This window comes from Lactuca serriola, chromosome 4 (assembly GCF_051521515.1).
Source record: "Lactuca serriola cultivar US96UC23 chromosome 4, Lser_US96UC23_V15, whole genome shotgun sequence".
Lineage (NCBI taxonomy): Eukaryota > Viridiplantae > Streptophyta > Magnoliopsida > Asterales > Asteraceae > Lactuca > Lactuca serriola.
In genome coordinates, this window is record NC_136411.1 from 237868387 (window position 1) to 237940475 (window position 72089).

The 72089-nt window shown below is 36.5% G+C and overlaps 3 protein-coding genes and 1 long non-coding RNA gene across 4 annotated transcripts; 2 read left to right on the plus strand and 2 right to left on the minus strand.

Moving 5' to 3' along the window:
* Positions 1-4893: 4893 nt before the first annotated feature.
* Positions 4894-7216, plus strand: LOC145096856 (uncharacterized). Its single transcript, XR_013704132.1, has 2 exons — positions 4894-5620; positions 5715-7216. It is a non-coding gene; the product is annotated as an uncharacterized LOC145096856 (long non-coding RNA).
* Positions 7217-15070: 7854 nt separating this feature from the next.
* On the minus strand, positions 15071-17690 carry LOC145099248 (zinc finger BED domain-containing protein RICESLEEPER 2-like). Its single transcript, XM_079036837.1, has 6 exons — positions 16912-17690; positions 16353-16823; positions 16186-16279; positions 15341-16111; positions 15222-15257; positions 15071-15124 (listed from the first exon to the last, which is right to left on the minus strand). Exons 1-6 carry the CDS (start codon positions 17688-17690, stop codon positions 15071-15073), a joined length of 2205 nt encoding a protein of 734 aa, XP_078892963.1.
* A 20303-nt stretch (positions 17691-37993) lies between these two features.
* Positions 37994-39701, plus strand: LOC145096857 (signal peptidase I). The gene is made up of 3 exons (XM_079034217.1): positions 37994-38273; positions 38476-38790; positions 38894-39701. Exons 1-3 carry the CDS (start codon positions 38121-38123, stop codon positions 39617-39619), a joined length of 1194 nt encoding a protein of 397 aa, XP_078890343.1. The 5' UTR covers positions 37994-38120; the 3' UTR covers positions 39620-39701.
* Positions 39702-40828: 1127 nt separating this feature from the next.
* Positions 40829-44214, minus strand: LOC145096858 (protein NRT1/ PTR FAMILY 4.5-like). The gene is made up of 6 exons (XM_079034218.1): positions 44117-44214; positions 43964-44042; positions 43103-43320; positions 42591-43031; positions 41955-42067; positions 40829-41871 (listed from the first exon to the last, which is right to left on the minus strand). Exons 1-6 carry the CDS (start codon positions 44117-44119, stop codon positions 40977-40979), a joined length of 1749 nt encoding a protein of 582 aa, XP_078890344.1. The 5' UTR covers positions 44120-44214; the 3' UTR covers positions 40829-40976.
* Positions 44215-72089: the final 27875 nt, after the last annotated feature.

The following is a 72089-nucleotide window of genomic DNA, read 5'->3' on the forward strand; positions in this document are numbered from 1 at the left end:
TTACTTTTTACGATTCCCGATGTCGTCTCGGTTTTGGCGTAAGACTTCGACGGGTCATAACTTCTTTGTTATAACTCGGATTTCAGCGTTCTTATGTGTACGGAACCCTTGTGACATATACTATAACTTGGTTAAAATTATTTTTTCTAAATAATCTTCTATTAAAACGTAATTTTTGATGTTTATTATCTTTAAATTGACTGGCCCAAATCTGCAGGCTTTACAGGTAATTAGTATGAAAGGGTAATTAAGAAAATCTTTTATGTGTAGGGGATTGAGTTAGGTTGATATTCGGAGCCAGGGACTGTTCAGCTACTTCCAGTTTTCGAGATGAGTTACCTTCATGGTATAAGTGGGTCGAAGGCACCAATGTCAACTCACTAGTAGTTGTTTACAGTATAGATGATTGTCTTTGTGATAATTGTCTGGTATACCACTATCTGTTGAGATTTATGGGCAATAAGGGTAAATTTTGGACAAAATTTGTTATAAAATTTAAAATCTGAACTAAAAGTATAAATTTTGGACCAAATTTATAATAAATTTTAAAACCTGGGCCAAAAATGTTGTTTTTGAAACTTGAATGACCTGTTGATCAGGTAAAATGGTAAATTGAATATGATTACCGATTTTTGGGACATAATTGAATAAAAAAATATATAATGACTAAATCAATTACGAGGTCAATATATAAGGACTTTGGTGCAATTTTCCTTTTATATATATATACTATCTTATAAAAGAAATATCATTATTTCCATAAATAGATTCAATATAATAATAATATTTTTTAAGACGTTCAACTCTCTAAGCTTAAAATACAAGTTGTCAACAATAAAATAATATTACTCTATGAATATTGTTACTTCAATTTTAGATTGATTGGCGTATAAAACACAATTTACAACCACCTAATGCTCAGTTAATTGAAGCTATTTTATACGGTTTTATCTTCTCCCCATATATAGCCAACTAAACATATTTTTACCCACTTCTATACTTCTATGTTGATCGAGTTTTATTGATGCTGAGATATCGGCAAATATCTGTGGTCGCCTTCGCTCGTATTACTGCCCCCACCCCCTTATATGACTAATTGACTCCACAAATTACAGTCAATCATGGAACCACATCCATTTGCTTCCATTTAAACCCTAGCTATCGTCACCAAACCACCCCTCTCCATATTCTATCTTCCCATAGGCGGTCATCACCATTGCTTGAGACAGTTTATGCTTATATGAATAAACTTGAGGGGGGTTTGTTGCTAATCGATTCCCCAAAATTCATCACTGCTTCATCTCTATCGCTCTAAATGCTAAATCACATACCCTCTGTCTCTCTCTCTCTCTCTCTCCCTCTCTCGATAACGTGCTAATCGACTTTCCCACTAAGTAAACACCACCATTAAACCACAACTGATGCTTCTATCTAGGTTTGGGGTTTTTTTGAAAGTTAGATTTAATTTTGGTTTCGTCTTTTAAATCAGGGTTTATAAGGTAAACCATTCATCCTTCTTATTTGAGGTAAACTACTCCTGTCTAATTTGTTTCTTTTTGTTGTGTTTTAGATGATTATGGTTGGGATTCATCCTATAACTCACAAGTATGTTTTTGGCCATAAGTCTATAACTTTATTTTAGAAACGAAAGAACAGGGGAAGTATGGTGTTGAAAAATGTATATTTTAATGCTATTGTATAGACCCCAACACCACTTTCAATCACCACCACATAATATTAAAACTATTATTGACCATTTACAAACATTTTTTGGTAATTAGATTGTTTTTGCCTTGATGGTTTTGGTGTGCTTAATGTCTATTGGATTTATTTGCTTAGTGGTGGGGAAGAAATAGCAGCATACTTGTATTTTAGTGTACCTTACAATACTATGGTGATATTAAAATCATCAAACATGCCATGAGTGCCACCACTTATATCAATTTTGTCCCCTTTTATACACAAGTTAGCAAAGAATAAAAGTATTTGGGTTGATCACTTACATATTGGTGATTTCTATTATGGATTTGGTAGGTGTTTTCTTTTAGCTCTTACGCTTTGCTTTAAAATGACATCATTCATGCTTATGTTTTTACAGGACCATTGTATTTGGTGCTTTTACTTTGGAGTTAAGAAATCATGAAAACTTTTCCTACTATATAGAGAGGTATAAGTATGTTGATGAGGTATATCTGTCTCTTATCTCTCAAACTTATGCTCAAGGAAAATAATATGCAGGTGAACTCCACTGGTAAAGGAATTTTATATGGGAATATTAGACATAATCAAATTGGGGTTCAGATCGATGTTTTTTGTTTAAGTTCAGTTGATGTTAATAGATGCCAACTATCATTTTTTGTTTCTTCTTAAAATATATATTTTAACTGAAAATGTTATTATGTATGTAACAGGGTGATGAGACTATTGAAATTGGACAAATAATACACATTTCAAAGCTAACTCCAGCCTTAAAGGGCTAATTGTTAACCAGTGAGATGGACCTTTGGTTACAAAGTCACCCTTTTTTCTTTGTAGCTTTATTACAAGAAAGTTTCGAACATTCACATCATATAGCTGATTAAAACTACTTGGAGGATACAAGCTAAAGAGATCATATTTTTATTTAGATACCTCATCATTTCTGATGGTTTAAAGAACTTTTGAACTACATGAAATTTTATGGTATCTTTTGTCAAAATGTAAGCTCTTATTTTCATTTTTATAGACATGACGTGCATGTTTGTATTTCCACTTTTGGGATCTTCAAGTATGAATCTTCATGTTATTGATCTTTGTGAATTACCATATATATGCTTGGATTAATGATCTTATTGTTGTGTATGCTCTTGATTGTTCACGGGTAATTCCCGAATAATCTGAAATGGTTGATGTTTGACGACAAAACTTTTTGAGTATTCCTTTGTCCAGCTGATCCTAACTGATGATTCTGTTTCGATCCAAAGAAATGCAATTTCATCTCTCAACCACATGTTTTGAGTCTTGAATATCAAGTATGTACTACTGATGAAATATTTATAACTTTATAGTTTAAAACTTCTACCTAATTATAATAATTTCATTTGAAAATAAAGTTTTACTATTATAAATGGGTAATTTGTCGGTTATAGTTTAGTTGGGTTGTTTAAGAAAAAGATATGAAATTAATTGAAAGAAAAATGATATGATTAAAAAAAATACAAGAATTAGCATCTTACTTTCTTTGGTTTTTGCATTATTACATCCATTTTTCTATTGCAACCCTTTATATTGTGTCATTATTATCAAGCATCCAAATTTATTAGGTTTCTATCTTTATCCAATTTACAAACTTGGCTTTAAGCATCTACTTTAGAGGGTATCATCAATATATGACTATGGATTGGTACCTATGCTTTACCTAAATTTATAACTTTGGTTAAAATTTTGAAATCACCCAAATTTCGTCCCTAAGAATTTTTTTTTTCAATAGTGGTATATTAGAGAAACAAATGAAAGTACATTATAACATCATAATTTGATAGTTGGTTTTTATTTTAAAGTATGATGTCCTAATTGTAAATGAGTGGAGAAATGGCATTATACTTTTAAAGTTAAATGGTTAAATAAGAAATTAAGAAATAGAAGTGAAAATACAATGATATATTAGAGAAACAAAAGAAAGTACATTGCTATTTATAGCATTGCACATGCTTTTACTCTGTTTCTTTGACTGCACATGCTTTTATTTAGTTAGTAACTGTGATGTTTCATTTTGTTATTTCATAGTTTCATTTTTTGAATGTGTGTTTTTTGTTTCGTACGTTGACAGTGTATTCAATGTTTTTTTTTCTCATTGCAGTGTGGTGACAGTGTATTCAAGCTTATTTGGGTCTTTGACTAGGATCATTTGTGCAGTTTATTAATTAGATATCAAAGGTTCATAGGCCTTACAAACTATTTTAATCTACTCTCAGTTGCAAGTTAAGGGATGTTTGATGAGGAGTATTGAAAAATAATAACGTAATGGTCATTCAATTTAATTGTTGATTGACTTGATTCTCAATTTCATTGCTGATTGACTTGAGTCCAATTAGTTTTGTATACGCGGACGTTACCAATAATAATAAAATATTTATTTTTGTTGATAATTAAAAATATTTATATTGAACAAACAAAAATTAACTTAGCAACCTCAACTTGTTGAAGCTACAATATTTAATTTAAATAAAAATTTACGTAGTTGTTAAAATGACATTTAATATTTTTATTGTGCATAGCAATTTCCTAAATATAAAGGAAGTAAGCTATAGTTAATTCATATTAATTTTTTTTAAATTGCCATTAATTAGTATTACATTCATGGTTTTTTTTAAATAATAAGTATAACAAATTAAAATAAAAAGGAATCGTTTGAAAACTTCTAGACGCCTATATCCGTGAGAAGAAACTATTAATAGAAAAGAAATTAATTTCCGTCGTCTACGTTGCATAGGGTGCCCCAAAGCCAAAAAATATATATTAACGATGAATGATATATCCCGATACATTGCATGTTTTTTTTTTAATACGATGTGTTTCTGAAATCAAACTAATCCCCAAGCAAACTATTCATCAAATATGACTAATCGCCGCAAGGAAACCGACGTCGACGAAATAAATTAATCATCACCCGGCCCCAGAACTATTTGTTGCCGCCGCTATGCGCGGGTGCACCGCTAGTGTGTGTGTATATATATATATATATATATATATATATATATATATATATATATATATATACACACAACGTAATATACATATTTAGTCAAATACTAAAAATGAAGAGGTACAAGCCATTAATGCATCATGTATAATGATTTTATGCTGTGAAATCAAAGCCAGTCAACATTTGAAAAAGTCAAGATAAGATAAGAATTAGGAATCAGACTGAAAATAGCTTGTGATGACCGATTCATACAAATTTTTAGGATTTATTGTTACATTCAATGTTTGAATCCTCATTTTCTCTTGATCTCTGTGGATATCTCTCGAATCTTGCATGCCTTCCATATAGATCTTGCTTCTGAACTTTACATCCTTCAGTTTACGATGATGTGCTCCTCCAATTCCACAAAATATTTTTGCCGATATTCTCTTTATGAAAGGCCTTACTCGATTTTCGTTTCTTGGTAAATGATTGTAACAACAATTAATTCAACGCCCCTCTCTCTATTCACGAACACAAAGGTCTTTCTCTACCTCCACGACCATAAAGGTCTTCATCTCTCTCTATCTCTCTATATGACTTTATGTGTATCAGATATGTTTCAGAAGTCATAAACTGGAGGTGCTTGAAAAAGTTGATCGTGTTGTTAATTTCACCATATCTGCGATCACAGACACATACACATTTGTTTATTTTGGATTTGGTCTTGATTTGCAGGGTTTTTTCTTTCCAAAGTTGAGCCATGTTTCTGATTGTTTCTCAACTTTAACATTTTTGATGTTTCTAATTGGGTTTTAATTCAGGAGGTTTTTTTAGTTGTTTTTATGCAGGTATTCTATGTTTCCATTGGTTTTTCAACTTTTGTTTCACTATCTATCATGATCATGCTTTGATTATAAACATTAGCATAACTGAAGCTCGTATCAATTGCAATTGGTATATTTTTTAAGTTTCGTTTCGACTTTGGGTTCTTGCACTTTTTGATTTTCTGTATTGGTTTTGGATTTCATTTGGTTTTTTGTCATTTTAGGCTCTTTCTGGTTTGCAAAGAATGAGTGTTTTTGTCAAGAGAGATGATGAGCTCGATCAAAAATCAAGTTTATGATTTTTCCATGATAAAATATTAATTGAAAAGTGCTTCTGTGTCTACAGAATGTGTTGGTAACCCATAACTCAAACCTTCATGTTTTCTTATATTTTACTGTAATCCCTTTTAAATCTTCATCTTTTCAAATTTTGGTTGGGATGAATGAACAAAAATTATATGGATTTTACAGGAGTACAATAAGTTTTAAATAGGTTGTTTTTGTTTTTCATAAGCGATTTTTGCATTTTAGTATAATCTAAGTTCCATATATGGTGGTTTGGTATTATAGTTGCTTATATATGCATGTGATGTTTGGATTGTATTCAAAAGGAAGCTGCAAAAGGTGTTAAAGTTAAGGTTGAAAGCAGAAGTGGAAGGTAAAAATTAAGAATAAAATGTAATCTTCATGTTTAATCCTACTTTATTTTTTTAGTAGTTTCTATTAATTTATATGCTTCAATTAAACTACATGAATCACTTAAGGAGATCAATTTGCAAGTTGTTGAAAAGAAGTTGGTCTTCATTGGTTTATAGAGGTATTCTTTTATATATATAAAATGGTGAAATTATGTTTTGTTTTCTGTATTTTTTTCCTTGGTATGACAAAATCATTTTGTTAATATGTTCTTGAATGCGCATTTTAGTTTTAAATCTTCCTTGTGTTGTTGGATCATGTTATCTCCTCCACCATGAGAATGAGTATACAGGTGTACTTTCATTCCAACATCAATTTGCGTATCTAATTGGGCTAATACATGAACTGACAATTTACTTCTATTTATATGCTTTAACCTTATCTGTAACTTCTGGAAAACTGGATTTCATTATAAAAAAAAATTACCTGATCAGCCTTGACTGTCTGTGAGAATGATGAAATTATGAAAACTGACTAATATTTTGGCTTTGAAAATTTTGTCTGGAACAAGAGTTCTCAAGTTCTCACAAATATTGTATCATAAAAGAGTTTTCATGTTAGAAATGCTTTATTCTCTATGATTACACTAAGGTAATGTCAATGTAGAACTCAACATGCACATGCTATAAAAGGACATGACTATAAATCGTTTACCTCTGATTATAAGTATTTTTTTTTACTTTACACAGAGCAATTTTCAAAGATCATACTTCCCAAGTAAAGTTATAACTTTTCATTTAATTAACACTTTACTATAGTTTTTTTAAATACATCTTTAAAGTATTTTCATAGGTTATTTGCTCGATTTCTCCCATGTTCTTTTGTAACTGCTCAACCTTGTATGTTTCTCTCAAATGTAAATATGTTGTTGAAAATGTAAATATTTTGTTGTCAAAATGTTGTAGAAAAGAGTAATATGATGCTATGAAAATGCATTTTTTTCCATTTGGAAGGTGTTGTTTATAGGTTGTTTTATGCATAAAGGTAAAACATAAAGTAAGTTAAATAATATATCAAAGTTTCCGATTAACAGTCCGGCCCTTCGAGTCATCCATTCGAGACTATAATTTTGATGTTTCTTCTAATTTGTCTATTGCTAAACTACTAAACCTCAAACTTATTTTAAATTAAAATATCTATTAAATTCATTAAAATGTCTTTTACATGTTTGGAAAATGTACATAATTTGTAGGTTAGTTGTGATCATGGAGAGTTAGATGCATATAAGGTTGGGTTACATACAACTTACCAATAAATCATAAATAAATTGGTGACTTATTTTGGATGAACAAGAATGACTTATTTTGGATGAACAAGAAGCAAGATGCAAGAGAAATAAGAGGTTGGAAGAAACAAGTAATTTCTGAATTTAGGGTATGGTCATGTAAAACTTACCCAATAATCATGAATTAATTAATTTGGTTTTATTTACAACAAAAATGCCCAAGAAATCGAAAGAATATGTAAAGGGTCATGGGGTGGAAAACGTTTCAATAAATAAAAACATCCTTTTATTTATCTCAGACTCTCAGTAAGATGTTATGACATGATAAATAATAATTATAGTTACATTGCATATTATTTTAAATAATATGCTTTTATAAAGTTCATATTATTCAAATGGATTGTTTAGATGTAGTTTTGCGCAAAAGAACCAATCGCTTTTAGATACTAATTTCTAAAAAAAATTATTTATACTCGTCGCTTGGCGTGGGTAAATGGCTAATATATATATATATATATATATATATATATATATATATATATATATATAGGGTTAGGTTATTTTGTTTTCACTATCTATTGTGTGCATGTATGACTGATTTTGGACCAATCATTTTAGTTATTTTAAAAAAGTAATTAATGCATATTACATGTTGAAGATATAATAGGTATTAATTACATCTTCAGCATTTAATATGCATTAATTACTTTCTTAAAATAACTAAAATGATTGGTCCAGAATCAATCATACATGCACACAATAGATAGTGAAAACATTTGAAACTAACTCTATCTCTCACACTCTCTCTCTCTCTCTCTCTCTATATATATATATATATATATATATATATATATACTAGTCGTTTACCCGCACAAAGCAGCGGGCGGCGAATAGTTTGGTTCGGCTATTAGTTTTTTTGGGCGGACAATGATTAATTTCAATTCAACGATTAGTTTGTTTTAGAAAACATGTCATATTAAAAATAAAACACTATGTGTTGGCAAATATTACTGAGCATTATTTTAATTCAACGATTTGTTTTCTTTCTAGTGGACAATGTATTATTTAATGTATTCGTCGTTTCTGTGTATGTTGGATAGGTGTGTTCATATGTTGGAACAATTGTATCGATGAATCCCTTTTGTGTACGAAAAACAGTTCGCTTTTCGGAAATAGTTTGCTTTGATGATTAGTTTTCTATTGTATACTGTATAATTTCATAGAACATGCAATACAGCGAGTGGCAAGCAACGAATATGTATTCTTTTGGTGATTAGGTTTCTTCCGTTAGGGACGAATTGTTATATATATATATATATATATATATATATATATATATATATATATATATACACTAGTCGTTTACCCGCACAAAGCGGTGGGCGGCGAATAGTTTGGTTCGGCTATTAGTTTTTTTGGGCGGACAATGGTTAATTTCAATTCAACGATTAGTTTGTTTTAGAAAACATGTCATATTAAAAATAAGACACTATGTGTTGGCAAATATTACTGAGCATTATTTTAATTCAACGATTTGTTTTTAATTCAACGATTTGTTTTCTTTCTAGGGGACAATGTATTATTTAATGTATTCGTCGTTTTTGTGTATGTTGGATAGGTGTGTTCATATGTTGGAACAATTGTATCGATGAATCTCTTTTGCTTACGAAAAACAGTTTGCTTTTCGGAAATAGTTTGCTTCGATGATTAGTTTTCTATTGTATACTGTATAATTTCATAGAACATGCAATACAGCGAGTGGCAAGCAACGAATATGTATTCTTTTGGTGATTAGGTTTCTTCCGTTAGGGACGAATTGTTAGTTTTCGGTGATTAATTTTTCTAAAACCTTTTTATTAAAATAGAATTTACATGCAATGGGTTGCAGTCGGTGTTTACTACTGCACTTACCGAAGTTTTTAAATTGTTCAATCAATTATGTTTAATTTAACTTAATTAATTGTGAATTAATTCTAACTACAACCGGTAACATAGGTAAGGATAACATGTCATTGACAATAAAATTTACAATATCCACTCATGAATGACTTGAATTTAGAAATTAAAATTCCACAAATTTAATATACATAGTTTTCTTATTCTAATAGTTTAGTCAAGATTATCAAAATCACAATTTTGATCATGGGATAATATGATCCTTTGATCCCACATATGCATATTGGTACATATCTTAGATAACTCGTTTTTAGGTAGGATCGTAAAAATCAGAGACAGACGTAGGAATACATAGTAAGTGTTGCCCAGATAAAATAAATATTGTCGATAAATGAAAAATAGTTCAAAAAAAATCAAAAAATCAAAAAATCAAAAATTTGATCCAAAACAGACAGAAAAAATAGGTATTATTGATGCCACATTGGAACTCTGACTAAACATAAATGGAGATAAACCATAAAATCAAAAGCAATTTGATCCCACCTAAAAGAACAATAAAAGTGAGACGGACGTTTGTTGTCGACAATGGCGTGGCATATCTATGTTTGTTGTATGCGACATCATGTCAGTATGTGGTTTGACAAATGCGAGTTTAGAAAGAGATGAGTATGAGGCATCTAATTGTTAAAAACATAGATAAATAGAAGAGTCCGGTAGGTTAAGTGGTGTTTGGGCTCTCTAAGAATGATTTGGGTCTTTTTGTTTTAAGTTTAAGCTGAAAATTTTTGTACAGACATGAGATATAAAAATACATTATTAATATTAAAATTGAAAATAGTTATAAAATATTTTTAAAATAATTCTTTAGGTTCATATACTATATTTAAAATACTATAATTTCTTTCAAAAAATAAGAGTGACAAAAAAAATTATTTTTGTAACTATTTACAAATAAAACTAAATCATTAAGTTTAATTTTATTTAAATGTAAAAAGTATATTAAATATCCACAAACATTTTTTCACATGGTAGTATCATATCTTTAAACAAAAAACTTCGTTTGGCAGTACGAACGTTTAGCTTTTAGTTTTAACAAAACGCTCCGATTTTAAAAACTACTTCATGTAGCTTTTAACAAAACGCTCCGGAGCTTTTGAAATCAATTTTCATAATTACCCTAAAAAATATATTTATATATTTTTTTATTTTTAATCAATTGTCCTTTTATGTAATTTTATATCTTTCAAAAGCTTCCAGCTACTTTTGTCAAACATTCATATAACAAATAAAAACTACAGTTTTCCGCTACCAGTTACCAGTTACACGCTACCAGCTACCCGCTACCAGCTAACCGCTACCCCTTCCAGCTAACAGCTACTTTTGCCAAATACGCCCTGAGTTAATACATAAGTTAATTTTTTAAAGGTACAATAATTTTATAAAATAATTAAATTTTGAACTTTAAAAAATAAATTATATTTAAAAGGTTATGTGAATATTTGGAATCCAACTACCATATATACCTAAGATACTTTTAAGTGGAAATTTTTATAAATTTTCAGAAACAACAATAAAAATTTTAATACTTGATGAAATTCTAGTACAAATTTATATACGTTGAATATGTGATACTGTTACCTGATGAAATTACAAAACTACAACAGGTTTGCTGCCAAAAACTTTTATAGTATCAAACATATATTTCAAAAGATGACACACATCAAAACCACTTAAAACAAAGATTTAAGGGATCACAGCCGGTTATTACTTTAAATATAAGAGATGCCGAGATGGTTTAAGCCATATACACAGAGGTCGATGGTTCTTGCAACAACACTTGGTCATGTGGTGGAATGAAAGTTGTTTGGTCTCTAGACAGCACAAAACAACCAAAAGGATCAGCCTTCTATCCACCATAATAAAGTTGCTTGCTCTAGATTTTGAGGCACAACTCGTGAGTTTTGGAATGGAAATGGTATATTGGCAGCTCCACAGAACCTTAGACGCGGACACTTGGCATTATGAACATAATAAAAGCAGGTATAATATTATGATCATAAAATAGAACCCTAAATTACTGCTGAGAGATAAAGTTTAGTATAATTACACATGGAAGATATATTTTAAAGACAGATAATGCTAAATGTGTCAAATGATCAGCTATCACTTGTGTGTCAAAAGACGATCCCAAGATCCTCAACTTTTGGAAATTTAAATTGTAATCAATTTATTTAAGTGAAGTTCAAGAATTTTCTATAAGAATTTACAGAAATAATTAACTAAACCCATATGATATATGCATTCACAGTAAAAATTAGCTCAAAGACTTAAAATGTCAAATGAAATATAGAGATTTAACTTGTTGAACAGAAACCATTGTGTCAAAAGGGCTGATGGATGTTCTTCTCCATTCTTTGGGTACCCTTTATTCTATCCTAGACATAATCATCCTCTTTGCTTTCCCTAATCATCCATCCATCGTCAAACATGATGCCAATATAACATTAAGAAGATATCAATAGCTTCCAATCATTATGACATATAGTAAGAAACATCTTGCTATAAATATTTTACATATATTAAGCAAGAAGTAAATAGGAAAATAAGCAAACATACCTCTAAAGGGGATCAGATAGCCGAGCTTAGTACTTACATATAGACAAATCAAAGAGCTTAGTACTACCTGTTGATGTACCTATGTGCTTTTATATTTTGCATCACATATGTGATGTATCTATATGGTGAAACATATAGACAACCACTACACATCATGACAACCCCAAAACATCAACTTCAATCAGTCTCCCAGTTACTAATACCCAAAAATATGAAGAACCTAAATTATGGAAAAAACAATAATCCATAAATGAATAATTTGAAATATTAATCAACATACTACCTCAAAAATCTTAAAACCACCAGTTTTCTAAAAAGAGCCAATTTCTCATTATCGAAACATCACCGATTCTTCATATAGAATTTGAGTCTTTTTAACATTATCTAATCTGATTAAAAACACCAATATACATAAAATAAAAACGATTTGAATATATGTGAGTAGCAAATAACCTGAGAGATGAAGATAGAGGGAATATGAAAAGACAAACCTTAAATTGATTGAATAGTCAAAACAATCTCATAAACCCTTAGTGGTGAATGTGGCTTTTTGGATGGCGGTGAAGCTTATGTGATGGCATTGTTTCCTGTTGGTGGGTTGTGATGTTTGAGATTAGGATTTCTAAAAGAGAGAAATGAAAGGCGAAGGCGTTTAGGCCGACTGATATTACAGAGAGAGACAGAGGGTAGGTTTCAAGTGGGTCAAGCGATGGTGGGATTGTCTTGACTCTTGAGTGGTTCAAGGAGTGTTGTCACGAGTCGGTGTTCTAGAATCTTCCAAACCGATCAAGAAGATGATAGAACAAGTAATAATCTACCATAAGTCCCTAGAACGATCTAGAATTCTCTAGGATACAAAAGTATAGAATAGAATTGTGTAGAACTTTGTATATAGATAAAGATCTTGTAAGAACAATCTAGAATACTCGAGAATATACGAAATCTAGAAACTTCCCTTTGAGGAGGTGTAGGATGCCTATAAATAGGAGGAGGACTCATTTGTCCAAGGCATCCAAGAAGTTCTCTTGTAAGAAGTAAAGTTGTATAAAGAAGCTCTTTTCTTAGAAGTGTTTCTTGTCGTTTCTCTTGCTTCCTTTAATCGTTAATACATCTAAGCCATCGAAGTTAGCCTGACTTAGTCGAAGAAAATACTAAGTGGCGCACAGTGATTAAAGCATCCCGTGACACGTGGTATCAGAGCCGGAGTTCGTACAAGCAAGAGATCATGACTACGGAAGCAGGAAGTAGTGAAGTCGCAAATGTGCCCCCTGTCGTCGAAGAGAAAGGAAGAAAGTCTAGGAAGAGGGACCAATCGATAGATTCCTTGGCAAGCTTAGAGAACAAGCTTACAAGGACAGAGATTAACGTCGGTGAGATCCTTGAATGGAAGGATATCGTCAATCAGTTCGTTGCCGAGATAAGTGACACGAGCGATGGATTGAAGGAGACCATCGGTGTCATCAAGGAAGAAGTCCTTGGATGTATTAACACCGTGCGGAATGAGTTCCGTGAGAAGGTAGCTACTCTAGAAGCCGAAGTAAATTTGTGCAAAGCCGAAATTGCTGGAGGAGCAAGTACAAAGATGACATCACATGCCGATGCACCTAAACCCCTGAAGTACGGAGGTAAGCGTGACCCTAAACTTCTTGAAGAAATTTTCTGGTCCGTAGAATGTTATTTCAATGCAATCGGGGTAAAGGACAATAAGCCCAAAATAGACACGGCTGTCCTATACCTATGTGAGAACGCCGCCCTATGGTGGAGGCGGAAGCATAACGATATAGAAAAAGGGTTGTACACCATAGAGACCTGGGATGAGTTCAAAAGGCAACTCAAGAAGCAGTTTTGTCCCCATAACGCCGAAGATATAGCAATGAAGAAACGTCGAGGGCTGAAACACGTTGGGTCAATTAAAGATTATGTGGCAGAATTTACTGCGTTAATGCTGGAGTTGCCTGAATTACAAGAAAAAGACAAGTTATTTTATTTCCAAGATGGACTACAATCTTGGGCCTATAACGAACTCAAGCGAAGGAATGTCCAAGATGTTGATGAAGCTATTGTTGTAGCGGAAGACCTTATGGACTTCCGAAGAGATGCATTGATTAGAAGGACTAGTGGAGGAGATAAAGCTGCACCAAGGCCGTCACCAAGGGACGATAGACCTGCTGTCAAACCCTCAACTTTCAAAGGAAAGGCGATCGAAGGAGGGAATCGTAAGGAGGTGAAGTGTTATTTATGTGATGGTCCCCATCTAATAAGAGATTGTCCCAAGAAGAAAAGTTTCAACGCCATGGTCTTTGAAGATGAAAATGAAGAAAGGGACAAACAACAATTAAGCTCGATGCGTCTACTCAACTCGGTGGCTAAGGAAGAGACAAAACCAAAGAAGGGAGGAGGTCTCATGTTCGTGAAGACTAAAATAAATGGAGAGACAACTAAATCCCTAGTCGATACAGGTGCGTCTTATAACTTTCTTGCCGAAAATGAAGCCAAGAAAAGGAATATTCAATACACCAAGGAGATAGGTTGGCTGAAAGAAGTAAATTCCCCATCCAAACCCATCCTTGGTGTCGCCCACAATGTGCCCATCGAGATTGGAGGATGGACAGGAACCATAGACTTAACAGTAGTCCCTATGGATGATTACTGCATGGTGCTTGGGATGGAATTCCTAGACGAAGCCTGGCCTTTTTCATTTGAAGATCAAACCATGCGCCTCACCAAGGGTCATAGGGGTGTAAATGAGCCGAGCCGAGCCCGAACATTCCTAAGCTCGGCTCGAACTCGTATAAATGTATGTTGGCTCGAGCTCGAGCTTGGCTCGTTTCGAGCCCAATTTCAAAGCTCGTGCTCGGCTCGTAGGAAAAAGAAGAAGCTCGAGCTCGGCTCAGGCTCGGCTCGTTTTGTTTGACACGCGAGCCTAAATGAGCTTAGGCTCGACTCAAGCTCGTTTATGGTTTTTGGGATCGTTTAATTTTTTTATCATATATTCAAGGGAATAATCCAAATTCTAACTTCAAAACATACATTCATAGATTCTCCATTTGCATTGATTTAATGTCTAAAATATAACCATTTATAAAAACATAAAGAGTAAAAACTCAAATTACAAAAATAGTAGTTAAACTCCTAATTACTGAATGACTAGAAATAGACAAATCTTCCTTTATGCAGCTTCACTCCTCCGATACACAAAACCTGCAAAATGTACAAAGGAATCATTTTTTGAAATATTATTCAGATTAGCAATTTGTTGTTTAACACATCTAATTACCTTCAATTACTTTGTGTTCACCTCAGGCAGTAAAACCTCAATAGGAAACTCCTCTTTCTACAAAATAAAAAGGTTGAAAATCAATAATTTAAACTATTAAAATAACAATTATAATGTGGTTTTGATTATTTCAGATATACCTTTAATTTTTTCTTAACTCCATGAACTTGCCTAATCCAATCTCCTCCGCAAATCAACATTTGTACAGTGTCGGACCCCAATGAAGCTCGATATGGATCAATAACTCTACCCCCGGCACTAAAAGTTGCTTCAGATGCAACAGTAGAAATCGGGATTGCAAGTACATCTCTAGCCATCAATGACAAAACACGATACTTTAACTTGTGCACATTCCACCACTCTAAAGCATTAAATGATTCCATTCCTGTTTGTCCTTTCTCCCTATAAACACCCTCTTCTAAATACATATCAAGCTCTGACTTTTCTGGTCTCTCCAAATCTACAGTCTTTATGAACTCTCCAAATGCCTCCCATCCAGATCCAAGTGATGTACCTTCATTCAACCCTAAAACATTTCTTTCATGTTCGCTTCCATGTGCTGCAGATTCCCTAACTAATGTATCATGCATCTCTAAATACTCTGAATACATTTCATAAAGTGCATTCTTCACTTCTTTAATGTTCTCGTCTGAATTTTGATAAAGTGTTGGAAAACAAAATTCAACCAACTTCATCTTGAACCGTGGATCTAACACAGAAGCTATTGCCATTACAAGGTGGCACTCACCCCAATACTTGTCAAACTTTTCCTTCATTTTCTTCACCATATCACGAATAAACTCATTTGCAGATAATGAACCTTTATCAAGAGTTTGCTTCACTCTAAACACTTCAATTAGATATAAATTAGCAGTAGGATAATCACTGCCTGAGATGATATTCGTGCACACCTAAACATAATCGTTGGATTTAGTCAACAAAAAAATCATTTATTTATAAAATATTATGCATATTAAACACAAACCTTAAAAACCTTCAAAATTTCACATACACTTTGAACATTTTCCCAATCTTCGTCAGTTGGCAAGTGATGAAAATGTGGTTCATACTCTGCATACCTGAGAAAACCACAATTAAGGTGTTAGTGAATATGAACATGTGTTAAAAACTTTAAGGTATATTTTATTATACCTTGGGAAAGCATCTTTGAACTTTAGAGCCATGCACAACATATCATAGGTTGAGTTCCATCGTGTTGGAACATCAAGCATTAACTTCCGATCACGTATTTGCATTTGATGTGCAGCCTTTGAAAAATTTAGACGTCTACCCTCCGAATTGTTAATATACTTTAAACCCTCACGAACATCACCGATGATATGATCAATTATTGCAAGACCATCTTTCACTAGAAGATTCAATATATGTGCACAACACCGTATATGAAATAATCTACCACCACATGAAAGTTTTCTTACACGCGAAAAAGTTTCTTTCAATCTTCTTAAAGCTTTGTCATTATAAGCTGCATTGTCAACTGAGATGGTGAAAATCTTATCTTTAATTTCCCACTCTTGCAAACACTTGTAAATACCATCAGCAATATCAACCGCAGTACGAGGAGGAGGAACATGTACAAAACTTAATACACGTTTCTGTAATCTATAGAAAAACGTTGAGATATAAATTAAAATATGATAGAAAGAAAAAGATAAATAATTAAATATTAAAATTGAGCAACTTGTTAAACCTCCAATTATGATCTACAAAGTGTGCAGTAATAACCATATACTCAATTTTCTGATGCGAAGACTTCCAACAATCTGTTGTTAAACTGATTTTAGAGGCAGCTTTTGTAAGGGCTTTCAACCTTTTCTTCTCATGCTCGTATACCTTAAAACAGTCTGATGTAATTGTAACTCTGCTTACTTTCTCAAACAATGGAGTAGCTGTCCTCATCATTTTCACAAACATGACATCTTCCACAGTAGCAAACGGTTGCTCAGTACTTAGTATCCAATTAGCTATGGCCTCCCTCATCTTGTTTTCATCATATTTTGTATCCGGTCCGATCAATGGTGGCACAGAATCCACATCACACCCACTAGGCTGAAAATTTAGTTTTTGTTGGTTTTTTTGCCATTGTTTATGGGGGATACAGCTGTTTAGGTGTCTTCTATATGATGATGTAGGACCTGAACCAGTAACAGCCAACCTCGACTTACAGTGAGTGCACTCGGCTTTTTTCGTACCATCTCGGAGTGTAACTACAACAAAGTCATCCCATACTTTTGATGTTTTTTTTCGTTTTCTCGTTAATTGTACTTCATCTTCACCAGCTTCGTTATTTTTTTCTGTCACACTTTCATTTTCATTAGGAATTTGACTTGTCGTATCTTCATTTGGAGTAGTTGTGTGATCCATACCATGTACTAATTGTGATGACGGATTATCAATCCCAACACCTGTTTCGACCCCCATATCATTTATTGGACTTAACAGGTTTGTTGTAGACCCTCCATCATCCATTGAATCTTCATAAGAAAACAATACAAATTTTAGATACATCAATTTGAAATAATATTTATGCAAAACTAAACAACTCACTATAACACCATGAACACCAACAAATACACATAATATTTATGCAAAAGTAAATTGAAAACAACAAACAGGTGATGAGGTTGCAATTTGTAAAAAAGGTGAATTAATATGTAAGAAAAGAAAAGAAAAGCAAACAGGTTATCACATTGCTATATTCTTAAGTTTCATTCCTTTAATTTGGTAGATTTTTAAAACTACAACACTAATACAAAACAACGAAAGTATATATGATACTATAATAAACACATCATCCATGGAATGCACCACTTGCTGTTCTTCAAGCTTCAGGAGTCGAATTAGGATTAAACTATCCAGAACCCATAATAGACATTGAAGTTGCATGCGATAATTTAACAACTATATAACTTATGAACGAAAAAGAATCCGCTGTTATCACTATATCAATAAATTCATTCTATCACAGGATCGCAAATAGCAATTAATAATAATCATACCTGTTGTCTGTTGAGAACGAGATGGATTCGGGACGGCAACGTCGACTGGATTCGGAAATAAAACTTACGTCGATCGTCAATTGGAATTTGGAAATAAAGGATTAATTATCGTTGCGACTCGCGACGTCGTCCTATATGGTAAACAAGTAATGGTATGTCGACCGCCGTATTCTCGTAGGGTATATGCCGTATGTGTGTACGAAATAAGGGGAAGGTCGGCAAAGGCAGGAAGGCAGGCACGTTGTTTGATTTCAATTCATAGAAATTAAGGAAACAAATTATTAAATTAAAGAAATTAAGGAAACAAATTATTAAATTAATAATATTAATAATATAAATATATAATATAAGGAGTGAAAAAAAATATTTATATTATAATGTATATAAGCTCGTTTAAGCTCGCGAGCCCTAGTCGAGCTCGGTTTAAAAGCTCGGGCTCGAGCTCGTTTAATAAATGAGCCCCGAGTAAAGCTCAGGCTCGACTCGGGCTCGTTTAAATCGAGTTCGAGTCGAGTTTTTAACGAGTCGATTCCGAATAGCTCACGAGTAGCTCGGCTCACTTACACCCCTACCAAGGGATCCTCAATTCACATCGTTCCCTTAGAAAGAAGCAAGGAGAATTCCCATATCATTTCAGCCATGCAACTTAGCAAAGGCCTTCGAAGGGGCGAGGTGACATTCCTAGCCATATTAAAAGAAGAAGTCGATTTTCCGGAATGGAGGTACCGAACAAAATCAAGAAGGTACTTGAGGAATTTAAAGAGGTAATGCCACCGAAATTACCCAAGAAACTACCACCACGAAGAGAGGTAGATCATGAGATAGAATTAGAACCAGGAGCAAGGCCACCAGCATTGAGACCGGACCGAATGGCACCACCAGAATTAGAAGAGCTAAGAAAACAGTTGAAGGAGTTACTAGACGCTGGCTTCATCAGACCTTCCAAAGCTCCGTTTGGCGCCCCAGTATTGTTCCAAAGGAAACAGGATGGTAGTCTAAGAATGTGTATTGACTATCGAGCCTTGAATAAGGTAACCGTGAAGAACAAGTACCCAATCCCCTTAGTCTCCGATCTCTTCGATCGACTCACAAATGCTCGATGGTTCACAAAGTTAGATCTACGATCGGGGTATTGGCAAGTTCGCATAGCAGTGGGAGACGAGCCAAAGACAACATGTGTGACCAGGTATGGAACGTTTGAGTTCTTGGTCATGCCCTTTGGACTCACAAACGCACCGGCCACATTTTGCACCCTCACGAACAAAATCTTCCATCCGTTCTTGGATAAGTTTGTAGTAGTATATCTAGACGACATCGTAGTCTACTCAGAAACGTTGGAGGAACACGTGGAACATCTAAGATTGGTTTTTCAGTCATTAAAGGAAAACCAGTTGTATGTGAAGATGGAGAAATGAACTTTTTCCCAGCCCGACGTAACATTCCTTGGGCATAAGATTAAGGACGGTAGGATCTACATGGATGAAAGAAAAATAAAAGCAATTTCAGAATGGGAACCACCTAAGAACGTGTCCGAACTACGATCGTTCCTAGGTCTGGTTAATTATTATTGAAGAATCATATCAGAATACTCAGCAAGGTCAACTCCACTAACGGATCTACTTAAAAAGAAGGCCGTGTGTGAGTGGACGGATAAGTGTCAAGAAACGTTTGAGGAGCTAAAGAAGGCCGTCACGAAAGAACCAATTCTAGTGTTACCAAATTACTCGAAGCCGTTCCAGGTACAAACTGATGCCTCAGACTTTGCTATAGGCGGTGTTTTGTTACAAGAAGGTCATCCGGTCGCGTATGAAAGTCGGAAACTTAATGAGACCGAGCGAAGGTATCCGATACATGATAAGGAGATGATGGCGATTATACATTGCCTTCGAGTATGGAGACATTATTTACTCGGGAATCGGCTTGTAATTCAAACTGAAAATGTCACTACAAGCTACTTTCAAAATCAGAAAAAGCTAAGTCCCAAGCAAGCCCGTTGGCAAGATTTCTTGGCTGAGTACGATTATGTCATGGAGTATAAGCCAGGAAAGGCAAATGTCATCGCCGATGCTCTAAGTCGGAAAGCGGAATTGGCAACCATCTCTCGGGTAACCTGCTCATTTACTGATCGCATCAAAAAAGGAATAAGCCATGACCCGTTAACAAAAAGCTTAATGGAGATGGCTAAAGAAGGGAAGACTCAAAAATTTTGGGTCGAAGATGGACTATTACTCACTATCGGCAATCGAATGTATGTTCCGAAATGGGACAACTTAAGGAGAGAAGTCCTAAAAGAATGCCACGATTCAAAATGGGCAGGGCATCCTGGAACACACCGAACCATGGCAATTGTAGAAAAGACTTACTACTGGCCAAGGATGAGGGACGATGTAGACGCCTATGTTCGGACATGTCTCGTATGCCAACAAGACAAGGTGGAGCAGTCCAAGACAGCAGGGTTGTTAGAACCGTTGCCGATTGCGGAGCACCCTTGGGAAAGTATAACTTTGGATTTCATCTCGGCCTTACCTACATCTGAAGGTTGTGGTTCCATCATGGTGGTCGTAGACCGTTTCTCCAAATACGGGACGTTCATTCCCGTGCCCAGAGATTGCACAGCTGAGGAAGTTGGTCGGTTATTCTTCAAACATGTGGCAAAGTATTGGGGACTCCCTCGGAGCATCATAAGTGATAGAGACCCTCGCTTTACTGGAAAATTTTGGAGAGAATTATTTAAGCTTATGGGTTCCGAGCTCCACTTTTCGACCAGTTTCCACCCGCAAACTGATGGAAAAACCGAGAGGGTGAATCATTTGCTGGAGATTTATCTAAGGCACTTTGTTAGTGCTAATCAACGGGATTGGGCTAAGTTAATTGATGTAGCCCAATTTTCTTATAATCTATAATGGAGCGAGGCTACCGGAAGAATCCCTTTTGAAATCCTCATGGGTCAACAACCTTTGACACCACAAGAACTAACTAGGGGTATAAAGGCGCTAGTCCACCCGCATACAAGTTTGCTGATGAGTTATAAAAACTCTTTTGATCGATTAGATCTTTGTAACAGGTAAATAAAGAACATAAAAAAAACAGTGAAATATAACACAAGTATGGATCACAATGAGTTGAATGATTCAATTACTCAATCCTCAGTAGAGCTCGACTAAGAACTTCCGTTGTAGAGGATTCTAGGGTTACAAAATAAGAACGATGAATATGATTGAAAATACTTATCTAATCGTTTCTAATCCCTGCGTTCTAGGACGCATGCAAGCATCTATTTATAATAAACCCTACAAAACTCACGGATGGACAGGCCCATACCGGAGATAAACATTGGACTAGCTAATGAGCCCAATGGATGCAACACAATACTGGGCCTAACAATCTCCCCCTTTGCGTCAATTTGGAGCGAGACTATCATTTCTTCTTTCTTGGACCAGCAGCAGGAACTTTCTTGGTTGTATTAAACAGACGCGAGATAAGCGCAAGGATAGTCTGTCTGAAGCGAATGTACCATTGAATCATGTCGTCAAAGTACTTTTTATCATCCACTGTGTTCTGCTTGCACCGATGGATAATCCCTAAGACATGTTCCAGACATGCAGTGGTATAGAGATGTTTGTTTGCCAAAGCGAAAAGATATTGCTGGCCTTCATCTCTGGTAAACATAACAGAGTTTCTCTTCGGGTCTATCTTTCCCATCTGCATCATGTTTAGGTCACTTGCTGAGCCAACAGCAGATATGGTAGGCTTTTTCTTGAATATGCTCGCTACCTCCTGATCCATCTTTGCGACTTCCATTATATAGCAGACAAGCATCCTCTTGAAGTGGTCGATGATCGGACCACATTCAGCTTCGTTTGTAAGAAGGATGTTGTGCAAGATGATCCAGTCGTATGGATTCAAGTTGGGAAGATCAGCAAGCGAGAGGGCATGTTCGGTCTTAGCAGATCCCCTTAGCACCTTAAACTGAACGTTGGTGAAGTTTCCTTCCCTATACGGCTTCAGAACCCAAACATTGATAATCTTCTGAGCGCTCCATGTTTGGTACTGTGGTTGAGCGCCCCTCAGATAGAAATCGACTAAGTCCCGATCAACCTTTGGATGGGGATGAGGGAACTCAACGGTGTTGTCAAAGGCATGGAATACAAACGCCTTTCGGGTTAGTGGCATGTCGAATTGAGAATCGACAGTGTTAGAACGATCTAAAGAGATCACCGGTTCTAGCCACAAGATGTTGGGTGTCTCGATGGCTTCTTTTAGTAGCTTCTCAAGAGTCCAAGGAGGAAAAAGAGTTTTCCTGCTCTCGAGAAGGTCGTGAGGTTCTTTTTGTCTTCTTTCGGCTTCTTCAGCCTCTCTAGCTACACGGGCACTGATGTCTGCATCTTTATCTTGACCCTGTCTCTTTAAAAGATCGGCAATTGTCTCCTTATCATCATCATCGCTCTCCTCAGCAATTTTCTTGCCCTTGTCTTTCACACCGGAACCTGAGGCTTGGCCTATTGGAGGAGGTTCGGTTGTGTGAATTGCTGTTGAAGTAGGAGGCGGTTGAGACACATTCTCTTTTTCTCCCCCTTGTTTCGGAATGGACACGAAATCAAGGAGCCCTTCAATCTTGCTCAGGAGAGAGAGGGCAGGAGCAAGTTTTTTCGCAAGTTCACGCCTCACAGAGTAGTTGAGAATCGGGTCATGTGCTTCCAAGATGTTGGAAATGGATGCGTGGACATCCGAAACACACGAAGAAATTATCTCTCTTTCAGATCGAAAAGACTCAATCTCCTGTTGAAAGTTGGAGAGTTGAATACTCTTGACCTTAAGAGCGGTAGTCTTCCTTGCAAGAGCATCCATGAGGGAGTTCTCAGCAGCTAAGTCTTCTTGAAGCTTGGAGAGGCGCTCCTCAATAGTTGTTTTGAAGGCTGAGTTGTCGTCAGAAAGAGTTTGACGAAGAGAAGCGAACGATTTTAGCTCTGATGCAACTGATGTAGCCAGCTGGTTGACAATTGGTTCCAGCGTTGTTTTGGTGGCTGCAGCAGTTTCCTGTAATGATTGCAATAAAGAAGAAGCATCAGTAAATAGTTTATCGACTTTTTCGGTCGCTGCCTCATAGGCTTTGGTTGAGGCATCAATGGCTGCAGTGGCGGAATCAAGAGAAACTTGATGAGCTTTGGAAAAAGCATCAACAATTTTCTGTATGACAACTTCAGAGATGGAGGACTGGGATGTAGAAGATGAGGCGATGAGCGAATCGATTTTATTGTGAAGCTCTTTGAGATGCTTCTTTGTGATAGGAGCATCGTCATCACCGTCACTCTGAACTTGAAACGGACTATAGTAGACCGAATCAAAGGCCATGTCCTCTCCGCCGAGGAATGGTTCTTCACTCTCAGTTGCATGAGCAGGAGATGATGGTGGTGTTGAAGCTGGAGGCTCGGTAGTAAAGGTAGGTTAAGGTTGGGTGGTATGTTCGGTTGTTGGTGTGGGTTCGGGTGCTGAGGTGGATTTGGGTGCGTCAGTATGAACCCCCGTATCAGATTCGTTGGTTCTTACTTCTGCAGTTGTTGTTGTTGCTTCTGTAAAGATGGGTGGGGGTACTGGGATGGAGGTGGATGGTATTTGAGTGGTGGAGGTTATGGGGGAATAGAAATAGGAATAGTAACTGGTGGAGAAGAAATTGGAGAAGTGGAAATGTGAATCTCTGGTATAGGCGAGCGTGGTGGAGTGTTGCCACAAGGAGATCCGTCAGAATCAGAACCCTCTTCCTCAGATTCGCTTGAGGATGAAGCGATGATCAGTTTTCGCTTAGGTTGGGTTTTTCGCTTCTTCATCGGAGGGGATTGGACAACCTTGGTGGTTTTTCTCATCTTGGGAGATGGGCCTTTCGCTCCCTTTGCAAACTGCTTGCCCTTATCAGTCTTCTTTCCTCTTGGGGCAGGCTTGTTAGCATCGTGAATTGACTTGAGCATCTCAGGAGTAAGCTCTCTCGGACCAGAGCGTCGGAACTCCTTGTATGTTTTTATAATCCAGCTGTCAGCAGAAACAACGCCGTACATCGATTCAGGGATTGAACCGTTGAAGGGAAATTTTGAGGCGTCGGAGACAATGATCTTTGTGGTATGGAAAGTACCAATCGAAGACACTGGAGAACCAGCAACAATGGGGATGTTGTGCTTGTCCATCACCCACTTAGTAACAAGAGTCCAGAAAAGGGCGTATGAAATCTCAGAGTGCCGAGAAGTTGAAGAGAGACTCTGAATAAGTTGTTGCCAAAGGACCGATCCGTAGTCCATATTGATTCCGTTGTAGACCCCGTATAGAATCGAGAGAAAAAGACGACTTGCCCCGTCCGATCCAGCACTGCGTTCAGACAGCCCCTTGAACAGTACCGTAAATAACCCATTCCACTGAGGAGGCAGGCACGATTTCTTGAATTTCGTGACCGTAGTCAGCACCTCGGTGTACCCCATGTTGTAGAACATTGAAAACAGGTGACCCACCGGAATCGATTCAGGGTTAACCCTAGTTGAATCAGGTTCAAACCCCAAAATCGAGCAGAAACGTTGTTTGGAGATCGACGCCTTGTGATCGAGCACATCGAAGAAAATCCTGTCGACTGCCTTGTCGTAATGAGCAGTGGCGAAGATCTGAGATAAGAACTCCATAGGAACTGCTTCAACCTTGGTAAGAGCAGGAGCAATCGGCGAGTACTTGAGACACTCGATAATCGGGAACATGAAAGCGTCGTACACATGAGGAGTAAGATCAATAATCAAACTCTTCTGGGGACGAATCGGCAAGATGTGTGAAGTAGCGTGAACTGATGAAGAATCCGCCATTGTTGTGAAGAAAATGGGAGAGATGATGAATAGTTGAGTGTTTGAGGGTTTTCTTGCTCTCTGGAAATATAGGTGCAGTAAAGAGGGAAACAAAGGTTTACGTTAGCTTTTATACTGTGGGTAGAGGAGAGAGAAGAATTTTTCCCCAATCTTCGAGTGAAATACGAAGAGTTTTTCGGAGCGTGACAGTTGGTATTGCCGATGATTACGCATGAGAGAGAGTGTCAGTACCGATTTACACGCCTTCCCATCAGGCGCCATTTTTAGATGAAACGTTTCCAATTCGCATGCCTGGCCTTCTAGCGCCGTTTGAAATCAAATTGATTTGACTCCCGCCTGAGTCAGCATTTTATCATCTTATTGTTTTAACGGCATCTTTAAAGCAAAATTACCCACGTGGATTAATATTAACCACAACCCGTTTATAACTGCCAATCCCATTAAAATGCCTTGTAACTAATGAAATCGGAATTATGGAAAATCAAAAAGATTTTCGTGCTTAGTGTGTAAAAGAAAAAGAAATAAAGCAACACATTTGAGGGATTATGTGATGTCAATAAAGACACGAAACAATGGATCTCGGGCACGAATCTCTTCCTTCAAAGTCAAGAGAGACCTTAAGGTGTGTGTGTGGTTTCCCGTTGAATAACGATCAGACACTTATTAAGAAGTGTTGAAAAGCTTCTTTTAATTAGGTTTATTTGGGTGGCTTTCGCTTCAATTCAGAATTCTTGATCTTGATATAAGATAGAAATCAAACGAAGTACTTATGAGACCAGTGTAGTCTGTTGAACAAGTGGGTTGGAGATAATTTAAGTGGCAAGGTAAAATAATGTATGTAAAATCTCAAAAAAAAAATAAAACTGGATTCCAAGGGAAGAAATGTTATCGGTTTTAACAATTTCATAGAAATCACTCAAAAGGAAATTAGAGATTTTACTTTGTATCCCCATGGATAAGTCCGTCAATTCATTAGTAGGAATTGAATTGTGGGTTTCACTTAGCACGTAGTGACACGGGACTAAGATCATGAACACAGAAATTGTGTAACCATAAACCTCAGTGGTAATTTCTGAGAGTCTCAAGGGTTACGTTTGTGAAGCGAATAAGATGAAGAAAAGTAGTGTAGATGGTGTAAAGAAACTCAAAGTACCTCTGCTGTTAAAATAGGGACCAAGCAGAAAACTCTTATCTCAGGTGAGAAGAGAGTTAGGTAGCTCATGATTAGAATAAATATGAAAGCCTAATTGGGAAGACAAGGTTTGTTCGTACCAAGTCAGTAAGGCTATTATTCAGAATCAGGTGAGGCTTTAGACACATACAGCAGCATGCTTCTAGGGACACTTAACTAGTTTTTGAAGTAACGAAAAGAAAACAAGAAAAAGAGTAAAAAAAAAATTTGGAATTTTTTGATTTCAAAAAAAACTTAAAAAAATGGAAACACTTAAAAAAATTGGAACCGAACCCGAGCGTTCGGTCTATTTCGGGTTTTTAAGAAAAAAAATTGGAACCGAACCCGAGCGTTCGGTCTATTTCGGGTGCCAAAAAAAATAAGTTTGAAAAAGAAAAGAACTTTGATAATAAGATAAATGAATTCGAGAAAATAAAACAACAAATTTACAACCAAAGAAACTACCTTTGAGTGATAAGCGAAGAGCAGATGATACGACCGAACCCGAGCGTTCGGTTCATTTCGGTACACCAGAATAAAACCTGAACCTGAGCGTTCGGTTTATTTCGGCATACACGAGACCCGAACCCGAACGTTCGATCTATTTCGCTTCCAACTTTTGATCTTGAGAAGTAATCTTTGGTACTGACTCCGATTCCATCATTCCTAGCCCTTGTAGAATTTTGTTGAAAGAAGCTTCAGGAAGAGCTTTGGTGAAGATGTCGGCCAGTTGATCAGTGGTTCGAACAAAGTGAATTTCGACGTTCCCATCTTCCACATGATCCTTTATGAAGTGATACCTCAGTGCTATATGCTTGGTCTTGGAATGTTGCACTGGGTTATGACAGATCCTAATTGCACTTTCTGAGTCACAATATAGTGGGATCTTTTTCATATTGAGTCCATAGTCCCGGAGCTGGCTTTGGATCCAAATCACTTGAGATGTACAGGAGGCATCTGCGATGTACTTTGCTTCGGCTGTAGACAGAGATACACATGTCTGTTTCTTTGATTGCCAGCTAACCAACTTCCCGTCTAGGAATTGGCAGCCTCCAGTGGTGCTTTTCTTGTCTAAAACACAACCTCCAAGGTTTGCATCTGAGTAGGCTTGAACGAAGAAACCTGAGTTTGATGGATACCATAAACCGAGAGAGGTGGTTCGTTTCAGATACCTGAGTATGTTCTTCACTGCAAGCATATGGGGTTCACGAGGATTTGCCTGAAATCTAGCACAGTAACAAACAGAAAACATTATATCAGGCCTGCTAGCAGTAAGGTACATTAAAGAACCAATCATCTGACGATATAACGTAATATCGACTGCCGGTGTCTCCAAGGATGGTGTAAGCTTAGTGCCGAATGCCATTGGAACTTTAACTTTTGAGTCTCCCATCATGCCAAATTTAGCAAGAAGAGTCTTGGTGTAAGCTTCCTGGTTGATAAAGATGCCTTCGGGTCCCTATCTAATATTTAAACCAAGGAAAAAGTTAATCGGACCCATTGAGCTCATTTCAAATTTAGTCTCCATCAGCTTTCTGAATTCAGCTATTAAGCTAGGATTCGTTGAGCCAAAGATGATATCATCGACATAGATTTGAACAATCATAAGGTGGTTACCTTCCTTATTACGAAAGAAGGTTGGGTCAACCGATCCTTGTTTGAATTTTGACATCTTTAAAAACTTGGTTAGCGTTTCATACCATGCCCTAGGTGCTTGTTTCAGACCGTAAACCGCTTTGTCCAGAATATAGCAGTGATTGGGGTACTTTTCATTGACAAACCCAGGAGGTTGCTCCACATAAACGGTTTCTTCAAGTTCTCCATTCAGAAAGGCGCATTTCACGTCCATGTGGTAGACCTCAAAGTTCTTATGTGCAGCATAGGACAGAAATATTCGAACAGATTCCAGCCTCGCTACCGGAGCAAAAGTTTCCTCATAGTCAATTCCTTCATCCTGGCAGTATCCTTTCACCACGAGACGAGCTTTGTTTCGAATCACATTGCCTTCCTTGTCCATTTTATTTCTGAATACTCATTTGAGACCAACAACTGAGGCGTCTTTAGGAGTTGGAATGAGGCGCCAAACCTTGTTTCTTTCGAACTCGTTGAGTTCGTCTTGCATAGCTTGAACCCAGTCAGAGTGATCAAGAGCAGTATTAACTATCTTTGGTTCAACTTTTGAGACGAAAGAATTGTACATACATAAATCTACTTTGGAGAATAGAGAAGTTTGCTTTTCCTTCAGTTGAGATCGGGTCAGGACCCTTTCAGAGACATTACCCACTACCTGTGAAACAGGATGATCTCTGGTCCACTCAACAAGAGGAGGGTAATTTGGATCATAGGATGGATCCAATTCATCATTCAGCATTTCTTCTAATTCAGATTGGCTATCATCGTCATAAAACACATCGGCATTCTCCCCCTCGACTGATGAGCTTTCAGGTGTAGCTGGACTTTCTGGTGCTACAGGACTTTCGGGTGGTGTTGAGCTTTCGGGTGGTATTGAGCTTTCGGGTGGAACTGGAATGGAAATCTCCCCCTCAATTTGTGAGCTCGGTTGTTTTGAAGAAGGTGGATTCTCCCTCCTCAACTGAAGCACCATGCTTTGGAGGTTCGTTTGGAACATGTTCTCCTTCACCCATTCGTTTGGCGGCATCTTCGACGATTTGCTTCAGATGGTCGACTTTGTTGTCTGCTGCCTTGGGTTCCGAAAGAGTAGCTTTCTCAGGTTCATCAAATAGTTCTACAAACTATTCAAACAAATTAGCAATCGAGGCCGTGACTTGACCTGTTTGAGTGAAGATCTCTCCAATTGCTTCTTCAGTGGCCTTTAGCTTTTTGACGTAGCTGTCGTCGAAAGTCACATAATACGTTTCTTCGATCTTCCTCGAACGCTTATTTAAAACCCGGTATGCTTTTGAAGTGAGTGATTATCCCAGAAAAATTCCTTCATAAGCTTTAACGTCGAACTTGTTACGATGTTCTTTAGAGTTGAAGAGGAAGCTTCGTGAGCCGAATAAATGGAAGAATTTAACGTTCGGCTTCCTGTTGTTGATGATCTCATAAGGAGTAAGAGAAAACCGCTTGTTGAGATAGGACCTGTTCTGCGTAAAACATGTTGCAGCAATAGCATCAGCCCAGAAATATAAGGGTAGAGAAGCGAAACTTAGCATCGTTCGGGCCGCCTCACACAAGGATCGGTTTCGTCTTTCGACAATACCGTTCTGTTGAGGGGTGTAGGGGGCTGAGAAGTTATGACTGGTTCCTTTTTCTGCCAAAAAGTCTTCAAATTCTTTGTTTTTGAACTCCAGTCCATTGTCGCTCCTGATGTTGCGAACGACTTTTCTCAGTTGCACTTCAACCTGCTTAATAAACATCTTTAGCTTGAGAGTGGCCTCAGATTTGTGCTTCAGAAATAACACCCATGTAAAACGTGAAAAGTCATCAACAATAACAAGAATATACTTGCTACCGCCAATGCTTTCGATAGATGATGGACCACATAAGTCAATGTGAAGTAACTCAAGTGGTTCGACAACTTTAGTGTTTATAATGGATGGGTGAATTTGACGACTCTGCTTCCCTATTTCACATGAAGCACACAAATGTTCTCGATCAAACTTGAGCAATGGAAGACCCCGAACATGACCTCCAGTGACAAGCTTGTTGATATCCTTGAAGTTGAGATGGGAGAGCCTTCGGTGCCACAACCAACTTTCATCAGAATGAGCTTTGGATAACAGACAGATAGTTGGATTTCCTTTGATAGGTTTGAGATTGAGAGGAAACATTTCGCCTTTGCGCTCTGATTTGAGAATCACCCTTTTTGTTTTCTTCTCTATGATTTCCGAACCCTCATCGTCAAATGAAACTTTAAGACCGGTACCTCCAACAAGCTGAGATACACTGATGAGATTATGTTGTAGCCCTTCAACGTACACCACCTTTCTTATAGTGAAATCTCCATTGGTTATCATCCCATATCCCTTTATCGTTCCATATGAGTTGTTCCCGAACTTGACATTCCCACCATTCTGAAGAGATCGAAATTCCCTTAGCTCTTCCTTCCTTCATGTCATGTGACGTGAGCAGCCACTGTCAATATACCATTCTTCGTCGAACTGCTCGTCACTAATAACCTGCAAAAATTAAGCAGATTTAGGAACCCAAAGTTTCTTGGGTCCACGTGAGCCTTTCACAGGAACAAGAATAGTAAGAGAAACATCAACAAGATATGTTCTTTTTATTAATGTCGTTTCATCTTTCTTCTTAATGGTGTATACTTTGATTTTGTTAGGATTAGTTACAGTCGTTTTGGTTTCAGGTTTTGGCGTTTGGGCCTTGGACTGCTTTCGGTCATTCTTGACTATGGAAACCTTCGATTTTCCTTTCAAATCCTTTGAAGAATTTGAACTTTGAGCAGGAACAGAATTAGGTTTAGAATGAGAAGTATTAGAATGAGAGAATTTGGACTGAGAATGTTTCCTGACGTGAGGTTCTAAGTGACCCTTTTGTTTTTGATCATTAGAGGGACCGAACCTTGAACTTTGGTAGCTTTTGCTTTCGGAATCGAACCTATGCTTTCGGTTGCTGGTGCTCTCTGAACCGAACTTGTCCTTTCGGTTGTTGTTGCCCTCTTGCGGCCTGACAACACTTTTCTCTGACTTTGAATTTTTGTTATGATAAGAGAAATGAGCGTTTTGAGATCACCAAAACTGCTTTCAATCTGAGAGATTCTTTTTGTATCTCAGATTCCTTTGCTGCTTTTGATCCTTCACTTGTTTTGGCTGTTTGTGAATGTTAGCCTTTTGCTTCTGCTTCTTGTCAGCCGGTTCACTTTTCACTGATGATGTTTCGTTTGTGGAAGTGAGTTCTTCTACAGGAACTTCTTTTGTACCACTAGTGCTTGGCACATCGAAGTTGTCAGGCTTGTTTAGTGGCTCTGGCACATATCTGCCTTTGGTTTTCTAGGATGTCCGCTCTGACAGACCAACAGTTTCGTCGGCATTATCTATAGGAGCAGACCAGAAAAACTCATCACAACCATCTGCATTATCTTCGTTCACTATGGCAGTGAGTTCGGCTGTTTGATGTTCGGTTACTCCTGTGACCTTATATACCTGATTTGGTGTTGTTCTCACCTTTTGGTACACAACAACCTTTTCTTCTAGAATCGGGGACTTATTTTGGGACAATCGAGCAAACTCCACAAAATTTTCAGAAATAAGATTTTTGTGGTTTTCGGGTTCGCTCTTGACAAACTCAGAACAATCGACTTCATCCTCTACAGAAATTACGCTCATATCATCATCCTCATTAAGCTCAGACGCGTTTTCAACATCAATTTTATTTTCTGAGCTTAAGTTGGCATTTAGTGAGTCAAATTTTTGTATGGTTTCAGTCCTTAGTTTCAGTTTATCGTTTTCATCCAAAAGGTTTTTTAGCATGTCCTTATGGTCCTTGGACTTTATAAAAGATTCGATTTTGTCCAGACCATACATATAGGTGGGATTCACATCATCAGACGATACAACACTTTCGCAGTTATATGCTTCAACATCGATTTCATCCTCCTTAAACTCAAGGAAGGGTAAAATCATACGATGAATTTTCTGCCCTATTTCACAGTTTAGATGTAGTTGAGTGATGTTAGTATAAAGACGTTTAGCAATTAAACAAAAAACATTTCTCTGTTTCAAAAGTTTTAAATTGTCTCTTTGTAAATAAATGTTTTCGTCCTTAGACTTAATCAGCTCTGAATCCTTCAGCTCTATCCACATCCTTCGTTCCCCACTCTTGGATGATACCCTGCTTATTTGGTCAGTTAGGTTAGAATTGGTGACCCGTGTTTGAGTTAAACAACTATCCAGATTTGAAATTCTTGAATTTAAGCTATTTAATTCTCTTTCATATGATTTATGTGGGACTTTAAATGAAATAAAAAGAGATTGTACCTTCTTGATCAATTCATCAAGCTCATTGATCTGCATACTGAGAGGTTTTGATGTGAAACATAAGTCCTCTCGCTCCTTGGTGTCCTCATTCCCACCGTCTGTATTGTATCCCCTCATGTGAGATACATCAGTCACCATCAAACACTTCCCACTGCTTTCGTCACCTCTCGCAACATATGCCTTTCCATGAGATGGCTTCCTGACTTCATCATCCTCTGAGTCGGTTGACCACACCTACACGCCACCGAACTCGTCATCCTCTGTCGAACCCTGTACAATAAGAGCATTCATAGAAGGGTTAGTAGCAACTTTCTTCCTCTTGATCTCTTCCAGCTTTTTCATCAACATAGCCTCTTCATCTTTCTCCTCATCCTTTTCTGCCATTTTCTTCAGAACGCAGTCTTTGGCATAATGGTTCTTTCCTCCATAGTAGTAGCAGTTGACGCCAGAATCTCCTTCAGCCTTCGCCTCTTTCTTTGGTTCTTCTGTCTTTGGCTTCTCCCTAACCTTTTCAGAACTATAGCTTCCCTGCCAATTTCGGTTCTTATTGGTAGGGAACCTTTTCTTGATGAACCTCTTTGGATTAGACACCATCATTGCATAATCTTCAGAAGTAAGATCATAGTCTTCTAGGTTCAGATCTTCATTTTCTACCACATTTTTGCTTTTAGACAGGAGGGCCAAGGACCCCAAACTTGAAAAAACACTCTTGCATGACAATCTTTTCTTGAGATTTCAAGATTCCCACCAGCTTTGCCAGCGAATAAGATTTGAACTGCTCATGAGCTTTGCCTGTGGACACGACAGCTCTCCACTCGGATCTTAGGCCATTCAAAAAGGTAACCTTCTGTTCAGTCAGCTTCCTTTCTATATCATGTTTGATCATCTTGCTAAGAAGATGATTGAAGCGATCGAACGTCTGAGTAACAGTTTCATCGGTATTCTGCTTAAATTCACTGAACTCAGATAAAAGCAACGTCTGAATGGAATGTTCCAAATCTTCATCTGTGGAATAAAGCTCTCGCAACCTATCCCAGATTTCTTTAGCGGTACTGCAGGAACTCACTAACCTGAATGTATCAGATTGAAGAGCGAATCAGATTAGTCTCAATGCTTTGATATTGCACTGAAACTTTTCCTTTTCGTCTTGAGCGACGTCTTTTACATCTTTTAACAGATCATTATATTCTTTCTGAGTTTTGATGATCTTTGATGTTCCTGAGTGAGCGAATGGTCCAGACACGATTGCTTCCCAAATAAGATATCCATTATCTTCAAATCCGATGACATAATCTTCAAAATGATGCGCCCAGACTTCATAATCTTTGGTGTAAAGAATAGGAATCTTCGTCGTTGAACCAAAGCTGTTTGAGATGTTGATAGGATTAGATTGAGACTCGTCCATGCTTGATCGTTTAACCTGTTTGAAAGATCAGACTTGTAATACGTAATATTAGGGCAAAACAAATAAATGCTGAGTTACGTCAATTATGGAATGACGGCTCAATAAATATCAGTTAATGCGGAATAACCCTAATCGTAAACTCTTTCACAGAAAAGATGTTTATCGATTACACAGCCTCCCGCTCTGATACCAATTGATGAGTTATAAAAACTCTTTTGATCGATTAGATCTTTGTAACAGGTAAATAAAGAACATAAAAAAAACAGTGAAATATAACACAAGTATGGATCACAATGAGTCGAATGATTCAATTACTCAATCCTCAGCAGAGCTCGACTAAGAACTTCCGCTGTAGAGGATTCTAGGGTTACAAAATAAGAACAATGAATATGATTGAAAATACTTATCTAATCGTTTCTAATCCCTGCGTTCTAGGACGCATGCAAGCATCTATTTATAATAAACCCTACAAAACTCACGAATGGACAGGCCCATACCGGAGATAAACATTGGACTAGCTAACGAGCCCAATAGACGCAACACAATACTGGACCTAACATTTGCTAAAGGGTGGAACGAGGAACTTGACATAGCAAGGTCTTACTTGAACAAAGCAGCCAAACACATGAAGAAGTGGGCGGACAGAAACAGACAACCGCGTGAATTTATGGTTGGCGACGAAGTGATGGTGAAATTTCCCCAGAGAATGTTCAAGTCCACTTGACAAGTACACAAGGGCTTAACAAGAAGATATGAAGGGCCGTATCAGGTGATCCAAAAGGTCGGGACAAGATCATATAAGCTTGACTTACCAACACACTTAAAGGTCCACCCCGTATTCCATGTAAGTCTCCTTAAACCTTATAATCGAGATGAAGAAGACCCGTCTAGGAGTGAATCACAACGAGCTCCAGTTGCGAATGTGATCTCCTTTGATAAGGAAGTAGACGAAATTATGGCCGACATAATAATTCGCAAAAGAGGATCACCCAACTGGACCGAGTACTATGTTCGATGGAAGGGACAACCCGATACGGAATCCAGTTGGGAACGAGAACAAGACTTATGGCAGTTCAAAGACAAGATCGAAGCATACAAGTCCAAGGCTTGACGGGGACGTCAAGGATTCCGGTGGGGGAGGGTGTCACGAGTCGGTGTTCTAGAATCTTCCAAACCGATCAAGAAGATGATAGAACAAGTAATAATCTACCATAAGTCCCTAGAACGATCTAGAATTCTCTAGGATACAAAAGTATAGAATAGAATTGTGTAGAACTTTGTATATAGATAAAGATCTTGTAAGAACAATCTAGAATACTCGGGAATACACGAAATCTAGAAACTTCCCTTTGAGGAGGTGTAGGATGCCTATAAATAGGAGGAGGACTCATTTGTCCAAGGCATCCACGAAGTTCTCTTGTAAGAAGTAAAGTTGTATAAAGAAGCTTTTTTCTTAGAAGTGTTTCTTGTCGTTTCTCTTGCTTCCTTTAATCGTTAATACATCTAAGCCATCGAAGTTAGCCTGCCTTGGTCAAAGAAAATACTAAGTGGCGCACGGTGATTAAAGCATCCCGTGACAGTGTGCTCCAGGTATGTTGTGAGACTGTGAAGCTGGTGTGCCTGACGGCTAATTAGGGTTATAGAGAAGCAGAGATGGGTGGTGGTGGAACCGACATGGTTTTTAAAGGAGCTAAAATAGAATTTGATTAGGATTTCTCTTGCAGACGATGATAGAATGGTGGTCACGCTGGTCGAAGGCAAAAAAATATCAGCCATTGATGATGATTAAATAGAGATGAATGATGGTGTGGTGGTGGATTTCATTGAGTGAAGGGGAAGACAATTTGAATTAGTCAATCCATTTTGAATTGCATCGAGTAGTTTTAGCAAAAATAGGTGGAATATATGTTGAATGAGCTCGAGGTCTGTTTCTTATCTTGACTTTTTCAGTGTTTCACTTTTTCAGCTATTGACCATATAAGATTATATGCATAAACTGATTGTAAATATTACAATAAGCTTTGTAGCTCTTAAAATTCAGCAAAATTTTGTAAATGCTTTTTAAGGTATATATATATATATATATATATATATATATATATATATATATATATATATATATATATATATATATACACCAATTTCATACTAAACATGTTTTATATGCATACAAATAGGTTTTGTATATATATATTTTTAGAAACGTATTTGTATATATATATTTTTTATAAACACCTATTTTATAATAAATACATTTGTATATAAAAACGTTTTTCGTTTTTTATAAAAAAACACAAATGTATACAAAAAACATGGGTTACAAAAATATATACAAACATGTTTTTATAAAGAAAGTGTATAGTAACATGATTTTATAAAAAAATGTATCGAAACATTTTTATAAAAGGAATATATAAAACACCTCTTTGTGTGCGTATAAATACATAAATATATAGAAATATGTTTACATGTTTTTATAATTAAGTATTTTGCATACAAAAGTGTTACAAAAAAGATTTTATATAGAAAATGAAGGTTTTTATGTAAAAATATGTTTTTTTTTGTATAAATACGATTTTACAATTCAAAAAATCATATTCAAAACAAAATTTAAAAAAAATGTAAAAATACTAAATTTAAGATGACTTCATAACAAAATTTTAAAATCGGTGCCAACAATGTAAAATTCAAACCAAATTTGAAATAAATTTAAAATCTAGACCAAAAATGTAATTTTTAAAAATTAGATGACCTGTTAACCAAGTAAAATGGTCAAAATGAATATAATTTTTTGTTTTTGTGACGTAATTAACTAAAAAAAATACAAATTAAATCGATTATGAGTCCTTAAACATAAGGACTTTTTGATAAAATTCCTTTAAAAAAATTAAGCCTTAAAGAAATATATTAACATAAACACAAAGAACTACATCCAACACTAATACAAAATGAGAATAAACAAAAAATCTCAATTATATAAGGTTATGTATGGTGTGATTTAACGGCAATGTAAAACCTTAAGTTTTTACTAGTTGAGACGAACTATGTCGTTTTTAAGGCAGACTTAAACCGACACTTTAATTAATAATTCTCTCTCTCTCTCTCTCTCTCTCTCTTTATATATATATATATATATATATATATATATATATATATATATATATATATATATATATATTAAAACGTAACGTTAAATACAAATATTGGAATCATGATGAGCATTTTAGACCTTACTATAACATAATTTTATATAAGTAAATATAATATGGTTAGTACTTTGTGGTATATACAATGCAATACAATGCGATTATTTAATATATATATATATATATATATATATATATATATATATATATATATATATATATATATATATATATATATAAACCATCTTGCATTCTCTAAACTTATGATAAATACATATATACTTGCTTGAAACCATATTCCATTACGAAAGACATAACACGATTTTGGTAGGTTAGCCGATATGTATTGGGGAATTCAAAATAGGGTTATAGAAAATCTAGATCACAAATAGGAATCGTGTAAATAATTTCATTGTTTGATATTTCGACCCTATATGTCTTGGGTATCACGAAATCCAAACTAGGATAATTCCTGAAGTAACAATTCTGATTTTAGGCACAAAATCAAAATCAATTTTGATAAGCTGAAGAACAAGAAGAACCATGCGTTATTTTTCTCTGTGTTTCAATCTATATACCGTTTCCTTAACTTATCCGAACAACGGATAAATGGAAAATGATTTTAATCTTTTCAAGAATGACAATTTAGTCCTTGTACTGTTCTTAAAATCAGAATTAAAGTTCAGTACTAATAATGTTTAGTCAATACAAGTGTGCATTTTCGCGCCTCCTAACTTGTATTATAACAAAAAAACATTATTTTTGAAACATTTGTTAAGTCCATTACACTAAAATATATTTGGTGATAAAATAACCAACAATATGAGAATGGTATAACCTGATTTTTTTGAACATTATATATTCTAAGTTAATGAACCGCAAAACAATAGATGGGTCGTAAAACAACCATTCATAACCCCAAACTGTTGGTGAGTTATCTCCGAAAACAGTAAAACTACAATTTAATAACGACCAGTGCCATTACATATATTTAAATTCGACACGGTACAGTTCATTATTGGTATCAGTTCCGATACAATACCAATACTAGATCAGAATTTGATACTAAATACTCATCACATTAAAATTTTTGAAAATAATTCGGACAAAAAAGTTAAAGAATAAACTGTTAAAAGGGTTTTTTTTTTTTCTTTTTTTTTCTTGACAATGTGAATTAGACTTTTTTTTGGTTTTCATTTCTTTAATTCTAGAAAGGGCATAGACATAATTCATGTCCAAAAAACGGGTATAATCGTAATTGACAATCATAACCAGATCTGGAAAGTGGGAAAATAGCGTTTCACTTGAAATTAAGCAAAACGTTCTTTCTCCACTCGTTGATAGAACAGGAAATCAAACTCCCAAAAACCAGAATTCAATCAACGAAGATGATGATGATGACGACAATGATCATAACTAGAATCATTTTCTTGCTCCTGTTTTTGTCACACGCAATCGCTTATACACGGTTTAATCTTTCTCATTTCATCTACCCGAAAATCAGCGACGAATTTCGCCCTCAACCATCTCTTTTCCTAAAGGTAAAACACTCGATTCATGTTTAACTCGAATGTGTTTCTTATAGTGTCACTGTCGTCAATTTTTGATTTGCAACTTTATTTCTGATTCACAAATTCGAAATAAAAGTCGTTCAAATAATCTTCAGTCAATTGACGAATTGAACAAAGTGTTTACAAATAGCTCACCTCAATTGATAATTAACTTCGTTGCTCTTTATTATAGGATATTCTAGGAGAAATATCTGCTACTGAACACTGGAAGTCGGAAGACTTTAGGGTTTCGAATCTGGAAATAGAAAAGGTTAAGTTTGGGAATTTGCAGAGATACGAGATTGAGTTTCTGTTAAGGAACAAGAAAGATTATGTATTCAATTCGGTGGATAATGTTTCTTCATGGAAGAGATTTAAAGACAAAGAAGGCGATTTTGAGGTTATGGCTAATGAAGTGAGTTCAAAAGCAGTTCTTGGATCAATTCAAATCGAAGGGCCTGTTGAATTACTAGTTTCTGGAGACAATGAAATGTCTTTGCTACTACCAGTATGCTCCTTTCTCCAAACCTCCATCCTAATTCCTACTAAATTTTCTTATTTTTAATTTTCTTTGAGGTTTTGTTTATACCTCTCTTTACAATGTGTTTCAGTGGAACACATCACATTCTGGTCTGAAGAGGATACTTGTTGGAGAAGACGTAACTGTAGAAGTGAAGAATGCAAATGAAGTCTCTCTTTTTAAAACATCAAATCTTGGACAACAAGCAGATTCAGAACATAATCTTATTGATCATATCTTTCCATACATGACATGTACACCATTACTTCCAGTAAGAATTTCTGGATCTTCATCTGTAGTTGCCTTCAGGACTCAAAATCCAGGTGCACACATCACATCAAATCTTCTATCCAATCATGTTATTGAATTACTACCAGATAAATGTTACTCCACACATACATATAAGAAACAACCATGTCCTATTAAATCATTGAGGTTGAGGATAAGATTGTTGGAAACAGTATTGAAGAGCTTATTAGGTGATAAAATTGGTTATGGGGCTAAACTTAAAGCAAAGATTGAAGCATCAACTGCTTTTCGTTTTGTGATTGAAATAGAAAGGAAAATTAGGATGAATGATACTCGGTGGACTACTATGGAAGAATGGAGAACAAAGCCTAGTGTTGAGCATGTATGGTTTGATGTATTGGCAAGAATTGAAAATAGGAGGTTAATGCCAATAGTTGTTAAGAAAATGAAGCCTTTTGTTGGAGTAGATTCATTTGCTTGGAGTAATTTGATGGCAAATATGTCTTTTACTAAATTGTCATCTGTTCTTGTAGCTCCTGAGGCTCTTACACTTGATGTGAATTGGTAGGAAAATTGTATTGTGGAATAACTTTCATCCTCATATGTATTGAGTTACTTGTAAAAAAGGTTTATAGTTTGGAGTTTGTAAATCGAGTTCAAATACATTGTAAGAGAGAGAAGAAAATGAAGATTTGAGTAATGAAGAACCAAAAGGGTACATTTTTCATTGCAAAAGAATTTCTCCAATACATGATGGAATATAGTGTGATTCTTTATTGTTAATTAATAGAAGTAAGCATTATGTTTTGAACTCTTGATTTTGATTACTCAACCAATTGATGGAATGAGCATTGGACATTGGACATTAAGGTGTTGTTTGTTTTTTAATAAGTCAAACGTCAGTCTGTGGACTACATCTGCAGAAGAAAAGGTGGACCAAAAGTGTCATAAGCTATAAAGTTTAGTGGGGACCACATCTGCAGAAGACGAGGTGGACCAAAAGTGTAATAAGCTATAAAGCTTAGTGTGCGTAGATTACTGTAAAACCATATACATTAGCCATTACCAATATAACAAAATTTTTAACTATATATATGCAATAATGACAATAACATTATGTGATTCTTAATATCAACAAATGAGCTTGTCATTCATTTATAGATTTCTTTCCATAAAAGAGAGTGAATAACATACTTTCTATTTTGGAATTCAATTCAATGTTGTGATTATTCCCATTTCATCTAACCACTTTTATGACTTAGCTAATTTCACTCAAAATTGCTTATCCAAGCAATTTAGCGCCTTATAACCATTAACCCTTGAATTATAGAGTTAACTCATGCTAATAAAATAATAGCATTTTCCACTAAAATGTGAGTCCCATGGGGTATCCCTTTTTTATGCTCTACCATTATTTCAAAATACATTAGGGTTTCCCTCACTTTCCCATTGCCATTTAAGTCATTACCCCAAACCCCTCCAAATTTTACCAAACCCTTGTTAAGATTCAATCCACAAAAGTTATAATAAGATATCATACCTTGATTTTTGATTGTTAATTTAACATAAATATGTTACATTTTGCCAAAATCTGACTTTAATCACTACAAAATCACACATACCAATTTTAAGGAAATGTTAAGGTCGATTTGATTTTGGAATGTTAATTTAACACCAATTGATTACACCAAGTTGCCACGTAGTGGCGGTGACGAATTTAGAACCCAAAACCATGTTGTTCCTTATGTAAGTGAAACCGAAAAAATAAAAGAGTAAATAATACTAAAGGCGGTCTATATATAGATACGCCCATGTTGCGATGTCATTATCTTTTATTCGTAACTTTGTAATACACATGAAAAAAATATACAAAATTATAGATACCATGAGGATTGGTACTTATACGGTATACAATATATCTTTACCTACACATTAGACATCTCAATCTTTCTTTCGCTTATGTCATCACTACCTTCACCAATTTGCTTCACACTCACACTCATACTCACACCCACAATCTTATATTTATACCAATTTGCACACATCAAATAAACCCCTAAATTCACTAAACTTAACACTGCTAACAACCAATAAAAATAATTCAACTTATCTCTATTCAAATTATTACTACCTAACCACCCACCACTCACTTTATTCACCACCTCCACCACAATCGAGCTCAAATAATATCCAAAAGCCAATGAACACCATGAAATAGATGTCCCAAGTGACTTCATCCCCGATGAACTCTCTTCATAAAAAAATTCCAACAACCCCACCAATGTAAACATATCCGCCACCCCAAAAATCGCGTATTGAAACCCTAGCCAGAAAACCGTTAAAGGTAGCGGGCCCGGTGAATCCACCATGTTGTTATCAATCGCGACGTTTTTCCGGTGGGTTTCCACGATTCCGGCGACTACCATTGAGATAATGGAGAGGATTAATCCGATTCCGATTCTTTGAAGGTGTCTGATTCCGGTTGGAATCCCGGTTACCCTTCTTACCAATGGGACAAAAACCCGATCGTAAATTGGAATTAGGATGAACATGAAGAGAAGCGGGATTACTGGAATTGAGGGACCCGGGACTTTGAAACCGAGGAGGTTTCTGTCCATGGTTGTGCTTTGTTGAATGGTGAAAGTTTGAAGTTGGGCTAAACATGTGTTCATGAAGATCGTGCTTAGTATAATTGGGAGCATTCGGATCAGAATTTTTGTTTCTTCGATTTGTGTTACTGTGCAAAGTTTCCATGACCCGGATTGTTGTTGTTCGGATGCATCGAGTAATGTTGTAATAACTGCTGCCTTGTCAAGACATCTAAACATGAAAATGAGGAATTAGAAATGATAAAAATAAACATAAATGGGAATGTTTGGATTTTAAAAAATATAAAACCACACCTGAATTGATTTGTTCTTTGAACAATATCCGCTTCTTTGTCATGAATCTCATGCAACTCCTCTGTGGTCTCTGGTATTGGTATATTGCGGTTTCTAATAGCCACCACAAATACCTGAATAATAGAGATATTGTTAATCCATGTGATGATCTATGACTATTAGGATTTTAAGCTTTCTAGGGCTGATTTCGATGATGTAGATGATAAGGGCATTGACGTCTTTTGCACAGACAAGAGATTTAGAGCAAGTCCCTGACCTTGTTCCATCCTTTTAAGGTGACAAAAGTTGTGATTTTTGTCTCATTGATAACAATCAGGTCTAGTCGAATGGAGCCAAACACAGTACAACTTGTTATGTCATTTCCTACGTAACAAACGGAGCCGAAGGCTCCGTTTGTTATGCAGGACTAAACATGATGGCCTTGTACTGTGTTTGGCTCCATTCGACTAGACCGGATTGTTATCAATGAGACAAAAATCAATATTTTTGTCGCCTTAAAAAAGAGGAACAAGGTCGGACAGGGACTCGCTCTCAATCACTTGTCTGTAAAAAGACGTAAATGCCCTTATCATCTATGTCATCGAAAATAGCCCTAGAAAACTTGTCGAGTCATAATATATACTTATGTTATTATACCTTCAAAATTCGAAGAATTGGGCTTTCTCCTTTGGGCACATAACTCCGATATGTGGATTTCCCCATGAGTAAGAAAAGAGCTGCTACTAAAACAGCTATAGAGCACACAGTAAACCCCCAATCCCAACCTTGGTTTGAACTAATCCAGACAACAAAAGTGACACCAAATATAGCTCCAGTTGTGACACTAAACAAAAACCAGTTGAAAAAGCTTGCAAGTGATTCCGCCTCTTTAGGGTCTCTTTCATCAAATTGGTCAGCTCCCAAAGAAGGCAGAGCACCTTTAATCCCACTGCTCCCAAATGCAATTAAATACAGACCTGTAAACAATATTGCTTCTTGACCACTTCCTGCTGGCTCACATTCACTCCCTAGGCTGGCGTTACAGGGGATCGGTCTTAACTCTTGGAAGTGTGCTTGAACTGCTAGAAGTGCATACCCCTGAAAGTTAATGAGTTAAACAGATTATTTATGAAATTGCATTTTTTTTTTCTATATTTAATGTAACGTACCACGACTTCAAAAGATGCAAATAAAATACAAGTCTTGAATCTTGATAAGTAGGTGTCGGATATGAAACCTCCAAAGAGTGATAGTAAAAATGCAGTGCCCATGAAGTTTGTGAGTGTTGTTGCTGACTTAGTCAAACTGAAGTTCATATAACCATAAAAGTAAGTCACCAAGCTGACAGCCATTGATAAGAATGCCATGTTCTCAAGCCCTATCATAGCTGCATAAATTGTCAACCAAACAACTGTCAAGAATAGATGCAAATTCAACTAGAAAGCGAAAAAAAATCTTTGGTTTTCTTTTGTTATGTAGGAATTACGATAGGACATGGCAGAGCAGGTTGTATTGTGTTTGGCGTGCATTGGATAGAGACTGAGACCGATGTCAATGAGACAAAATTTGTATTTTTTATTCCAACCAAAAAGGTGGAACAAGGTAGGATAGAGACTCGCTTTCGATCTTTTGTATGTGGAAAAGACGTGAATGCCCTTGTCCTCATCCTCGAAAATATCCCTAGAAAGCTTTTCTAGTCCCATTCTTGTTCATTGTAACAAACACAGCCTTAGGCTGCGTTTGTTAGATGTGACGTGGCAGGACCGGACTAGGCAAGCTTTCTAAGGCTATTTCCGATGATGAGGACAAGGGTATTTATGTCTTTTGCATAGACAAAAGATCGATAGCGAGTCTTTGTCCTACTTGTTTCACTTTTTTCATTGGACAAAAAAAATACAATTTTTGTCTCATTGACATCGGTGGTCTCGGTCCAGTGCACGCCAAAAACAGTATAACCTGTCATGTCATACGTAACAAACGGGCCTTATGGCTTTTAGATGCCAACATTTTTATTAGCTTAAAAAAAATACCATATACAAACATAGCAGCTCTCGTGCCACCAAGCCTTTTTTGGTGTCTAGGTTGTATTTTGACATGTCCACCAATCCCCTGCAAATTGTCATACAATGTGTGAGTATAAACTGGCATGTTAATTAAAAAAAAAATCAGTATGCAAGTGTTACCATTTTATGAAGATCGATCTTCTGTTCTTCAAAGTTTGGTGTGAATGTGTTTCTGACATCTTTCGAGGTTGTTTTTATAAGGGAGGAAGTTTGTCTTATCACTTTGAGGAATCAAAAAGCATCTTTAAGGTTTGGAGAAACTTGTCTCTCTATCAAATAAACAAAAGGAATGTCAAAACGTATTTGTTCTTTTTATATCTTTATTTCATATATAATTAATTATATGCAATATTCCAAACTCTAGTAGGAACATGTCTACATCTGTTTGATTGAAACTGCATTATTGATTTTTTTACCCTGTTGTCATTTACCTTTTTTTTGGCGATGCCACAAGATTATACATGTTTTGCTGGTTAAGATGTCTTAGTCCCTGTCCATTTTTATAATTGGGTTAAATTAAGGTATAGCAATGTACTTTTATTGTGTTTATCATCCTATATATGATTTGATAAATGCCGGACCTCTCTCTTCCTTTGTAAGAACTAAACATGAAGCTACGGTGCTTATGAATTTTTCAAATCTTGATGTTTTGGGAACTCCGATGAAAATTCAGGATGGCAAGTTGACTTTGTGGTCAAACATATATTTTTGATTTAAAAAATTAATATTTCAAGTTGCATTTATAATATTTGTTGGTTGTTGTCTTGGATTAAACAAATCTGGGTTTAGTGGTATCTTTGACCAATTATATATATATATATATATATATATATATATATATATATATATATATATATTAGTCATATCTTGAATTTTAAGAGGTACAAGATACAAACTTTTTGTACAAATCAATAATGCATAACAAAACCGTTAATGCTTACCAAAATTTTGAAGACTTGAATTAAGGAATATTAATAAAAAATTAATTTGGAGCAAAATAACAATTTTAAAATATTAAATTCATCAATATAAGTTAATTTACAATTCTTAAACTAGACACAGATAATAATTAGTTTACATCAAATGTATAAACATACAATATAAATATAAGTTCTAACATAAATATTTTAATTAAAAGTAGTAATTTTTCTTAATATATAATAACTAATAACAAAATCTAATAATTATTCTCGTAAGAAACTATTCGCCAAAAAAACTATTTATCGCCGCTACCTTGCGCGGGCACACATCGAGTGTGTGTGTGTGTGTGTGTATATATATATATATATATATATATATATATATATATATATATATATATATATATATAATGCTGGAATATTTTAAATACCAATTTAATTGTCATAACAATAATAATACTAGTAATAATAGTTATTATAAATTTATATATATGTTTTTATGTATTTTTCAAATATATTAATATGTTTTTAAAGGTATACATTTGCTTTTAAAGGTATACATACGTTTTGATAAATATAAGTACTATTTTTTACATGTATAACTTTTTATTTGAAAAAATATATATTCAAATTATAATATACAAAAAAACGTATTTCATATTTATATACGTTTAAACGTTTACATATGTTTGCATACGTTCAAAACGTTTATATATGTATTTAGATCGTTAAATAATAATAATAATAATAATAATAATAATAATAATAATAATATATTTCCGTTATACTACATATATAGGAATTCGGAACTAATAGCACATAACGAAGTGTAGTTAGGTCGAAAAGGCGTTGGACATCCTCATAGGAGGCTCGAGTTCGGATCCTGGCAACCTCAATTCTTCAGCCTTCTTTCAAACTTTTTAATTAAAGAATGGGTGCTGATGTGGTGGCCTTGTCTAGTAAGCAGTTCCTATTGGCTTGGTGACCGGCTGAGATTGGCTAAACCGGATAAAAGGATGAAAATGATAAAATCAACCAAAATCTAAGGTATTATTAAAAACTAAAACTCTTCAAATGGTAAAACCAAACATTTCTTGAAAAACTTAAGGGCTTTTATAACAATATCCCCAAACAAAAAGAATCAAGCATAAAAGGGTGAAAATATGATAAAATCAACCAAAATCTAAGGTATTATTAAAAACTAAAACTCTTCAAATGGTAAAACCAAACATTTCTTGAAAACTTAAGGGCTTTTATAACAATATCCCCAAGATAAAAGGATAAAAATGATAAAATCAACCAAAATCTAAGGTATTATTAAAAACTAAAACTCTTCAAATGGTAAAACCAAACATTTCTTGAAAACTTAAGGGCTTTTATAACAATATCCCCAAACAAAAAGAATCAAGCATAAAAGGGTGAAAATATGATAAAATCAACCAAAATCTAAGGTATTATTAAAAACTAAAACTCTTCAAATGGTAAAACCAAACATTTCTTGAAAACTTAAGGGCTTTTATAACAATATCCCCAAGATAAAAGGATAAAAATGATAAAATCAACCAAAATCTAAGGTATTATTAAAAACTAAAACTCTTCAAATGGTAAAACCAAACATTTCTTGAAAACTTAAGGGCTTTTATAACAATATCCCCAAACAAAAAGAATCAAGCATAAAAGGGTGAAAATATGATAAAATCAACCAAAATCTAAGGTATTATTAAAAACTAAAACTCTTCAAATGGTAAAACCAAACATTTCTTGAAAAACTTAAGAGCTTTTATAACAATATCCCCAAACAAAAAGAATCAAGCATAAAAGGGTGAAAATATGATAAAATCAACCAAAATCTAAGGTATTATTAAAAACTAAAACTCTTCAAATGGTAAAACCAAACATTTCTTGAAAAACTTAAGGGCTTTTATAACAATATCCCCAAACAAAAAGAATCAAGCATAAAAGGGTGAAAATATGATAAAATCAACCAAAATCTAAGGTATTATTAAAAACTAAAACTCTTCAAATGGTAAAACCAAACATTTCTTGAAAACTTAAGGGCTTTTATAACAATATCCCCAAGATAAAAGGATAAAAATGATAAAATCAACCAAAATCTAAGGTATTATTAAAAACTAAAACTCTTCAAATGGTAAAACCAAACATTTCTTGAAAACTTAAGGGCTTTTATAACAATATCCCCAAACAAAAAGAATCAAGCATAAAAGGGTGAAAATATGATAAAATCAACCAAAATCTAAGGTATTATTAAAAACTAAAACTCTTCAAATGGTAAAACCAAACATTTCTTGAAAACTTAAGGGCTTTTATAACAATATCCCCAAGATAAAAGGATAAAAATGATAAAATCAACCAAAATCTAAGGTATTATTAAAAACTAAAACTCTTCAAATGGTAAAACCAAACATTTCTTGAAAACTTAAGGGCTTTTATAACAATATCCCCAAACAAAAAGAATCAAGCATAAAAGGGTGAAAATATGATAAAATCAACCAAAATCTAAGGTATTATTAAAAACTAAAACTCTTCAAATGGTAAAACCAAACATTTCTTGAAAAACTTAAGAGCTTTTATAACAATATCCCCAAACAAAAAGAATCAAGCATAAAAGGGTGAAAATATGATAAAATCAACCAAAATCTAAGGTATTATTAAAAACTAAAACTCTTCAAATGGTAAAACCAAACATTTCTTGAAAAACTTAAGGGCTTTTATAACAATATCCCCAAACAAAAAGAATCAAGCATAAAAGGGTGAAAATATGATAAAATCAACCAAAATCTAAGGTATTATTAAAAACTAAAACTCTTCAAATGGTAAAACCAAACATTTCTTGAAAACTTAAGGGCTTTTATAACAATATCCCCAAGATAAAAGGATAAAAATGATAAAATCAACCAAAATCTAAGGTATTATTAAAAACTAAAACTCTTCAAATGGTAAAACCAAACATTTCTTGAAAACTTAAGGGCTTTTATAACAATATCCCCAAACAAAAAGAATCAAGCATAAAAGGGTGAAAATATGATAAAATCAACCAAAATCTAAGGTATTATTAAAAACTAAAACTCTTCAAATGGTAAAACCAAACATTTCTTGAAAAACTTAAGGGATTTTATAACAATATCCCCAAACAAAAAGAATCAAACATAAAAGGGTGAAAATATGATAAAATCAACCAAAATCTAAGGTATTATTAAAAACTAAAACTCTTCAAATGGTAAAACCAAACATTTCTTGAAAAACTTAAGGGCTTTTATAACAATATCCCCAAACAAAAAGAATCAAGCATAAAAGGGTGAAAATATGATAAAATCAACCAAAATCTAAGGTATTATTAAAAACTAAAACTCTTCAAATGGTAAAACCAAACATTTCTTGAAAAACTTAAGGGCTTTTATAACAAGCTACAGAGCGAACTCATATATCGGTTGGGAACCAACGAACCACCGAATAACAACCATCGGATGATTCAATTGATCATCCATTTAGATTAAAAGTATTTTAATTATAAACATAGACACATGCAATTTGCGAACTCATATATCGGGAGGGAACCAATGAACCACCGAATAACAACCATCGGATGATTCAATTGATCATCCATTTAGATTTTTTTTTTCTTTCTAAATTAATTCGTTTAAACTATACATCAAATAAAATAACACTTGAATTCAATACATATCGATCGAAGGCAAACGGGCAATAAGCTGCGCCGCTAGATTAAAAGTATTTTAATTGTAAACATAGACACATGCAATTGCATTTACGTATCCTGATACAAATCGTTGATCTATTGCGTGGTTTCTACTGATATTCCGAACACAAGAAATTTGTAATACACGTAATCAATTACATATATTTAATTTCAAATCATAAAAAAAAAAAGCTAAAATTGTTAACAGTTACAATGCTTGAAGTAACCACTAACACTTTTTGTGATGATTTTGCGATTAAAGGTTTTTTTATCTTTATTTGTTCATGATTTTAATAATCGAATGAACCAAATAACATAATATTCAACTACAGAGATTGGATCAAGTAATGATGATAATATTTCATTGCATTCTAATGAACTTGCATTTTTTATGTAAATAATCTTTGTACAATACAAAGATATATACTATGCGCTTAACAAATGCATAATTACGCTTATGTTACATACAAAGTTTTAATGGAATAATCTAAAACACCAAATAACATTTTGAGATTCAACTTGCATTTCAAAAATTGCATTTCTAAGTTGTATGTCAAGTATACTTTTATTTTCATATAGTTTATCTTAATTTTTAGTTCATATTAAGCGTGCAATGAACACGTGTACAATTAATTGCAAATAATTAAGGGAAAATGACTCTTGAGGGTAACTAACTGTTGCTTTTGTTTTCATTTGGTACATTTTTTTTTTTTTTGTATTCAATATTAAATACCATCGAACTTGTTGTTTGTGTTGATCATAACCCTTTTGACTGGCTCTTGACCTGTGATAGCCGGTCAAAGGATTATGGTGAACACAAACAATAAATTCGATAGTATATTGAGTACAAAAAAAGGAAGGGGACCAAATGAGAACAAACTCAATAGTTGGTTACCCTCCTGAGTCATTTTCCCGAAAAGTTAAATGAAATTAAAGTTGCAAAATTATTAAAGACTACAACCTTCTTTGGTCATAACATATATGAAGAGCATTTCGGAGGGGTAACTTCGTTAAAACATGGTCTATGTTATGCTTACTGTGGTTAGCTGTCAACACCTCTCTGCAAAAGGATATGATTGTGTATGAGAGGTATATTTATTAACATAAACGTTTACCTCAAGGTATATTATGGTGATGTGCCTGCAAAAGCTCCATGATAGTGTACATATTGATGTTGTATCTTATCCCATGAATTCGATCTTAGAGCTAAGTAAACTCAAAAATCACAGCACTTGTGATCCAATCGTTTATAGAATTGTCTAGAATCCATGATGCAATAAATCATTTGATTGGAAATGTAAATGTAGTCATGAAATGCGCATGCTTAGTCAAGATTCCCTTAATAAATATTCAAGTGCATTACAAAGTTGTACATGCATGTTCATTAGACAAACTAGATCCAAAAGCTATTAGGGTTTGCATGTACACTATAGGAATGATGTATTGCTCAAAACCCATCAGTTTCATTGCCAGCCGACCACTGGAACCACTGCTATGATGAGCACCGCTGTTGCTATTTCCTTTGAAGATGAGTGTTGCTGGTTCGTGGGGCTTTCTATTTACTGGTGTCATTGCTTCTTGACTGGGAAACAACAGGAACCACCGCCACCACTGTGAGGTGGTGGCTACCATCGTAAAAGCATCACTGTCACTACCATATGCCACCAGGTGGGTGGTTGGCTTTTCTTTCCGAGCAAAAGATGTGAAGGTGGGCGTGTTTCAATTTGTGGGTGTGTGTGTTTGGCTGGAATTCTCGAAAAAGGCATCACCACCACCGTGAGGTGGTGGCTGCCACCATTTACCATCGTCGGCCAGCACAAGATGGTTATGTGTGTGTGTTTAGCTTAGTTGTGTGTGTGTGTGTTAATTGAGAGTTGTATTGTAAAATGTAATTAGGAATGGAATAATGAAAAGAAACCCTAACCACCACTAGCCGCCGTGTTGGGTGGAGGTGTGCTTGTTGTGTTTGATTCATTGGGATGTTTGGACAAAGGGACTAAAACCCTAATGGGCGTAATAAACCATAATGGGCCTAATAAACCCTAATGGGCCTGATAAACCCTAATTGATCTAAGTAATTGGTTTTGGGCCTAATGGGCTATGAATAGGTTGGAAACCCTAATTAGGGTTTAAAAAGCCCTAATTTTAGACATATGGGCCTTAGACTTATCGGGGCCCACATTTGGGCTAGTGGAAATAAATTATTAATCATACCTGAGCTTACTATGTGATTTACCCAATAGATTGATGGACTTAATGGGTTAAGTGAGAAACACTTAACCCTAATTGTAATTTTATGTGAAACCCTAATTTCACTTGGGCCTTAAGTTGGGCCTTTTTATTGGGCTTTGGTGATTGGGCTATTAATGGGCCATCCAAGAACAAGCAAATGGAACTGAATAATTTAATAGGATTAAGGGTAGGACCCATGTAAGGGGTTTAGGCCCAATTTGGAAAATTGGGCCATAGATAGGCCATAATTGGGCCTTGATGATTATGAGATATTGGGCTATTATAATGCCACATGTTTGGACTGGAATAAATGGTTGGGCCTTAAGGTAAGTCCATGTAAAGTTTGGTCCCAATTTGGAAAATTGGGCCATATGTTGGTCTTTAATACCTAGTTTGACTTTCGGGCCTTTGGATTGGGCCTTGGGCTTGAATCAAGACAAGATAGGGTAATGTAGCCTGCTACTCCAAGAACTTATGATTGTGTGTTGGGACCCAATTATTAATTGGATGATGTTTTGATATTGACAGTTCGGGAATCTGTCATCCAGCAGCTGGGATTGTGTCTACAGGACTTCAGCAGTGTGAGGTGAGTTAGCTTCTATTAGAAGTGGGTCTAAGGCCACAATATTGGCCCACTAGTAGGAGTTGTTTGTTAGATGATTGTCTTTGTGATAATTATCTGGTATGCCATTATGTGTTATGTTGGTGTGCTAGGATGCTCTGTGATACATGTTAGTAGTAGTAGGGGTGAAATAGTCCTCGGATACTGGTTGAAAGATACCGAAGGGGTCGTCAGGACCCATACATGCCTAGCAGTACGTTATATTATGCTATTATGTGGTAGTGGTAGGGGTAAAATAGTCCCCGGTTACCGGTTGAAAGATACCGAAGGGGAGGTTAGCTCCCAGTTACCAGTTGAAAGATACCGAAGAGGAGGCTAGCTCCCGGTTACCGGTTGAAAGATACCGAAGGGAGGTTAGCTCCCGGTTACCGGTTGAAAGATACCAAAGGGGATGTCAGCTCTTGGTTACCGGTTGAAAGATACCGAATGGGTAGGTGGGGCACTCAGATATGCCTGATAATATATTTATGTATGTTATGCTATGTTATTATGTGGTAGTGATAGGGGAAACAGTCCTCGGATACCGAAGGGGTAAGCCAACACCCGGATATGCTTGGCAGTATGTGTGTTGTATGGTGTGTGGTATGATAGGGGAACTCACTAAGCTTCGTGCTTACACTTTTCAGTTTTGGTTTCAAGTACTTCGTTTTCAAAGGAAAAGAACCGGCTCGATCGCAGCGCATCACACTATGTTTGCCGCACATGAGATCTTTGGGATTACACTTTATTATAACAAATTTGACTATTGACACTTTGGTTTTGACATGAGATGTTATTATGGATGTTTTTATACTTATGGTGTTATAACAACTTATTTAAAAATGAAATTTTTGGCCTTGAATTTTGGGATGTTACAAGTTGGTATTAGAGCCTTGGTTTGAGGGATTCAGACATACTTTTGGGTGTGTTTGGACTCAAACTAAGGACATGGTATGAAAATTTTTCAAAAGTAAAATCATTTTATAAAAAGAAGATTGAAAGGAGAAAATAACTTTGATAAGAACAAGGTGTGTGATACATGCAATCTAGGGGTGAGCATGGTGCGGTTTTTGGCTAAAACCGAACCGAAAACCGCAACTTCGGTTTTTTGAAATTTAGAAACCGCACTGTTCGGTTTTTGCGGTTTTTTATTGCGGTTTTTTACGGGTTTTTTTTTTTTTTTTTTTTTGCCTTTTTACTAAAACTCAAGTAACTCAGCGAGTTACTTTGACTCATATGAGGAGTGCTAATCATTTATTGGAGATAAACCGATACTACCACCTCTTGGTTTGAAATCAAATTACATAACCATTCATTCAACATGTTTCTAATGCTTGAATATAAAACAAATTTAATATATTATTTGTTTCACAAGTACATACGATAATATCAATTAATGTATTCATAAAAATGATACTATATCACTAGTACTATTCATATTTAAATGTTAAAAAATGTCATAAACATTATTTGTTGTTGTAAATACCACTGAATGTATGCTTAAAAATATACAATCATCCTCTGATAGATAAGATAGATATTTATATTTATAGAAATTTTAACTGTCGTAAGTTCTTGGTTCTTACGAATATCAACATTTAATATATATATATATATATATATATATATATATATATATATATATATATATATATATATATATATATATATATATTTGTGGTGCGGTTCGGTTTTTTGCGGTTTTTGCAAGACTAGAAACCGCACCGCACCGAGTATTTTCGGTTTTTGCAAAACTAAAAACCGCACCATCGGTTTTCATTTCGGTTTCGGTTTTTCGGTTTCGGTTTATGCGGTTTTTTTGGTTTTTTTTGTTTGCGGTTCGGTTTTTGCTCACCCCTAATGCAATCAGCCGAGCTCAAGTATGTTTTCCCCAAGATACCCATACATGTTATGATATGTTATGTTATGATATGATTATGAGAACTGCATGCTAGATTAGGGCTAAGGATCTAGGAGGATACCTTATATGCCTATTATATTTGCTTGTAGACTTGCATGCCAGTACTGATCAGTTAGTGATATGATAGCCTGTTTAGGTTATGCCTGACTGTATGAACCTTTGAATTGCATGTAGAGATTCCTGATTATAGGATAGAATGGTTTAATTAGAAATATGATGGTTAGATTTTCCATTGGCTGAATGCTACTTGCTTTGTGCTTTGTGGGACTCTTAGTAATGTGAGCTAGCTATTAAGTGAATATGCTAAGTCACATGTGGCACGGGTTGGATAATCTCAAAGTGATAGATTTGACCCTATTACGTAGCTCTTATTTGAGTCCAACCGTTCTAGGGATGGGTCTTTTACTCGAAGGATTATCTGATCTATGTTGCATGTGGCTATATTCATGAGGTAGCTAGTTGACATTACTGGGAATCTTTCAGCAGCTGAGGACTGGGTAGGTTCGGGAACCTTGGAAATCTTAGGATATGTTTCGGTGGGTTAGTATTGAGGTTCAGTGAGACTTGGGTGTACCAGTTTGAAAAAATGACTTGGAGGATTCGGGAGGATTGCTGAGGAAAGTATGGATAGGTGTGGAAAGTAGTATTGGGCCCGTACTACTGAAAGCATAGGATCCATACTCGAATCGGTGAGAGTCTTGGAGAATATGAGAAGCTTCGGGGAGGATTTGTGACCCGGTTTGGGGACAGTGGTTGTCCTAGTTGTTGCAGCTTAGCCATTGGCAAGTGAGCTAGTGAGCATGACAGGGTGTCAGACCCTGAAGGATATGATTTCCAAGAGTTTGTAGATGCGAGATCGATTTGGAGCACCCTGGGAAGAAAGGGTCGTGCCAGGTGCGTATAGTAGAGGGTCTCGGGAAGAGACCCATGAATTTTGATCATCGGGTGAAAGGACAGCAGGGTCGGAGTCAGTACAGCACGTACGAGAAAGTGCACAAGGGAGTTTGTCGCTCCAACGGTTTAGGCTGCTACAGGTGTGGCAGGGTTGATCATGTCAGCTAAAGGAGATTAGTATTCCTCCAGATGTTGCGGGTATGTCATCTTTTACTAATATTAGGTGGATGTTGGGAATATGTATCGCTTTGGAATTGTGAGTGAGTTTGGATTAGTCAGATAACGGGTCGGTTTTCTGCTAGTGTTTGGGTTATCAAGGATAATATATGCTGTCCTGCATGCCGAAAAGTCCTTGATGAACCCACAGAGGGACGCATCTTACGGAGTGGGCTCCGCGTGTACCGTTATCATTCTTGATCCTTGTCGGGATCTGTGCAGGAGTATTATTTAGAGGATAGTCGGCCAGGGTTAGAGCGATAGTTCTTCAGTGAAGCCAGCTTTCAGTGGTTCTATCATGGTTCGGGTGTGGTCGATAATTATCTATGGATGAACTTTGGAGTTCAAGGCACTACCATTGCTAGGATAGGACTGGTAACATGAAGAGGGAAGTGTCACTTGTGTGTGTTAGACGCATAAGCGGTCGGTTATTGGATGTTCAAGAGAATTTCATTTCTCACATGGGCTGCGTTCTGTTAGAGTTTAATGGTGCTGCAAGATTGGAAGTGGGAACGAGGATTCGTATGCCAGAGTGAAGATTAATGCCTCTAGTTGTTAGCATGGGAGGTGGATTGAGGTGTCAGACTGGACCAAATTTCAAGAGTACTCATCAAGATTTTCGAGGATGACGTTCTCAAGGTTTAACCGGTGATTAATCGCTAGCATTGGTAAGCACAAGTTATCATCAGTAGGATATTAGAAAGTGAGAAGGATTAGAAATCCTGTAATTCATGCATGTCGTGAATACTTAGTCGAATCTAAGTGGGGGAGAGACTTTTTGTAAAGTTCTCCAAAATGTGAGTTCTAGTTGTGCGAGGTGCAATCTCTTGGGCACCTTGTCAACCAGAAGGGTATTCTGGTCAATCCGTCCAAGATAGAGGCCGTGATGCAGTGGAAGATTCCGAGGTCTCCAACTGAGATTCGGAGTTTCTCGGGTCTAGCGGGTTATTACTGGAGATTTATACGTGACTTCTTCGAGATTGCAGTTCCTTTGACTCGACTGACCAAGAAGTTGGTGGCCTTTCGCTAGGGGCATGAGCAACAGTCAGCCTTCAAGACTCTTAGACGGCAGGTTTCGGGAACCAGGTTAGAGCTCCAATTAGGACTCAATTTTAGTTGTGTGTTAGGTCGAGTGCATGTTCAACTAGTATGGAAAGTGTTGTAAGACTGCAGGGTAGCCATAGCATTCACTAACAGTTAAATAGTATGGAAAGTGTTGTAAGACTACAGGGGTAGCCGTAGCATTCACTAGCAGTTAGCTAGCATGGAAAGTGTTGTAAGACTATGTGGGTAGTCGTAGCATTCACTAGCGGTCAGATAGTGAAAGAATGTTGTAAGTTTGCGGGTGTATCCGTAGCATTCATCAGGTTGTCAAATAGTGATAAAGTGTCGTGAGATTACGGGTGTAGCCATAGCATTCGCTAGGTTGGTAGATAGCTTGAACGCATTTTTAAGACGCGGAAGGGATATTAGTACCCACCAGTTCAGGTGCAACAGTGATGACGTGGAGATCCACATATTAGATTTTGGAATTACCCAGATGGATTAGATTTAGTTGAACCAGCGATATGACTGTAGGAACGCCACTACAGTTATGGTAATATAGAAGCAATGAACCGTATGAGGTTGTTTGTGATATAAGGCTACCATCGGCCATGTAGCAATTACTTTTAGCCTTGGAGTTGGTGATGTCAGGATTCGACGCATGGACCCGATCGGTTAGATCAGAAAGTTGTAGAGTCGCTTTGGCATGATAACTAGTGGCAACTAGTTCCAGAGAAGGATTTTGTTTAGAAGTCGTGTGAGACGACTAAGTGGGAGCCCTTTGGCTCCGTAGCCGGGCCGGAATCCGGTATTTCCAAGGACTGATGAATGAATTGGGACCAGGGAGATCTCGGTAGATTTTTGAAAGCAGCCATGTGGCAGGCAGTGTGAGTATTTGTGTTTTAGGTTCCAAGTACGGACGGAATAGCTGGTTGATTGGGAAGTGACAAGTCACTCACAGCGGGATCAACTTAGCCTTGACCAAGTATAAGTGATCTGCACGGATAATTAGGCTTGTGATCCTGTTTTATAGTGAGAACCTCGAGACTACAGATTTCAGATGAAGTAGATGTGATTCTATTGCAAGGAATTCATTCATTTTTGGTTTTAGAATTCTACAAGGGATGAATTGGATTGTCTTGGAAAGGCTAGGGTATACCCAGGATTGTGGCCATGTTACTTGAGTGGTTTGGCATAAGAAACGGTAAGGAATGATTTCGAGGACGAAATCTAATATAAGTGGGGAGAGTTGTGACACCCCGTTTAATTAATAAATAAATAGACTTTTTAATAAATGAATAATAGCCCTAAAAGCGGAATAGTGTGGCAAGGAGATAGTTTTGGGGGTTAAAAAGTTATAATTGAAAGTTTAGGGGGTTAAATGGTAAATACGGACGCAATTTGTAAAGAGTTTTGAAGGCTAGGGTTAAAAGGGTAACATATGGACTTTCTTTGAGAATAATTTATAAAGGAGGGGCTTAATGGTAACTGTGGGACTAAATATGAAAGGAATTATGTGAGTAGGGTTGGGAAGAGTAAATTATGGCCTTGGTTTGAAAGAAAAAGAGAAAGGGAGGGATGATCTTGGCATTATGGCGAAAAGTGTTAGGAGTGTCGGGTATATAGCTTCTGATAAACCCTGACCCTAGGGATGCATTCAGCTGCCAGCATTCACCCTCTCAACCTCCGGCGCCGCCGCTATGTTGTCTCCGACCACCATCCGACGTCAACACCTCCAGACTTCCGTTCTTCTTCTCCTTCTCCTTCTTCAGTCGCTGCCACGAGAGGTTTCATCCACCTGCTACTTCACAAACCAGAGTGCCACCACCATTTTTGTATCCTCCATCTGCCGCTGATGTGCGTTTCGTGTGGGGAGTTGTGTCCGTTTGGGAGGTAGGGAGTAGGCGACCGGAGCTGCCGCCGATATTGGGTCCCTAAGACCACCGAGAATCGTCATTGTCGTCCCACTATTTCATTGCCAGCCGACCATCGGAACCACCACCATGACGAGCGTCGTTGTTGCTATTTCCTTTGAAGATGAGTGTCGCTGGTTCGTGGGGCTTTCTGTTTACTGGTTTCGTTACTGCTTGACTGGGTAACAAAAGGAACCACCGCCACAACTGTGAGGTAGTGCCTGCCATGGTAAAATCATCACTACCGCCGCCATACACCACCAAGTGGGTGGTTGGCTTCTCTTTCTGAGCAAAAGATGTGAAGGTGGGCGTGTTTCAGTTTGTGGGCGTGTGTGTTTGGCTGGATGTCTCGGAAAAGGCATCACCACCACCATGAGGTGATGGCTACAACCATTTACCATCACCGACCACCACAAGGTGGTTATGTGTGTGTTTAGGTTATTTGTGTGTGTGTGTGCATGTGTTAATTGAGAGTTGTATTGTAAAATGTAATTAGGAATTAGAATAATGAAAAGAAACCCTAACCACCACTATGAGGTGGTGGCTGCCGCCACCAGCCGCCGTGTTGGGTGGCGGTGTGCTTGTTGTGTTTAATTCATTGGGATGTTTAGACAAAGGGACTAAAGCCCTAATGGGCCTAATAAACCATAATGGGCCTAATAAACCTTAATGGACATAATAAACCCTAATGGGACTGATAAACCCTAATAGATCTAAGGACTTGGTTTTGGGCCTAATGGGCTATCAATGGGTTGGAAACCCTAATTAGGGTTTAGAAAACCCTAATTTTAGACATATGGGCCTTGGACTTATCGGGAATCACGTTTAGGCCATTGGAATTGAATTATTAATCATACCCGAGCATACTATGTGATTTACCAAATAGATTGATGGACTTAATGGATTAAGTCTTTAATGGGTTAAGTAGAAACACTTAACCCTAATTGTAATTTTATGTGAAACCCTAATTTCACTTGGGCCTTAAGTTGGGCCTTTCTATTGGGCTTTGGTGATTAGGCTATTAATGGGCCATCCAAGAACAAGCAAATAGACCAGAATAATTTAATGGGCTTAAGGGTAGGGTCTATGTAAGGGGTTTAGGCCCAATTTGGTGAATTAGGCCATAGATGGGCCATAATTGGGGCTTGATGATTATGAGATATTGGACCATTGTAATGCCACATGTTTGGACTGAAATAAATGGTTGGGCCTTAGGGTAAGACCATGTAAAGGTTTGGGCCCAATTTGGAAAATGGGGCCATACGTTGGGCTTTGATACCTCGTTTGACTTTTAGGCCTTTGGATTGGGCCTTAGGCTTGAATCAAGCCAATATGGGGAATGTAGCCTGCTACTCCAAGAACTTATGGTTATGTGTTGGGAGCCAATTATTAATTGGGTGATGTTTTGATATTGACAACTCGGAAATCTGTCATCCAACTACTGGGATTGTGTCTACGGGACTTCAGCAGTGTGAGGTGAGTTACCTTCCAGTAGAAGTGGGTCTAAGGCCACAATGTCGGCTTACTAGTGGGAGTTGTTTGTTAGATGATTGTCTTTGTGATAATTATCTGGTATGCCATTATCTTTATGTTTGTGTGCTAGGATGCTCTGTGATACATGTTAGTAGTAGTAGGGGTGAAATAGTCCCCGGATACTGGTTGAAAGATACCGAAGGGGTCATCAGGACCCATGCATGCCTAGCAGTACATTATGTTTTGTTATTATGTGGTAGTGGTAGGGGTGAAATAGTCCCCGATTACCGGTTGAAAGATACCAAATGGGAGGTTAGCTCCTAGTTACCGGTTGAAAGATACCGAAGGGGAGGTTAGCTCCCAGTTATCGGTGTAAAGATACCGAAGGGGAGATCAGCTCTCGGTTACCGCTTGAAAGATACCGAAGAGGCAGGTGAAGCACCCAGATATGCCTAACAATATATTGATATATGTTATGCTATTTTATTATGTGGTAGTGATAGAGGGAAACAGTCCCCGAATACCGGTTGAAAGATACCGAAGGGGTACGCCAGCACCCGGATATGCTTGGCAGTATGTGTGTTGTATGGTATATGGTATGATAGGGGAATTTACTAAGCTTAGTGCTTATAGTTTTCAATTTTGGTTTCAGGTACTTCGTTTTCAAAGGAAAGGAGCCAGCTCGATCGCAACGCATCACACTCTGTTTTCCGCACATGAGATCTTTGGGATTACACTCTGATATTATTTTATGATAACACGTTTGACTATTGACACTTTGGTTTTGACATGATATGTTATTATGGATGTTTTTATACTTATGGTTTTATAAGAACTTATTTAAAAATGAAATTTTGGCCTTCAATTTTGGGATGTTACAATAACCATGTGCAAGTGAATTTATAATGTAGTTTTTTACAATAAAATATTTCAAACCAAGAGGGCATTGTTTGTATAAGTTAATATAATATATGCTTAGGGAACCTTGTCGTAATTAACCTTGAAGGTCAACAAACTAGAAATGAAAACACACTTTAAGGAATAACTCCCAAAAACCAAAATCCCTCTAAGTCCAAACCACTAGGCCGAAATCACCCTTTAATGGGTGATGCTTAAACCGAAAACCCTTCCATGTGGAGCCTCAAGACCGAAAACACCAAGAGCAAGCGCACTAAGACCAAAAACCCCTTGTATGAGGGAGTTAGAACCAAAATCACAAAGGAAAGGAGGTGATTTCGGTCATGCATGGCCGAAAACACCATCATGAACCATCCTAAAGTGATTTAAGTGGGATTAAAGAGGATAAGGTTTGACTTTATGATATGATAGTGTAATCTTTTTCCATGCAAAACAATACCAAACAGTATCCCACGTTTTTATCCACCAGTCACCCAAGTAAACATCATATCAATTTACTGCTTCATCTTAAGGACGAATCCATTCCAAAAATCCCACCATTTTTCCATTCTACTTCCAGTTAACTTCCCATCTCTCCCAAAAGTAATTCCATGCTCCAAAGGATTAAATTCTCTAGGCTCGTTCTTAGTAATTTGGTAATATTTTCTTATTAATCTAGTGTACTCATACATTTTTTTTATGTAAGTTTCATCCTATTCACACACAATATTATGTGTTAAACCCTTAGGATAATATCACCTCCAAGGAAGTTCATCAACTCCATTCAAGAGTTTAGGCTTGAAATCTTCACTCCATCACTCCAAACAACCCACAAATCCACTTAAGGTGAGTTTATACCCCCACATTTTCAAGCTTTTTCTTGTTTTAGAGGGGGGGGGGGGAATACATGTCAAAATCTATTTATTACATAAATACTTGTTGTTACTTCTTCATGTTGAAGTATAAACCATTATTTACTCAAGTTAGGATTATCACTAATTTTTATACAATATTTGTGATATATTAGTTTTGATATGCAAAGTTAACAAAGACATAACTCATTATATGCTACAAATATCATAAGGAAAAGCATGATTTGGAAAACTACAAAGGTTTTGGAAACTTTTACTAAATGATAGCTTTTCTAGCAAAAATGGTTACATTATAGTTATTTACTATATTTGTGGGTTACCACCCAAAGATATGATGTTTTGATTTCATATTTCGACACTAGACAAGATTACAACTTTATATTTATATAAAAGATTATATAAATAGTCTCAACACACATACAAGATAAACGATAAATGGTATAGTTTGGGAGTCACAAAACCACACTTTCATTTCAAAAGAACCGTATAATTATTCAAAGGTATAATTATTTCATTTTACAAGAAAACAAAGTCATAGTTCACGTAAATCTGTTGATGCTCTTGTGATACATTCGCTTCACCATACCTACCTAGTGTACACCTTAAGTCTTGCATTATAACCAGAGTCTCCTTGAGGGAGAGCGAGATACTTGTGTATAGATCTATACAGGATTGACAACCTCGCACCTCAGCAGTTAGCTACAATTAGACCAGCAAGTCTAGGGTGACAAATGTCTACCAGCTCCGACGCCAGAAGAATGTCGTTCAAGCATATTAGTCATATTAGCATGGTTATAATAACTCACATAGGGATTAACAACACTATTTGGTTTACGGAGTAACTTACACTTCATTAATTTTATAAAAAGATGAAACTACATATATTTTCAGTACAGTATTACTTACATTTTGGTCTTAGGGTTTAAGACTACAGTACATATTTAAGAAAATATTGAATTTTCTGGAAACATACATTATCATTTTACAAGGAAGAGACACAAAGGAAATAAATACATTTTAGTCTCGGGTATTACACTTACAAATCGTTTTTTTAAATAAAATATTGGATTTTCTAGAAGTATACGAAATCATTTAGCACGAAACCATTACTAATCCTTCTCATACAAAATGCTTATGAACTCACCAACATAATTATTGACATTTTTTCAAAATCACTTGTATTCTCAGAAAATCAGTAAACAGGTATTCGAACCATTTTGAGGACTAGCTTCGTTGTCTCATGTTTCCTACTTGTCAGCTACTTGTATTTAACCTTTGAACAAACAAAGTTTTGTGAACATTGTAAACTTGAAATCTCAATGTATGAATGTTTTTTTTGCTATGTTTCATTTATATTCAATTGTTATGATACTGTACATGAAGTCGCTCCATTCGCCCCCAGACGTTTCCGCCATTCTGGTTTGGGGGTGTGACAATTGTGAAAATGTCTGAATGGTTTCAGAAGATTTTTGTTTAAAAAATTTGTGTTTATAAAAAGCTTTTACATTTTTCCAATAAGCCAATTGCTCAACTTTTCTTTTGAAAAAAATGTGTTTTCACCTTTTGATGTTTTAGATCATTAGTGTAACATCTCGGAATAGCAAGAGTAAAGTTGAAGGGCTAAAAGAGTAAAATGGGAAAGAGTGACTCGGCGAGTCCACGAGTGGACTCGGCGAGTAGGGTCGCGACTCTAGTCGCGTGTTAAGTGACCAACTCGGCGAGTAGCATGGGTGGACTCGGCGAGTTGGTGCTGAGTAGAGAAAACCCTAAATCCGGAGGTTGAGCCCTATATAAAGAACATTATGTCTTCTCCCCATCCTCCTTATCATTCCTTGAGTTCTAGAAGCCCTAATTTCGTGAGGAAACCCCCATTGTTGAGTGAATTAGAGCTTGGAGAAGTGGTTGTTGAAGAAATCTTGAAGGAAAAGAGACTTGGATCAAAGGGCTTTGCAAGGATCCAGATTAATCTTCTCTTGGAGCTTCCTTTTGAGGTATTATTTCATCGTTTGAGCTGCTATTGTCTAGATTCATCATTTTTGGGGGTGTTAGAGATCATATCCTTTGGTGTATTGGAGTTAGAGGTTAGATCTGTGGTTGCTACCTCAGATCTGGAATGGAGAAAGGCTTGAATGCATAAAAGTCCCTGTTGATGAGTGTTTGAAGGAGCTATTTTGTCCGAAACCCTAGCCCTAGAGTGTAAAGTGTCCAGATCTCCTTGGATTCACGTAAAGTTTGCCACTTTACGTGATGGATGGCCTTAGGAAGGGTAGATCTATGGTTTGGATCATCTGCATGGCTTGGAAAGCCTCTGTATAGATTCAGACCCGGTGGTACTCGGCGAGTCACATGGGTAGACTCGGCGAGTTGCTTGAAGATAGGATGGAACTCGACGAGTTGGAAGAAAAACTCGGCGAGTTGGATGAAGATGGCCTGGAACTCGACGAGTTGGAAGAACAAATCGGAGAGTAGGTTGAAGATAGCCTTAGACTCGACGAGTCTGTTCTTGGACTCGGCGAGTCTTGTCGAAGAGTCCCAATCTTTTCTGGTTGAGCCGTGAATCGGTGAGTCAAGGGGATGACTCGGTGAGTTGTGTGTGAGTGGACTCGGAGTTGTTGAACTCGGCGAGTCTCGGGGTGACTCGGCGAGTTGAGTCGCGGATTGCGGAATTTCTGAGCATGGGGACTCGGCGAGTCATCGGGTTGACTCGGCGAGTAGAGTCAGTCAGGGGTTGACTTTGACCAAGGGTTGACCAGTGATTCCAGGGGCATTTTGGTAATTGTTGGATATTGTTTTGAGTTCAGTGCCTTGGTGGTTGTCCAGTGGTGGGGATCGTATCAGTAATCAGAGCAGCTTGGGTTATATGTTCAGTCGGCAGTTTCGAGGTGAGTTATCCTCACTATATCAACAGGGTCTAAGGCACCAAAGCCGGCCCTTATCGGATTGAGATCCGGGTATTTGTTGTTATGTTATTGCTTGATATGTTTGCATCCTGGTAGCTAGGATGGTATGTGATAGAGACCTGGTTGAGATCGGTATTCTGAGATGTAGGGTGATGCTATGTTAGTGACCGGTTAGGTCGGTTTCCTGGTTAGGATGATGATATGTTATGTGATCTGTTTGATTGGTTTGTTGACTGTGAATTGTTATATGATTGTATGTTTATGTAAACATGGTTGTTTGGACTGGAGTTGGGTTGAGGCGGGTCCTGCTTTGTGCTGTAGGCCAAGATACCCAGGGCGGACCGGTTGTCCCGAAGGCCCAACGAGTGGTCCGGATAGGCTGTAGGCCCTAAGAGGGCGGACCAGACGTGCCGAGGCTCGGAGAGTGGACCAGGCCGATTGAAGGCCCGGTGCGGGCGGACCAGTCATATTGTAGACTCAGAGAGTGGACCAGGTGGATTGAAGGCCCAATGCGGGCGGACCAATCACACTGCAGACTCGAGGTATATGGCTAGACTCGAAGGGTGGACCAGGTGGACTGTTGGCCGGTGCGGCGGACCAGTCACACAGTAGACCCGAAGTGCATGGCTGTTCTGTGATCGGATATGTTATGGCATGTTATGCGTGTATGGTATATGTGGTTGGTATTTTGGGGATATCTCACTAAGCTTTCGGGCTTACAGTGGTGGTTTTATGTTTTTCAGGTTCTTCAGGAGACTGTGGCAAGGCGAAGGCGTGATCGTACCGCTCCTCGTGTTTATGTTGTGATGAGATTCTGGGGATACTTAAAATAAATTGTATTGAAAACCTTTTTGTAATAACTTTAATGGAATCGGGTTGTTTTCGAAAATTTTAAATTGGTTGAAATCATTGGTCGTTACAATTAGGCAACAAGTTAACACCTTTTTCTTTATCTTTATTATCCATATCTGACTTTTTAGTTTTCACTGCCCAAACACGTTTTGGTTTTTGTTGTTGAAAAGTTATTGAGTTTTTGTTCAAACCAATTTACGACACTGTTTTGATTAGAATAAAAAACACGTTTTGGTTTTTGTTGTTGAAAAGTTATTGAGTTTTTGTTCAAACCATTTTTGACAGTGTTTTGATTAGAATAAAAACCTTCTTTTGTCACTCCTTTACTATCTTCCTCGACCAATTTGTTCACGCTATAGACGGAAAAGGCATGCTGTGGCGGACTTAAATAAACCTTAGTTGAAAAAAAAATTATTGGTGGACCAGAAAGAAATTATTGACCTTGATATAACCCTTTTTATACCAGAGTAAATGAAGACTCCTAGAATGGCACGCACGAAGAAGCCTACTCAGAGTAGGAATCCCGCACATTATAAAAAAAGTAAAATGGACCTGCAACTACCTTAGACTTTCTTTAAGGAAGATTGCAAATAAGAGCTGATCCTCTAATTGTAATAGTAAGATTAGGATCCCGACTCATCTGTCAATTTTAGGGTGTTTCTTACGATTACGCCCAACAGCCCACTTGAGCAATTTTCCATTCTCCCATTGATTCCTATGAAGATAGGAAACTTGTATTTCTCATTCACAAATTCATCTATTTTCTATACAAGTCTATTCTACTTTGTACTTGGTCATGCAAGAGATCCCCCCCGAAAACATAAAAAAAATACAACTTCATCTGTATCCTTGAACCCTTGGATAGACCACTGAATTTGATTCCAGATAATGTTTTCCTTTATCTTTCAACACCTTTGTGTACTCCTTTGATTCTTCGAAGACTTATTCGACTACAACTCTAGGAATACGTTTCTCATTCGAAACATCATCCTCATCACTCACATGGTATTCAACCACAACATGATCAAGAGGATCACATCCATTAGATGTGGAAGGTCGATCACTGTTTACTTTCGACATTGAATCATGACATTTTTCTTTGCCTTAAGCCATCGAATTGATATTAATAACAGACAATCATGAGTAATCAACACTCTCCTCATCCTCAATTTCAATGATATCATTAGAATCATCTTCGATATCAGTAAAATTTTGTTGAGAATCAAGTGTCGACTTCTCAGTCGTGTTCAAAATCGTGACTAGTTCACTTTAGTTAAAGTCTCATTCACAATATGTACAAGGTCATCAACATTCAAATGTTCATTTATGTTTACAATTCCATATGCATATGAATCATTTGGAACCTTTTCAAAGCCTGATATCTTACTTTCACAATCATAAGTAGTTTCGTCTATTTGTTCTCTTTTGTAAGCAAGAAAAGAAAGTAGTTTACAATGTTCTCCACTACAAATTTTAGTTGAATGATGCAGTTTAGTAATTTTAGGATACAACCTCTTTGCAGAATTACAATAAATATTACATTGTTTAACAAGCATGATGTTATCCATACGAATCGAATCTCAATCAACTAACAAATTAGTGATTCTTAAATCTATAGCTTCTATTACTCCCTTCTTTTCCTCTAATTTGTTTTTGGCATCATAGTAAAGGGACTTGGACAACTCTGCATCACTACTCATGGAGATTAACATGTCATTAAGATAAGCACAAGTACTATCAAATTCAACCAAAAAATCAGTATAACAAGGTGAAAGAGTTTTAAATGATTTAAGAAGATCACATAACTTGGCAGTCATCGGTGATTTCGTTTATTTAGTGGACACGAAACACCGTCTAGTTATTTCTTCTTCACTCATCTCTTTTACATTCACTTTCTCCTCATCATCTTCCTCCATCCTCGCATACATGGCTCCATGAGTCGGATTTTGCATCTCATTGTCATTTGAACCAGACAACCATACTTGAGCATGAATTTCTTCAATCTTCTCAACGTAGTATGCTTCATCCTTGACTTTCTCACTCTTTTTTCTATTGTTCAACCCATTGCAATAGTTACAATTGTAACCAGAGTTGCCTTTTAGCTTCATCTCAACCAAGTTCTTCATTTCTTTCTTTTCCTCTTTTGACTCAACCTTCACATTCTTTCCAGTCAAACCGGTTCCCTTAAGCTCATCGTTGTGCTTGAACTGCAGATTGAAAGTCTTCTTGAAGAATTTCTTCACTTTGTTTTTTGAGTAGTAAGCAACCGCTTCATCATCAGAGTTAAACAAAAAAACTTCTTCCTCAATTTTATCTTCTTTAGCAGATTCGAATTCAGATTCCTTGGTAGTTACTATCGACATCAGTGCTAATGGTCCTCCCAAACTTAACTTTCCTTCTTTAGCAATTTCATTTATCCTACTTTCATGAGCTTTCAGAACATTATATAAATTTTCCAATGAATAACCATCGAAACTTTCTTGAGTTTTGATCATCAATCTAATGTTTATCCACTCCTTTCTCAATCGCATTAGAAAAGTGAGATTGAACTCCAGGGACGAACGAGTCACTATTTATCGAGAACATTTGAATATCAGTTCATTTAATTGATCATAGTAATACTCGATTGATTCATTGTCCTTCTTTTTGAATTCACCCTATTCCAACAAACACCACTTCATGGAACTATTCTTCGTCTTTTCATTGCCTTTATATTTCTATTTCAAGGTGTCCCAAATATCCTTTGTAGTTTTACAACTTCGAATATAATTGAAAACTACTGGTGGAAGAGCACCATGTAGCTCACGTAGATATTTCTTGTCATTCGCGTTCATCTTCATTCCCTGATTGACGATGTCTTCATTTGTAGCAGCTATACCAATGTTGACTAACATCACCTGACTGAATTCTCCATTGTTGATACATCTGATCAGATCGGTCTTCCATCCTATTATCCCACTACTCATAGTACTCGGGAATCAACATCGGAATCTTAGTTGATGATTCGAGCAAGTGAGAGAAGTTCGTCATTGTGTTTAGATTGAAGTTCTCCATTGTTTTATGAAATTTAGAGGAAATAGGATTTTTGGATATAACATAAGATTTAAGAAGGTAATCAAACAAATATTGCTTAACAATCAATCGATCTAACACGCATAGTGCATAATCTATTCACAACAATCAATTGAATCAAGTTTTCTAATTCAAAGTGTGGAAGTTTTTGAATCAGAAAGAGCAATTTAAAAAATATGAAAAACACAAGAAAACTCAAATCGATTGGATGAATCCCGCTCTAATACCAATTAATGTGTTCTAGGTTTGATTACAAACACAATAAATTCAAGAAAAACAATTAATAACACAAGATGTAAAGATAATTTGGTTGGCTCGTATTAAGTCTGAAGAGAGTACAAAGGATCAAGACTGTTTTACAATCAGAAGTGCTCAAAAGTTACCCACTACTCTAGTTCTTACCCTATTTATACGGTACAATGGACTCAGCAAAAAATACAAGGACTAAATATTATAGATTATAATACTAATAGTGCCTTGCAAATACATAGAGAGTCAAAATCATTTGGATTTCGACTCCTTACAGACTCAAACCATTTCGACTCCTCACTATAACGTTTGACCCCTATACAGTGATGGATTTTGAGCACTACAACATTCCTATGGTGTACATGCAACCCTAATGCTTCTGATCTATGTTTTTATCAATTTATACATGCAAATCAAATCATCTAAATGTAACATCCCAAAAATACAGTCTAAAAATTTCATTTTAATTTAATAATAAAGCCATAGTCATCGAACATCATATAAAAATCATAAATAGTGTATCTCAAAATATCGTAACAATTTTAAAAATATCATAGTATAAACATCCCATTCTGAACAGATGGTGTGTGCACTGCAATCTTCCCGAGCTCCTCTTTTGAAAACTGAGTACCTAAAACCAAAACTGAAACTGTAAGCACGAAGCTTAGTGATCTCCCCCAAACTAGCACATACCATACAATAACATTTAAAGAAAATACTGGGTCTTGCCCACTGCATCAGAACGAAGTCCGGAATAACTAGGGCCTCACCCACTACATCAGACCGAAGTCCAGAATAACTAGGGCCTCTCTCACTGCATTGGACCGAAGTTCGGACTAACTAGGGCCTCGCCCACTGCATCGGACCGAAGTCCGGAATAACTAGGGTCTCGCCCACTACATCAGAATGAAGTCCGGAATAACTAGGGCCTCGCCCATGGCATCAGACCGAAGTCCAGAATAACTAGGGCCTCACCCACTGCATCGGACCAAAGTCCAGAATAACTAGGTCCTCGTCCACTGCATTAGACCGAAGTCTGGAATAACTAGGGCCTCACCCACTGCATTGGACCGAAATCTAGAATAACTAAGGCCTTGCCCACTGCATCGAACCGAAGTCCGGAATAACTAGGGCCTTACTCGCTGCATCGAACCGAAGTCCGGACTAACTAGGGCCTCGCCCACTGCATCAGACCGAAGTCCAGACTAACTTGGGCCTCGCTCACTGCATTAGTCCGAAGTCCGGAATAAACTGAACATAACATAAACATATAACATAATCACATATACTGCATCGGGCTTGCCCGACATCGGACCGAAGTTCGGAGCATATAACACATGCATGAATTACAAACACATCAAGCATACATAACTACTTCTCGGGACCACCCTCACATCGAACCGAAGTCCGGAAACATATACGTTGCATCGGGCTAACCCCGATATACTACCAATATATAAATGGGCCGGCATTGGTGCCTTAGAGCCGTTCCCACTGGAGGAAAACTCACCTCACACTGCTGAAGTCCCGCTAACAAAACCATAGCTACTGGATGACTGATTCCCGATCTGTCAATATCAAAATAACACTCAATTAATAATTGGGTTCCAACACATATACCCATAAGTCCATGCTTGGGGTAAAAGACTGCTTTACCCCATTCAAGCTCAAGGCCCAATAAAAGGCCCAAAAGTCTAATAATGGACCAAGGCCCAACTATAGCCCATCTATGGCCCAATTTTACCAATTGGGCCCAAGTCTCTACATGGTCTTGATCAAAGGCCCAACCATTTAGTCCAGTCCAACATTTGGCATTCTAATGTGTAACATACACGTTTTGAAATTGTGTTTTGTAATGAATAAAATTGTGAAATACTATGTGAAATTGAGTGTTGAGTTCTAACATATGGTTTTTACTAGAAATGAAGTAAAACTATGTTTAGAATCACTTAGAAAATATTGGAAGTCTTATGAGATTCCAACTAAAAACCAAATAGTGAAATTTAGCAAAAATATAAAATTTGAAATAAGCAAAATTTTATTATTGAAAGTTGTAAATAATCTCGTTAGAAACTTGTAGGCGAAAACCTCGTCAAAATCCGAGTTATAACGAAGAAGTTATGATCAATCGAAGATTCACGACAAAACCGACAATGCGCCGAATGACGTAAAAAGTGAGTTGTTGATAAACTACTTTTCAGCCTTAGTGATCTAAATAAAAATCGTAGTATTTGTTAAACCGAGAAATTTGATAAAAAGAACGCCAGAATCTGACTTCGTATGAGGAAGTTATGATTTTTCGAAGTTTCAACTTAGCAGTAGATAGTTAAAAACTCGAATTTTAGATCGAGTGATTTTTAGCCGACACAACCTAAACGAGAATTGAAGGTCTCATCATTAGTAGTACAACGGTAAAAAGTCTGACGAAAACCGATGTCGGATGAAGAAGTTATGAATTTTTAACGGATTTTCCTGTCCCGGTCTGTTAAAAATAATAATATTAAAAATAAAGTCAAAATTAGCCGACGAAGTCTAAAAGAAAGTTGTAGATAATTTTAGCTACGCGTGCATATAAAGAACGTCAAAAACGGAGCTCGTATGCGAAAGTTATGGATTTTTGAAGTTCGGGGCTCAATTTCCGAGGAATCTCGCATGAGTGGTCCGAAATCAGCCACGTCCCTAGCACGAAGCTGCTTAGTCACCGGTGTGCTGTCCGAAGCGTGGCACAATGAGATTCCGACGCGCCTTTCGGCATCCTAGAAGACGTCTAATACGCCTCGCATATCGCCCTTCTCATAGGAAGCCACGTCCGAGCCACGTCCGAACCTCGTGGCCTTCGCATCTGCTGACATCTGTTCGCTTCTCAGCCCTCGGATCAGATGCCTTGGCCCTATATAAAGGGAGGCCTGCGAGCCTTCCCGGGTAATCTTGGAAATTTGCCATTTTTAGCATCTTTTTCTATATTTTCTTCATCTTAACATTCCCCGAAGCCCCGATATCAATTATAACCCCCGAAATACACTACGAAGTGCCTGAGAAGCCCGAAAAAATTTATCTTTTCGATTTTGAAGCCCTACCTTCGCAGAGCCCGGTTTTCAATTAAACTCCCGGTTTTCAACATAGAAAGTCATATTTAAAGCTGAAGTCCTGCCCAAATTACTATTTTGACCCCCGATTAATTCAAGGTGAGTTCAATATATAGGAACAATTGTATGTTATGTGTTATATGTGCTATGTGCTTTTTAGTGTTATTATTCCAGGTTATTTTCCTGTGCTATTTTTATTCGCTATTTTTATAGCAAATGTAATACCTTTAACCATGTGATCAGTGAAAGGACTTAGATTCACATTGGTACTGGTATGTAGCCTCTGGCCATGTAGAGCATGTCTCCGTAAGAGAATGACTTCTATTCTATGGTATTGGCAAATGGTTAGACAGGACTATAAGCCTGAGATCTAACAAGATATTAATCAGAAATTGTATGTCTTCTATGCCATTTGGGCCAAAGTTTTATTGATGTATATCAAGTATGGAAATTGTTATGTCTCATTGATTGTATATCTTTGAATCAGTTCATCGCATGATATGAAAAGCTTAACACATGATTCTCATATGCCTTTGTTGTTCCTTGTTTCTCTTTACTTCTGCCATATTTAAGTATATATATGACATAATGTTATATTGTATCTATTATTGAACTCACTAAGCGTCACCGCTTACCCTATCAATATTTAACAATTGCAGGTGATAAGTAACCAGTATGATCTTATACTGTTGAAAGATTTAGAATAGTTTGTAATAATACTTTTGTACTTCAGTTTATGTTTGTATAAATTACAATATCCTGGGTAGTTATGTAACACATAACACTTTGTAATAGTTGGTTTGTATCCAGTAGTTTGTAATCTCTTTATCAATGTAAAATATTGCTTTTATGAATATGCAAGTAGCATGTTTTGGAGTAATAATATTGTGAAATATGAAAGTTTGGGTCTTTCAAAAATATGAAAGTTGGGGTCTTTCAATCATGGTATCAGAGCAGTAGTTTAAGCGAACTAAATTCCACAGATTGGTATTTAGACTTAAACTATTGGAAGTTCAATATATGAACTTAATCATTGTAAGTTTAGGGATACAAACCATAGGAAATATATAAGTAAAAGTATTAGGTAATAATAAACCCTAATATTCTAAAATACTATCTTACCCCGTATTTCAGATCGATGGCTGAACAAGTAAGTAGCCATACCCCTGAGGTTGGTGGAGGTCCTCAACTCGAGGAAGTGAATACTCTAGTATCACGTCATGAGGAGCGACTCTT

What these genes read in the sequence shown, in the direction of transcription:
- LOC145096858 (XM_079034218.1), bottom strand. An exon ending in AGCTGCTATGTTTGTATATG is followed by an intron (nt 43,321 to 43,963) that starts GTATTTTTTTTA and finishes CAATTTATGCAG; the next exon opens with CTATGATAGGGCTTGAGAAC. An exon ending in TTGCATCTTTTGAAGTCGTG is followed by an intron (nt 43,032 to 43,102) that starts GTACGTTACATT and finishes ATTAACTTTCAG; the next exon opens with GGGTATGCACTTCTAGCAGT.
- LOC145099248 (XM_079036837.1), bottom strand. Translation starts at nt 17,690, where the DNA reads ATGGATGATGGAGGGTCTACAACAAACCTGTTAAGTCCAATAAATGAT. An exon ending in TTTGTAGATCATAATTGGAG is followed by an intron (nt 16,824 to 16,911) that starts GTTTAACAAGTT and finishes GTTTTTCTATAG; the next exon opens with ATTACAGAAACGTGTATTAA. An exon ending in TTGAGGTTTTACTGCCTGAG is followed by an intron (nt 15,125 to 15,221) that starts GTGAACACAAAG and finishes TACATTTTGCAG; the next exon opens with GTTTTGTGTATCGGAGGAGT.
- LOC145096857 (XM_079034217.1), top strand. Translation starts at nt 38,121, where the DNA reads ATGATGATGATGACGACAATGATCATAACTAGAATCATTTTCTTGCTC. An exon ending in AACCATCTCTTTTCCTAAAG is followed by an intron (nt 38,274 to 38,475) that starts GTAAAACACTCG and finishes TCTTTATTATAG; the next exon opens with GATATTCTAGGAGAAATATC. An exon ending in AAATGTCTTTGCTACTACCA is followed by an intron (nt 38,791 to 38,893) that starts GTATGCTCCTTT and finishes AATGTGTTTCAG; the next exon opens with TGGAACACATCACATTCTGG.